The following is a 72089-nucleotide window of genomic DNA, read 5'->3' on the forward strand; positions in this document are numbered from 1 at the left end:
AGCACGGCCGTGCTTAATGTCTATGCTCTTCATGGAAAAAAATCTCAGGTTTTGGCAACAGAATTTTCTCAAAACCATAAAGTGCATCATCCAAAAGTATGCATGTTCTTAGGTCATGCTTCCATAAAAATGACCGAGCTCTAGGCTCTATGATCATTCTTTTGCTATAGTAAAATAATATAGTATTTTTACTACAATAACTCAGCTATAGTACTTCTCTTCTTTTGGAAACTCTTGAAATCTACACGGTCAAAAAGCACGACCATGCTTAGGCTGTGCTTACCATGGATGAGTTGCAAATAACTTCATTTGATTCTAATTTTGCTCTAAAACTTATTCTAATGTCCCGAGACTTGTTAATCTATACTGAAACACAATTATACTCAAAGTAGGATCACATTATATGAATTAAGTGCTACAAGACAAGCAAAATATATATAAGAAGTATGTAAAATATAGATTTAAAATGCACCCATCAAATACTCCCACACTTGAACATTTGCTTATCATTAAGCAAATACATTCGGCTGAAAAGAAAATAAGATGAGTTCATAACCTCAAATCTCAAAGTAATAGGAATTTCGAAAGTGAAGAGAAACTCCAAATGATCAGTGCGTATTCAATTGATCATAAAAAGTTTCTCTCTTACCCTGTACTCCTCGTGTGGGTATAATTTACCCTACAGAATGTGCCCCATCTATCTTTTTATTGAACTAGCTAAACATGACTTTATTATTCCTAACTTCCTAAGTGGGTAGTAGCTTCATACACTATAGAGGTAGACATTTCTTCCACAAGGTCATCAAGTAAACACTTGTGATGCTCAAAATTTGATTACTCAAGAGAAGCTTTTAGATTTCTAAACTAATAGCTTTTCCTACCATCTTTTGTAAAACTATTTACAAAACACTTGGAAGGCATCCAAAAGGGATCCGACTTACTGGGATTTATTTCTTCTACTTTTTTTACATAAGAAAAACGAACTCAATTGGTTAATTAGCTATTGCCTTTCCTAAATACAAGTGGCTCAACAATTAGGGTAAAGTTCTAAAACTTGGGTTCCAAATCAAGAGTGCATGTAACACTTAAGTTCAATAAAAGTACACTAACACACTCATGTCCCCCTAAACTTAGAAGTAGCTATACAAGATATCATAGATCATCTTAAGTCATGCCTCATCACTAGGAATACACAAATAAAAACCCTCCCCACACTTGAATCATGTATTGTCCTCAATGTACAAAATGCATGCATGAAAAAAATAAATAAATTGAGGACATATACAGAATTAGTGAGAAGCTTTATGGACTTTCTTGATCACAGGAGTGATATTGCCACTCTCAATGTGTTTTGCAAATTTCACAACAACAAACCTATAGAACCAAAAAATGGCACACAAGTGAAGCTTGAGCGAAGAAAAATTTATGAGAGAAACTAAGAAAACTCAACGTAGAAAAACATGACCAATGCTTAGGGTTAACTCCCAAGGAGTGTTTTTTTTAATGTCACTAGCTTGACATACCTGTATGCTCCTCATGGAGGTTCATGAAATTGAGCCCTCTCATAGCCACCTAAAATAGAAATACCTGGATATGGAATTATTGTTTTAATTAGGTTGATCTCATCAAAACATAAGGATGTGGAAGTTGTTGGTATTGGAGTAAAGATAGTTGACTTTTTCCTCTTGGTGGCGACTTGCTTCCACAATTTCTACATGGGACAACAACTTTGATGAGATCTGCAAGTGTACGTGTCATCAATTAATAACTCTCGCATAAGCATGAGAGGGTCGTATTCCCTAGGATCCTAAGAGCTGCTATTACTTACCCCCTAGACAGCACTGTCTAGTATAATAAAGATAGGTTTAAAACAAATTAAGAAAATAACAAATGAGAAAACTATAAACAAATGGACTAAGGCATACCAAATAAGTACATTAATGAAGCGAGTAACAATGAAACAGCGAGGTCCCTGGGCGAGAATCTCCGAGGGACTACTAAAGCTAGAAGTATGCTAGAATTACATAGGCAATTGTGGTTTGGGCCAAGAGATATCCTAAAGTAGGTCATCCCAATGGTTAGGACGATAACCCCTAATACTATACAAGTATTGGCTCGGAATTCTATTCTGATCAAATCCTGCTACATTCGCATTACAACTATGGAAATCTCTAATTATGGCTGATACTCAATACCAAGGTCCAGCCCCAATGGTTGGAGAAGTATGAAATACCTGATTGTCACACGTATTCATACATGAATCCCTTCTAAGCTAGGTGAGTCTAGCACAAGGGCTATGGTCATGTGCCAAGGACAAGTTAGAAGTTAAATCATAGAGTTCTTAGGCAAAACAACACATCAAAGAACACCAAGCTTGAATCACAAACCAAACCAAAGGCACTAGAAGTAAATTACAACATTGATACAAGAAAGTTCATCCCAAGGTTCACCAGCATCCCGGTGAGCTTGGGAGTCTAGTTCAACATGAATAACAAAGAAATCTCAAGATACATATGAAACATGAACAAAACTAATGAAACTCTCTTGAAATGTTGACTAGAAGGTGGTGATGAGAGCTTGTGGAATCTGTGTCGGCAAGGTCTTGATGTTTTCCTTGATAGCACTCCTCTTCTCCCTTTGGATTTGCCCCTCAGATCTACCATTTCCATCCTCCTTGAGGCCCTAGGTAATGATGGTGGAGAAAGGGTGGCCAAAGACATCTATCGTTCTTTCAAGCTAGGAAGTTCTTAATTAAGTATCATAGCTATCATAGCTAAGTCAAGCATGCAATTGCAAAAATTTTCAAAGTTCACAAAAATCCAACCTCCACTTGAAGATGCACATTGTCCTCAATGTGTCTAAATTAGTAGCATGCAGCAATATGAATAATAAAAGCATAGAAAGAAGGTTTTCTGAACTTCTCTGAGTTTCAAAGCGTGAGTCTTGAAGTCCATAAGATCGGGGTGACCACCAATGATTCTGGTAGATGATGGAGAAAGAAGATGTGCTTGATGCCCTAATTCCACCCTGCAAGGTAGTAATGAACATCATCTAAAGGCATCCATCACACACACACACACACAAACAAAAAATACAAAAACAAAAAATAACAAACAACTAACAAGACAAAAACAATGAGGCATAATTCAAGCAAGTTCTTTGTTCAATCAATAACATGATATCCAAATCTCTCTATTGCAAGTACTGCTAAGAATTTGCAAAGATGCTACAAGTGTCTAACAAGTTCAAGAAAAGTATCATTCAAAAGTTACTATAGCACAAACTTTGAAAGAGCTAGAGTTTCACCATGTTTTTGGAGAATAAAAAATTTTACAATGCTTACAAATTGCTCAAAATAACCATAAAAGCAACAAACAATCATTCATCCACAACATTAGCATCAACAACACTTGAAAAAGGAGAAAAGAAGAAGAAAGATGCAAACCTTGAGTTTGGGCTAGTGAGAGTGCCCTATTAGAAAGATGGATGAAACAATTTTAAAACCCCAAATAAATCGCATAAATCAGGTCTATAGAAGTGGGAGATGAGTTTAGATAAATAAAAATAAAGAAAAACGGAGAAAGAATGAGGAGAAACGGAGGAGAAATGAGAGAGTTATGAAGAAACGGTGAAGAGGGTAATAATAACTGTTTATGTATGAGTAATATGAAGTATACTTTTCTTACATTGAGCATTAATTTTATTAGATTTTATAGCTCATTCATGTGTATTTGTGTTCTTTTGTGCATTTACGGTTGTGGAGACAAGTTTGGAAGAAAGGAAGCAAAAGTAGATCGCAGACATGATTGTTAATGAAGTTCTTGGATCGAACAAAAGTGAAGACACAAGTTGTGCTCAAAGACATGTGGGTGTGTGCCAATGATAAGTGCTTGTATATTAGTAATACAAAGTATTATTTTCTTATAATGGGAATTAGTCTTCTCAGATTTTATCACTTATACATGTATATTTGTGTTACTGATAAGTTCTTGTGTGTTAAAAATGTGAAGTATTCTTTCCTTATGATGAACATTACTTTTATTAGGTTTAAGTGCTAATACATGTGTATTTGTGTTCTTTTGTGCATGTACGGTTGTGAAGCTAAGTATTAAGAAAAGAAGCCCAAAGTAGATCGTGAACGCACTATTTGGTGGAATCTTAGAAGGAACCAACTCAAAGACACAAGTGGGGTTTTAAGATACATGAATGTGTGCCAACCTCCATGTATTCAAGTCATCACAATGAGTTTGAGGGGCACGAAGGCATTCACATTTACGTATCCCGACTTGTGAATTGATAGCAAGATCTTCACCAATGAGTCCTTTCATTGTAGAAGCGATGCGATGATAAGTGTCTTAATGTATGTATTTTAGTATATGTATTTTGTACTTCTAGCATGTATTTTTATAAGAATATATGCCTATTTTGTGCATAATTGTGTATTATTTGTTTCGCATGGCATGAAAACGCCATGGAAGATACGGAGATACGATTTGGGTGGAAAAAGAGAAGAAAATTAGGTCTCATCGACTGTAGCACCTGGAGAATTTTTGAGCCAAGAATTGATTCAAGGAATACTACCTCAATGAGGAGCTCATTGATAAGTGCTTGTGCGATATGAATGTGAAGCGTTCATTCCTTATGTTGAGCATTACTTTTCTCAGGTTTTTACACTAATATGTGTGTTTTTATGTTACTTTTATGCGGGTAGGGTTGTGAGGCCGAGTATGAAGGAAATAGGCCAATGTGGATCATAATGCACCTATTTTGGAGGAAATCTTGCTAAGCTTCAAACGCAAAGACATAGGTCAGCTGTGAGATGCTAGAGTGTATGCCAACCTCCTCGCATTCGAGTGAGCACATCCATTTGAGGGGCACAAAAGGCGATCACACTCGAGCATTCCATTTAATGCACAAAAGAACGAGAGCTCCACCAACATGTATATCATTGAAGAAGCAAGTGATTCACGATGTAAACGTGTGCCCGTTTGCGTTACCCCGATGAAAATATGGAATTAGGAAGTTATTCAGGTCGAAGACTGTAGCAGAGTGATGCAGCATGCACTGCAGTAGCACTGTTCACAGCTGGCCGAGAAATCAGAGGAACAGAGAATCCACACGGGCGTGTGGAAATTATCCACGGCCATGTGGAAATTTAGCACGGGCGCGTGTGCCATCCACAGCCCGTGGAGTCGCCCGATTCAACCCCGATTTTGGTATTCTTTTGCTCCATCTTTTCCCCAACTTGAGAGTGGGTTTCGGCTAGGGTTTTGATGGGTATTGGCTAGGGTTTTGGAGAGGTTCTATAGCTCCGACATCGCGCGTCATTTGGAAGAAGGTTATTGGGAGAGCTTTCGTCGGCATCGATCCGGCGAGGTGTATCCTAGGCCGGACAAAGCATCCCTTTCGACGAGTAGAGGACTCTCCACAAGACCATCGACACGACCATCGAGGGGGTTTCTTTATGGATTTATTGCTTTTACATTCGATTTCTTTGATAGTACTTAGCTCCATGGAGAGCTAAACCCCTAGTGTGTACTTGGGTGATTGTAAACCCTAGGATGTATTCGTTTTATTGAACTTCTTTATTATGCTTTCAATAAATTGATGTTTATTGTGAGTTCCAACCTTGAATGCTTGAGTGTATCAACATTTCCCCTAGAGTGACACTAGGTTTGAGAGTTCTGTTGGTAACCTTGTGAGTGAGTGAGTCGAGAGGTACAGGAGCGTCACCTTTCCCCTCCGACGTGATAGATTCTACCTCCATTCCTCGAGTTCTTTGCGGCCATAATAGAGTGAATGGTCTAAGGGATGAATCTCCGCTGGGGCTTAGTAGCGCGTGCAACGGAGTGAAGCGTTGAGGGGATCTTAGTATCTAGGGCTTAATTGTGGTTAGGGACCTTCCGTTTGCACCAAAGGGTTAGGTCTATAATTAGGAAGAGATTTATAACCATTGCATTAATAGAGTAAGGATTTCCACGACTCACCATTGCATTAATCAGGAAGTATAATAGAGAGTTCTTGCACTTGAAGCGATTATCCTAGGTGAAGCATCATCCGAGTACCCCATCTTTATCGATTGCCTTACCTCCTCCTTACTTTTGCTCTCTTACTTGTTGCTTTTAATTGTTGAGAATTGAATCATTGTCACACTTATCATTGTTAATATTCGACATAGCTAAGAATCGAATTAAGTGTCTTTACTCCCTACTCCCTGTGGATTCGATACCCGCTCACCCAGGATTATTACTTCGACAAACCCGTGCACTTGCTGGATATACGCAAGGGGATCTTTTCACTCATCGACTCCGGGATGAACACTGTAGCCAGAGAAAAGAAGTATTTATTTAAAGGCATACTATCTCAATGAGGAGCTATTTGTCCCAATATGGACACTGTTATAAGAGAAGAATGGGTTTTTGCTTGTTTCATACTGGCTTAATAACCCCCTCATTGACCCAATATGGACTTGGTATGGAAGGCTTTTGGGGGAGGTTTTGAATCTCATTTTATGCCTCATACGGCCTCCATTGGGGGAGTATGCTTGTGGGGTATAAGAGAGGATTTGGACGATTTCTAGATTACCTTTTGGCAGTCAACACTGGGTAGGAAGAAGGAGGAGAACGAAGACATCTTTAGAGATCTTGGCTTGAGGCTTGGAGGTTATCAAGAGCTTGAACTTCAAGGGGAGAGCTTCATCGTCAAGGGAGGAGGGGTATTCGGCATTCATTGGGCTAGAGGAAGCGTCATTCGGCCGGCATTGTTCTTCTTCATCATCATTCGGACTAGGGATTGCCTCTTATGCATTTGTTTTGTATTTTTCTTGAGTTTGTTATCTTTGTTTGTATGATGGCACCCACACTAGACCCCCAAGGCCAACAGATGTAGGTGAACCTTAGGGGGTTCATCATGTATTTTGGATGCTAAACTTTTATTGAAATGCAGTTGGGTTGATTTATATCTTGGCTCATTGTTCTTCATGTCTAGAACTATAAAATGGAGATCTCCTTAATTCTTTGTTGAGTTGTACGTGTAGATGTTACCTACTCACATGTACTAGATCATTAATGAGCTAGAAGGGGTATTCTTACATCGACATACCAGAAATTGGATGTCGGTAGCCTCTCTGAATCATATGGATAGACTTAGGGTAAGTGTGTCCTTATTGTGGGATTTCCCTACACTTAATACGATCGTAGGAATGTGATTAGGGAGAGATCCTTATTGACATTCGTATGGGATTAGGGTTCAATCACTGAGAAATTGGGATTGGACTAGTCTTGAGATCATTCGGTATAAATCACCCTTGTTTTGCTATTACTGTGCATCCATATATCATGATGACCCCTCAAGGGGATCCTCATCCAAAGACCTCTGTATTTCATTGTTGTTCCTGTGATCTCCTTTGCTGTTTATAGTTTTTTTTCTTGCAAGTTGTTTATATCATTACAGTTGTTAGAGTAGTAAATCATGCTTAAGTTGTAAGGTTAGATAATAGGTAATGGAGTAGTAATAGGAGCTCCTTAGCCCCATGGAATACGACCCCTGTGTCACTCACAGGGTATTACTTGGCGACCCATACACTTGCAGGTGAGCATCATAACAAGTTTTTGGCGCCATTGTGGGGGAATATTAATGAATTCTAGGAAACTTATAGCTTATTGCTCTAACCATTTTTCTTTTATTTTATTTCTTCTTTTCATTTGTCTTATTTCTTTTTTAGCTTAAATTTTTATATCTTTTTTGGCTTTACAAGGTACTGTGCATGACACGAACAAATCCATCAAACCTAGTTATTCCTGACAGCGAAATTGAGAGAACCTTACATCGAATAGTAAAGGAAATTGGAAGGGCTTCATTATGGCACATTTGAGCTTTACACAAGGGAGTGAGTAGAATATGGTTGATATCTGGAATGATTGGGTACCACCTATACATCATTTATTCCACATATAACACAATACTATTTGCAAATTTAAACCATGGGAAGGCTCAGTTACAGCAGATGAAAATAATATCTGGAAGGCAATACTCACCAACTTCATGAATTATGGTAAAGTTACATTGAACGAAGAGGTGGGTATCCCGACTGATTTGACTTCTTTTGACATAGCAAAAATGCAAGCCTTTCAGTCGATTATGGTAGGTGAACTTAACAAAGATCAGGGGAAAGAAACTGTGGTTATTGTGTAATCTGTGTTTGGCATTAATGATAGTTCTAATAAAAGCTCATTATCTGCAGAAGAAGAAGAACCAGAACAGAGTGATTTACTGCTAAATAAAAATCTGAAACCTACATTAGAGGAAGCACTTGAATTAGAATTGAAACCGTTACATGAACACTTCGAATACGCATTTCTTGGGGAAGACACTCAGCTTCTTGTCATCATTGCCTCAAACCTTATAGTCGAACAAAAGAGAGATTTGGTCAATGTCTTGAAAAAGCACAAGAAAGTAATTGCCTGGAATATATCTGAAATCAAGGGGATAAATCATTTATTCTGCACTCACAAAATTTTGATGGAAGAGAATCATAAAACCATCAGCTTTACCACAAAGAAGACTAAATCCAAACATGAAAGAAGTAGTAAAAGCTAAAGTCATCAAACTTCTTGATGCAGGCATTATCTATCCAATTTCTGACAGTGAATGGGTAAGCCCAATGCAAGTAGTACCTAAAAAGTGGGGGATGACTGTAATCACCAATGAGAAGAATTAGTTAATTCCTACTCGAAACAATTACGGGATGGCGTGTCTGCATTGACTACGGAAAATTAAATGATGCTACCCGAAAGGATCACTTCCTGGTATCATTTATTGATCAAATGCTTGAGAGGCTTGTAGGGCATTCATACTACTGCTTTCTGGATGGCTTTTCTAGGTATTTCCAAATTCCTATAGCACCAGAAGACCAAGAGAAAACCACATTCACATGTCCTTCTGGAACATTTGCATATCGCCGAATGGCTTTCGGCCTATGTAATGCTCCTACCACTTTTCAGAGATACATGATGGTAATTTTTGAAGATATGGTGTAAGACTTTATGGAAGTTTTCATGGATGAATTTTCTGTGTTTGGTGACTCATTTGAGCCTTGCCTCAAGAATCTAGAACGTGTTCTTGCTTAGTGCAAGGAAACGAATCTCGTACTAAGTTCGGAGAAATGCTATCTCATGGTTCAAGAAGGGATAGTCCTGGGTCACAAAATTTCCAAAGAGGGAATCGAGGTAGATAAAGCAAAAATTTCCATTATAGAGAAATTACCTCCCCCAACTTCAGTGAAAGCCATCAGGAGTTTTCCTGGGCATGCAGGTTTTTACAGAAAATTCATCAGGGACTTCGCCAAAATTGCTAGACCTTTAACGAAACTGTTGGAAAAAGATTTCCCATTCAAGGTTGATGATGATTATATGAAAGCTTTTATTATGCTCAAGGAAAAGCTTACTTAAGCACCGATAATGATAGCTCCAGATTGAGATTCCGCATTTGAACTGATATGTGATGCAAGTGATTTTGCAGTAGGTGCAGTCCTCGGGCAGCTAAGAGACAAACACTTTCATCCCATATATTTTGCAAGCAAAACATTGATGAAAACTCAAGAGAATTACACCACAACAGAAAAGGAGTTTCTTGTTGTGGTCTTTGCATTTGATAAATTCAGATCTTATCTAGTTCTTTCCAAGGTGGTGGTCTATACAGATCATTCAGCTTTGCGTTACCTACTTATTAAGTTGGATGCCAAACCATGTTTTATTAGATGGGTCCTCTTACTTCAGGAGTTTGATCTTAAAATCAAGGACAAGAGAGGGACGGAGAATCTTGCAGCAAATCATTTATCCCATTCGGAGAATCCTAATCTTGAAACTTTGAGAGAGAAAGATATCAATGATTCATTTCCTGAAGAGTACTTATATAATAATCAGGTAGTGGAAGAGATCGAGCCACCTTGGTTTGCTGACTTTTCCAACTATTTAGTTGGGGGTTACATCCCCAAATGGTTCATGCATCGACAACGGAAGAAATTCTTTTCGGATCTTAAGCACTACCTGTGGGAAGACCCTTACCTTTTCAGAATTTGTTCAAACCAGGTTGTTCGGAGATGTGTATTGTAGATGGAGGGTCTAAGTATCTTGAAAAACTATCATTCAGGACCAACTATGGGCCATTACAATGTAAATCGAACAGCAAAGAAGATTCTTGATTCAGGTTTCTGTTGCCCGTCATTATTTTAAGTCACCTAGAAGTTCATACAATCATGTGATAGATGTCAAAGGGTGGGTAACATTTCATGCAGGGATGAGATGCCCTATAATTGGAATCAAGCTTGTGAAGTTTTTCACGTATGGGGGATTAACTTCATGGGGCCATTCCCAAGTTCACATGGTTACAAGTTTATTGACACGTCCGAATATGCGTGTAAACTGCAAGTGCACGGGTGTCGAAGTAATAATTACCCCGGTGAGTGGGTAGTCGAATCCACAGGGAACGGAAGTATTAGTATTAACCATTTCTTAGTTATCTAGTCGAAATCAATAGATGTGATGAAATGAACTAATTGCAAGAGAATTAATAAGCAAGCAAACGAGCAAGAAAACAAGTAAAGGAGATATCAATCAATAAAGATGAGGTACCCGGGCAATGCTCCCCCTAGGATCTAACATGAAGCTCAAAATTCACTAAATGCTTCTAAACTGAGTCTAATGAATCAAGGTAATCCAAGAACAACCGGCCCTTGCCTCCAAGCCACCGGTACTAGTCCCCTACAAGGTCCTAGCGGAGAAATCACTCAATCTCAACACCTTACACCCCATATGACAGCAATACGCTCTAGGGACACCTAAGAGTGAAACCGATTCCTAAAGATAGATCCAACCCTAATTCCCAGCGAAGGATCTCTAACGTCTTACAAGGTCTCGGCGGAGAAATCTCTCAAGCTCACGCCTCACACCAAATATGGTTGCATAGAGTTTAGGGAATACGGAGATAGGAAACACTCAATCAGAAGGGAAAGGGGACACTCCACTATCTCATGACTCACCCTCTCAACCCTCTTTAACCTTGAAGTTCTAACTCTAATGGAGACCTCTCTCACATCAAAGTAACACATCATGCGAATCCAATCAACCACAAGGATTAATTAAACAAGAAAGTAATGGGAATACAAGATTAAAACTCAAATCAACTCGGATTAAATATAAACATAAAGCAAATCATTACAAAAACATAGATCCTAGGGTTCACAAGCCCAAATACCTACTAAGGTTTAGCCCTCCATGGAGCAAGTTACAAAACAATGATTATTAAAATGAAAAGCAATGAAAACCATGAATAAAACCCCCTTAAATTCGTGATGATAGCCTTGATGGGTTGCCCAACATCTTGAAGAATCCTTCTCCGAAACTAGGTCGTCGAAGGCTTCCTCTATGCTATGACGGAGAGAAGATCGACCAAAGTTAGTGATGGATGCCCCCCAATATCGCCAAAGACCTCCTCCAAAACCCTAGCCACCTTGCCAAACGGCCTATTTAAAGCCCAAAACCGCGCCTGTCACGTGCCCTCACGCGAACGTGTGGATTTTCCACGCGGCCGCGTGGGCTGCAAGAATTTCAACGCGGGCGCATGAACAGTAATTTTGCTACATTAAAACTGCTACGGTGAACACTCTTCTGTTAAGGTCACATGTTCGGGCAAACGTCCATAAGGTAGGCTATAAAACTTTTCTTCATTGACATATCTTTGAGAGGTATTGCAATCTTCACAAAGAGAAGGAACATGAAGATGTGGCTGCCTTTGTGCCCTTCCAACTAGTGAATTGACTTGAATCTTCTTGGAAGTTGGCACACATCTCCATCTTTATGAACTCCCCTCGTGTCTTGGCCCTTGAATTGAACAAGAACTCCCAACATTGTGTCTTTATAGCCTATCTTTGCTTCCATTTTATTCTTCAAGGCATTCACAACCTATATGCATAAAAGAACACCAAATACACAATATGAGACATAAACCATGGTAAAAATGATGCTCAATGCATGTAAAACATATATAAAAATATGTCTACTCAAGCACTTATCATTTATTCTCATGGCAGTCGATTACATGTCTAAATGGGTGGAAGCTCAGGCCCTACTAACAAGCGACGAAAGGGCAGTAGTGAAATTCTTAAAGAAACTTTTCTCTAGGTTTGGAACACAACGGGCAATCATTAGCGATCAAGGCACTCACTTTTGCAATTCTCAGTTTGCAAAAATTCTAAAGCGTTATAATGTTTACCACAAACTAGCAACGCCATACAGAATAGAAGAGACTGGACAGAACACTTGGATGACGCTCTCTGGGCATACATAATGGCATATACGACTCCTATTGGGACCATTCCATACAGATTAGTCTATGGAAAAGCCTGCGACTTACCTGTTGAACTTGAACTCAAAGCTTAATGGGCTATTAAATTTCTAAATTTTGATTCCACTATTGCAGGTGAGAAGGGGAAGCTTCAACTAAAAGATATGGATGAAATGGCACGCCATGGTATACAAAAATTCCAAACTCTACAAAGAAAGGGTAAAGGAGTACCATGATAGGCATATCAAGCATCCTAAACAATTTTGAATGGGGGACCAAGGTTTACTATTCAACTCCAGGCTGAAACTATTCCCAGGAAAGCTTAAGTCATGTTGGTCGGGTCCATGTACGGTCACTCAAGTTTTCCCACATGGAGCAGTTGAAGTAACCCACCCCGAAAAAGGAACTTTTAAGGTGAATAGACAGAGGTCGAAGCTATATTTTAACAACAACAATTCGAAGGTCACCGGGGGCAATTTCAAACTATTCGAACACCCGTGAGGTAAGTAGCAAGGTATGTCAGGCTCGTGACATTAAACAAACATTTCTCGGGAGGCAACCCAAGTATTTGGGGGTTTAATTTCATGTTTTTATGTTCTTTGTGTTCATTTTAGCATGTTAGTGTTCTTTTAGTATTTTCTTTAAAGTTTTGAATGTGAATAAGTCCATGTTCTAATAGTCTTGTATATTATTATCATTGTCCATGTTGTTGTTTAATTGTGTGCATCGATGAGAAACACTTGTTTTGGTCACCATTTCATGCTAGAGATGTTTTTGAAAAACTTTGTAGCCATGCCCATGTGTTTGGAGAAGTATTTGGAGCTTCACAACATAATTCCAAGGGCATACGGCCTCAATGAGGAGCTCATTGAGGTCGTCTGCCCCATACAGAGAAAATAGCTTAGGGCATATGGCCTCAATGAGCTCCTCATTGAGGCCGTTTGCCCCATCCAGTGAGAATGCATAGTGCATACAACCTTAATGAGGAGCTCATTGAGGCCGTCTACCCTAAACCAAGAGATTGCAATATGGCATACGGCTTCAATGAGCTCCTCATTGAGGCGGTATGGAGTCTAAATTATCATTCCAAACTTGCTACGTTGTCTCTCTCTTCACTATTCTTCTCCTCCAACCGAACTATAGCCTTCATTATCCATCAAACTATGGCTAGATCTCATTATCTCTTGTTCTAATTCATATCCTAACCTTTTTATGAAGTCGATCTAGTGGTTTTATCCAAGCTCCATGACAACGCCCCTAGCGTATGTCCCGCAAGTGCACGGGTTTGTCGAGTAATAAAATCCCAGGTGAGTGGGTATCGTATCCACAGGGAGTAGGGAGTAAAAATACTTAAATTGTTCCTTAACCAAGTGAAAATGAGTAATGATTGTGTTCACAAGAAGCAATGTAAACAAGAATAAAAGAAACAAGAAAGGAAAGCACAATTAAGTGAGAGATAAGGCAATCGATATAAATGGGGCACTCGGATATTGTTTCACCTAGGACAATCGTTTCAAGTTAAAACTAACTATTATCTATCCTAACTAATGCATTAATGAGTCATGAAAATCCTTTAATACATGATCCCAAATCTAATGTCAACTGTATATAACTCTATACCATGTCACGGTGGAGAAATCGAACAATCTCAACACCTTGCACTCGGATAGTATCTCATGGAGTTCTAGGCGTTCCAAGTGATAAACCCTCTTGGTAGATATAAACCTAACCCTCTGGTCCAGGTGAGATGTCCCTACTCACAATTAAGCCCTAGGTGCTAAAATCACTTAAACGCTTCACTCCGTTGCCTCTGCAACTAAGCCCCAGCGACAGGCCATCCCTTAACCCATTCACTATACTATGACCGCAAAGAACTCAAGGAAATGAACATAGGATAAATCACACCAGAGGGGAAAGGGGACGCTCTGCAACCTCTCGACTAAACCTTTCAACCCTTTTCAATCTAGCTTTGTCTAACTCTCGGGTTGTGTCAATCACTCATAAGGGTTACCAAGGTGAACTCTCAACCGTAGTGTCTGATAAGTGCTTGTGCGATAAAAATGAGAAGCATTCTTTCCTTATGATGAGCATTACTTTTGTCAGGTTTTAGCGCTAATACGTGTGTATTTATGTACTTTTATGCAAGTTGGATTGTGAGGCCGATTATTTGTGAAAGAAGCCATTGTAGATCGTTTTACGCATTATGTGGAGGAGATCTTGAGAAGGCTCAAACGCGGAGACATGAGTCGGGTTTAGAATGCTAGAATGTGTGCCAACCTCCTTGTATACGAGCTAAGGCAATGATTCGGTGGGGCACGAAGGCAGTTACATCCTAGTATTCCGGCTTGTGCATATTTACAAGATCTCTACCAACATGACTGTTTATTAAAGAACCAAGATGATCTACGATGTGAACGTGTGCTCGTTTATGTTACCTCGATGAAAGCATGGATTTGGGAGTATTTCGGGCCATTACTGTAGCAGGGTAATGCAGCAATCACTATAGCAAATCACTGTAGTAGGTACTGTTCACAGCCACCGTAGAAGGAGCAAAACAAAGGAGCCACACGGGCGTGTGGAAATTCCATATGCCCGTGCGTTAATTCCATAGGCCCATGTGGAATATCCACAGGGGCGTGTGGAATCCCGATTCCAACCCTATTTAAGGCGATTTCAGCCCCGATTTCAATATCATTTTCTCTATTTTTTCCCCAACTTGAGAGAGGGCTGCGGCTAGGGTTTTGAGAGGTATTGCCTAGGGATTTGGATAGGTTCTATGGCTCCACCATAGTCATCTCTTTGGAACAAGGTTGGTAAGGGAACCTCTGTCGGATTGATTCGGTGAGGCGTATCTTATACCGGACAAGGGGATCTTGCGACGAGTAGAGGACTCTCCACAAGACCATCGCCACGACTATCGAGAGGGTTTTCCTATGGATTGTTTTCTTTTACATTTGATTTCATTATCGTTTGTATTGTGCTTCATGGAGAGCTAAACCCCTAGTGGGTACTTGGGTATTTGTGAACCCTATGATATATTAGTTTCATTGAATCTTTTTATTATGCTTTCAATTAATTGATGTTATTGTGAGTTCCAATCTTGAATGTTTGATTGTTTGAATACTCCCTTAGAGTGACACTAGGGTTGAGAGTTCATGTGGTAACCCTTGTGAGTGAGTGACACACCACGAGAGTTAGACAAAGCTTGATTGGAGAGGGTTGAGATTGTGAGTCGAGAGGTACAGGAGTGTCCCTTTTCCCCTCCGGTGTGATAGATTCTACCTCCGTTCCTCGAGTTCTTTGCAGCCATAATAGAATGAATGGGCTAAGGGATGACCCTCCAGTAGGGCTTAGTTGTGAGTGCAACGGAGTGAAGCATTGAGGTGATTTTAGCATCTAGGGCTTAATTGTGGTTAGGGACCTTTCTTCTGGACCAAGGGTTAGGTCTACAATTAGGAAAAGATTTATCACTTGGAATCCTCAGAGCTTAATAGAATCTTTACTTACGAGTGCGAGATTGAGAGATTGTTCAACCTCTCTTCCGGGACATGTAGAGGATTAGGCTTGGTTAACCCTAGATTCAGGGCCATGCATTAAAGGATGTCCCTGACTCACCATTGCATTAGTTAGGAAACATAATAGAGAGTTCTTACACTTGAAATGATTTTCCTAGGCGGATCAATACCCGGTTACCCCATCTTTATCGATTGCCTTACCTTCTCCTTTACTTTTGCTCTCTTTCGGGTTGTTTTACTTTTGAGAATTGAATCTTGTCACACATATCACCATTCATCTTTCATATAGTTAAGAAGCAAATTAAGTATTTTTATTCCGTTTTCCTTGTGGATGCGATACCCCATTCACCTGGGATTTATTACTTCGATAACGGGGAATAGGCGTTTAGTGATACTTTGAACATTTGTTTCCTTAGCTATTCCTTTATCCATTCTATTTCACATTTTCTTTTATATCATCATTTTGATTTGTTTTCTTTCCTTTATGCAGCTTCAGGTTGATGACCCAAGGGAAGCCCTCAATATTGATTGAAGGAGATCGCGAGCTTGAAAGGACCTGTGGAAGAATAATCTAATCTAGCTGATTTGGAAGTTGAAGAGTCAGATATTATAGCAGAACAGAATGAGCAGCAGAGGACACTCTCTGGTTATCCTAGACCCTCAGTTTTTGGCACACAATCGAGTATCGTGCGACCCCAAATTACAACTCAGAATTTCGAGCTAAAGCCACCATTCATCCACATGTTATAGCAATCCGCACAGTTTAATGATTTGGCCGATGAGGATCCAAACAGTCATATAGAGAACTTTCTCGAGGTGTGTGATATGCTCAAGATAAACGGGGTGATGGATGATGCCATCAAGTTGAGAGCCTTGGCATTTTCACTAAAAGGGAGAGCAAAGCAGTGGCTATACTCATTACCTAGATCCTCGATTACTACATGGGAGGAGATGGTAGAATCTTTTCTAGCCCGTTATTTCCCTCCTGAAAAATCTACAAAGCTTAGGAATGAGATCTCATACTTTGTACAATTGGAATTGGAGTATCTATTCGAGACATGGGAAAGGTTCAAGGAGCTCCTCAGAAAGTGCCCACAACACGGATTCCCGTAGTAGATGATTGTTTAGACTTTCTATAATGGGTTGAATCTGAGTACAAGACAACTCTTGGATGCGGCAGCAGGTGGTACCTTTGGTAGCAAGACCACGATGAGGCCCATCAACTTATTGAAGAAATTGGTTTAAACAGCTACGAATGGAATGCCAGGGAGAAGAAAAAAGTGGCCAGTCTTCATAAGATAGATGCAGTAACTTCATTGGCGGTGCAAGTGGAAAATTTGAGTAAGAAGTTTGATCTTCTAACTTCAAATAGAGTGGCGACCGTGAGTACTTGCACCGGGTATGGTGGAGGACATGCTCCCTACGATTGTCCCGATCTCTATTAGTGATGTATCTTCGGTTGAGAATGTCAATTTTTGTACGTAATGGCATGAGGATTCAAGGAAACCCATATAGCAATACCTAAAATCCAGGTTGGAAGAATCATCCCAATTTCTCGTGGACCAACCAAGGTCCACAAAAAGCCATAGGACCACTGGGTTTCCAACAAGCCCCAAACATGGAAAATAGAGTTTTGGAGAAGGCCTTGATTGGAAGAATCATCCGAATAAATGATTTGGAGAAGGCCTTGACTAGATTTGTGCAATGTTCAAATGCAAGGTTTGAATCAATTAAGGCTACACTTCGCAATCACACCGCCTCTTTGCATAACCTTGAAAATCAGGTGGGGCAGATTGTGAAATCTCTCTCGAAAAGGCCACATGGAAGCTTGCCGAGCAATACCGAGACCAACTCTAGAGAGCATGTGAAGGCGATCACTTTGAGATGTGGTCATGAGATTAAAGTTAGGCTTCCAGGTGAGAAGCCAAAAGAACACGCACCCGAGGTTATAGAGGTTGAAGAGGGAACAAGCAAAGAGAAGGAGGTGGCAACCCCATCTTTCAAGCCGAGAATCCCTTATCCCTCTAGATTGAAGAATGACCAAGGGCATGAACAGTACAAGAAGTTCCTGAGTTTGTTCAAGCAACTCCACATCAATATTCCTTTTGTTGTGGCATTAGCTCAAATGCCTAAGTATGCGAAATTCTTGAAAGACTTGTTGACTAACAAGAGGAAGTTGGAGGAGAGTGCTTAAGTGATTTTAGATACATCTTGCTCGCCGGTGATGCAAAAGAACATGCCGAACAAGAAGAAAGACCGTGGAAGCTTCATCATTCCGTGTAATATTGCCAATCTAGGTGAAGAAATCGCATTGGAGGACTCAGGGGATAGCATCAACGTCATGCCATACACTTTCTTTCAAAAGCTAGGCTTGGGCGAGCCTAGGCACACTCGGATGACTTTGCAATTAGCGGACCAAACGGTGTGACATCCGAGGGGCATTATTGAAGACGTGCTTGTCAAGGTGCACAAGTACATTTTTTCGGTTGACTTTGTAGTGCTAGACGTAGATGAGGATGCGGATGTACCTTGATACTTGGAAGACCATTCTTACTGACTTACAAAGCATTGATTAACATGGACGGCGGGGAGCTAACTTTGAGAGTCGGAGATGACAAGCTCATATACCGCCTTGCTGAAGCCATGCGACATTCTCTTGATTTTGATGATACTTTGTATTTTCTAGACACTAGTGATGAGATTGTTGATGAATACATGCAGGAAATGTTCAATCCGGAGCCCGTATGAGGGTTTGTTCGACTGAGAGGAGGATATTAAAGAAGTAATGATGCTTGGTTCGACTGAAGATGTACCGTCTACCCCAGGGATCTTGAAGAAGGTTCTCGGGAAGATGAAGAGGGCAAGGAGACGCCACCGGAAACACTCCAAGACTGTTGGAGGTTTGCGCGAACAGAACGATGAACCGTTTCTAGGTTGTCCTAAGCGTGACAATTCACCCTCTACTCTCAAGAGACTTTGCTCATCATGCTTTCAAGCCATGGTTAAGAGGTCAACTTTCATCTATGAACCCCTATGAGGTAAGACGAGGTACGTCAAGCTTAGTGACGTTAAATAAGCGCTACTTGGGAGGCAACCCAAGTGTTTACTGTTTTTCCTAGTCATAGTTTAGTTTTGCATGAATAACTTGTTAAGTGTTGGTGTCTTCATTTTGGTGGATTTCTGTGACATCGTGTGTTTTCATGTGGATTTGGCGAAGATCTATTCGTTTGAGCTTGTTTCTATTGTTTTTCACTAGTAATTATTGCATAAAAGAGCAGGCTCTGAATGTGTAAACATGTTCAGAAAATTTCTGCAAAGCATGCAGAGTTTTTCAAGTCCTCAGTGGAATTTTTGTACGGGAGTGCGAAACACTTAGTGATTTTCTCTTGGTTGGACAGAGAGCCCACAGGGGCATGCGGCTTCCCCTGTGGGTCAGGCGCACGGGTGTGGGTAATTTCCACATGCCCGTGTGAGTGTTTTCAGAGACAGCAAGAGTAATCTCGAGAGTACACAGGGGCATGCGTCCTCCCATGTGGCTCTCTACTGTGGAGACACACGGGCATGTAGAATTTCCACATGCCCTTGCGGATATACAGAACTCCAAGGGGCGCGAGGTTTTTTTAAAGAAGACTTGTTTCTCTTCATCTACATCTATCTACTCTCTTCAGAATACTCTAGCATTGGTTTCCGACCTCGTACTACAGATTTTGGAGGATTTTTACTTAGTTTTCGAGCCTATTCCTATTATCCTCATCTCAACTCGTCTGTAAGCCCCTATCTATGATTTTCTTTGCCAATTCTTGATTCTAATCGATTAACTTGCTAAGAATGCTTCATTTTTGCAATTAGAGTGTATGAGCATGCTTAGAATGAAGTTAGAAAGAGTTTTACAAGTGTTTTGTTGGATTTTTGAAGCACGGCTGTTTGTTTCTTCATGCCCTGTGGATCTCTGCAGCATCAATTATCCCGCATGTTTGATTGATTTCCTTTGAAAATTTGTAGGATATGGCACCTGGGTCAAAGAAGCAAGCAGAGAAATGGCCGCAGGAGTCATCCTCTGAGTCCGAGGGCATGATTTCGCTATTCCCGAGCATCAGGCTCATTTTGTGCGTCTGTCAAGACTTCGGTTCAGACAGACTCGGTATCTGGACAGTAGCATACTCCGAGAGTTACAGCAGGGGGATGAATTTGCTGAAGAGGTCGAGGACCTTGTTTAAGTAGGGGAGTGGAGTCAGTTATTGACGACTAGAGAGCTAGCCATCCGTGAGCTCACACTGGAGGTTTTATCATCATTTGAGTTTGATAGATCGTATAAGAGATTCAACAGCTTGGACGCCATCCAGTTTAGAGCGTTTGGACATCACCACTGCATGAGCATCACGCAGTTCACAGTTTTGCTTGGGCTACACGAGGAGGCATTCACAGACACTGAGGAGTATTCTCGGCTACTACCTGATTATCCTGGAGCTTTGACCCGTCAGAGAGCCTACCGAGTACTGTGTGGTCAGGGTCAATACGAGCCGAGGGTGTCCAAGGCCACGTTCCTTTCCTGACCTTCCTACCGATATTTACAGGCCATTATGAGTAGGCCGGTGAATGGCCGTGGTGACAACACAGGTGTTCTGAGCCGGCAGGAGCTTTTATGTCTATATTCGATGGTGCAGTGCATACCAATTCATCTGGGGCACATCCTTGCAGAGTACATTCATAATCAGGGGCATTATGCTAGATTGGGAGCGATCTTCTCGGGCCCCTACATTACAAGACTAGTGATGGGCATGGGCCTCTTGTACGTGATTCGCGGGGCTGAGAGGACTAGTACTCCTGCTTCCCTAAGTCTGGAGACGATAAGATTGATGGGTATGATCCACCGAGTACGGACGGGGGTATATGCCTTGGTTCTACCCACTCCAAAGATAGCTGAGGATGAGGGTGATGATACAGAGGCTTCTCAGCCTACCCCCGAGCCTCAGCCGATGCCGATGGAGACTGACGCACCTCCGGCGAAAGAGGACCCACCCCAGGTATGTATGTTCTAACCATCTCGAGCCTTTGATCATTTTGAGAGGCTCGAGAGTGCCGTGGGGGTAGTATTGGCAGAGATCGCTGAGGCACGAGTGGAGATAGAAGAGGTGCACGTGACGCAAGCCGCACAGTTCATAGAGTTCATGGCGCGTTTCGACGTTTTACAGCAGATCCTTCAAAGAGACATTGCTACACCTTTTTTACTGTGACCGTGCTCCTCCTAAACGCCCCCTGCATCACTATCATTCGACCTACCAGCATCTTCTGATCCACCAGCAAAAGAAGAGGAGCCAGAGCGTGGCGCTGACACTTAACTTGCTTTTATTTCTACTTGCATTTTATTTTGGACATGTTATCCTCATAAAGGACTTTCCTTCTGAGCCTTTTTTCATTTTGTTGTCACGAGTTATATTTCTTGCTCTATCTTATATATACTCGAGTTTTGTTTTTCTTTTATTGAGCTCTAATGAACCCCCTCATGTATGCTTGCAGATTGTCTTGTCATCATGGGAATTGAGAACTTGTCATAGATACGGCCAAGGTGCTTCGGCATTTGGCCGTATGTGCCTCACAACCCATTGGAATATCACCCCCAAGGATTTAGCTCCATCAAATGCAATACTAGTAGTTAGGGGAGTATTGTTTCGATTGCTTCTCCCACATTTATTCTTGATTGATATACATTATAAGTGAGCTTGCATATGTACATTGAGGTCAATGTACAACTTAAGTGTGGGAGGGGGAGAGTTTCATAGTGCACATATCTTTTATACTCTTTTGATTGATATATATGCTCACATAGCCAATGGTGGTTCACCTTAGATGCAATGATGGTATTCTTGAGTTTAGGAGAATTTTTAACAATGAATGTTCTCATGCTCTAGTTCTTACTTGAATTTTTAGGAATTTTTGTCTGAATTACATTTTGTGCACTTCTCACACTTTAAACTCTTTTGGAAACTCAAGTCTAAGGTTAAAGCGACCAGTTTTAGTTTTGTTTCTTGTGTTGCTTTGCTAAAAAAAATATATGGAAAATGGAAAAAAACAAAGAACAAAGTGTTTTTATCGTTTAATTGTGCTTGTTGGGTGGAAAGAGCTACCACCCATGATGTATGAAGCTACTCTCATAAGTCGGATACTACCTATGCCCTATTGAGAGAAAGAGCTATCTCATGGGATGTGTGAAAGCTACCACCCGGTAGAAAGAGCTACCACCTCGAAAGTGTGAAAGCCACCTTAGCGGCCGCTTCGGAAAGGGCTACCTTAGAGGATGTGTGAAGCTACTACCCTTTTTGATATGTTTGGTACTCTTTGTAGATAAATAAGTCCCTTATACCTAGAACTTTGAGGAGTATACTTTGGGTTGACTTGAGTGAGTTTACACACTTAAACGATTTCGGGTTTGTTGTCCTTTTTTATTCAAGTTCTTTAGCTAGAGCATTGATTCTTTCGTATTTAGTATTGAAATTTCCTTTACTATTAGAATGCTTTCTTTGCATGCTTTGGTGAATTGATAAGTGCTTGGGTAGACATATTTTTATATATGTTTTACATGCATTGAGCATCATTTTTACTGTGGTTTATGTCTCATATTGTGTATTTGGTGTTCTTTTATGCATATAGGTTGTGAATGCCTTGAAGAGTAAAAAGGAAGCAAAGATAGGCTATAAAGACACAATGTTGGGAGTTCTTGTTTAATTCAAGGACCAAGACACGAGAGGAGTTCATAAACATGGAGATGTGTGCCGACTTCTAAGAAGATTCAAGTCAATTCATGAGTTGGAAGGGCACAAATGCAGCCACATCTTCATGTTCCTTCTCTTTGTGAAGATTGCAAAACCTCTCAAAGATACGTCGATGAAGAAAAGTTTTATAGCCTACCACATGGACGTGTGACCGGACATGTGGCCTCAAGAGAAGAGTATTTGGATCGCGGAAATTTCTGCAGCCTACGCGGCCACGTGGAAAATCCACACGGGCGCGTGAGGGCATGCGACAGGCGCGATTTTGGGCTTTAAATAGGCCGTTTGCCCTATTTTGGAGGGACTTTTGGCGAGTGTTTTGGGAGCACTTTGAAGGCAAGGCAGCTAGGGTTTTGGAGGAGGTCTTTGGCGATATTGGGGGGCGTCCATCACCAACTTTGATCGATCTTCTCTCCGTCATAGCAAAGAGGAAGCCTTCGCGACCTAGCTCGGAGAAGGATTCTTCAAGACGTTGGGCGACCCATCAAGGCCATCATCATGAATTTAAGGGGGTTTTTACTTCATGGCTTTCATTGCTTTTTCATTGTAAATAATCATTGTTTTGTAACTTGCTCCATGGAGGGCTAAACCTTAGTAGGTATTTGGGCATGTGAACCCTAGGATTTATGTTTTTGTAATGATTTGCTTTATGTTTCTATTAATTCGAGTTGATTTGAGTTTTAACCTTGTATTCCCATTGCTTGCTTGTTTAATTAATCCTTGAGGTTGATTGGATTTGCATGATTTGTTACTTTGATGTGAGAGAGGTCTCCATTAGAGTTAGAATGTCAAGGTTAAAGAGGGTTGAGAGGGTGAGTCATGAGATAGTGGAGTGTCCCCTCTCCCTTCCGATTGAGTGTTTCCTATCTCCGTATTCCCTAAACTCTATGCAACCATATTTGGTGTGAGGCGTGAGATTGAGAGATTTCTCCGCCGGGACCTTGTAGGGGGTTAGAGATCCTTCGCCGGGAATTAGGGTTGGATCTATCCTTAGGAATCAGTTTCACTCTTAGGTGTCCCTAGAGTGTATTGCGGTCAAATGGGGTGTGAGGTGTTGAGACTGAGTGATTTCTCCGCCGGGACCTTGTAGGGGACTAGTACCGGTGGCTTGGAGGCAAGGACCGGTTGTTCTTGGATTACCTCGACTCATTAGACTCGGTTTAGAAGCATTTAGCGAATCGTGAGCTTCATGTTAGATCCTAGGGGGAGCATTACCCGGATATCTCATCTTTATTGATTGAGATCTCTTTTACTCATTTTCTTGCTCGCTTGCTTGCTTATTAATTCTCTTGCAATTAGTTCATTTCATCATATCCATTGATTTCTACTAGATAATTAAGAATTGGTTAATACTAATACTTCAGTTCCCTGTGGATTCGACTACCCACTCACCAGGGTAATTATTACTTCGACACCAGTGCACTTGCGGTATATACACGCATATTCGGACGTGTCATGAACCTAAGGCCAAGCACTTCCAATAGTCCCATCATCTATGCATATAATGTTTTAACTTTTGCTTGAGGACAAGCAAAAGCTTAAGTGTGGGAGAGTTTGATAAGTGCTTGTGCGATAAGAATACAAAGTGTTCTTTCCTTATGATGAGAATTACTTTTGTCAGGTTTTAGCGCTAATACGTGTGTATTTATGTACTTTTATGCAGGTTGGATTGTGAGGCCTATTATTTGTGAAAGAAGCCATGGTACATTGTTTTACGCATTATGTGGAGGAGATCTTGAGAAGGCTCAAACGCGGAGACATGAGTCAGGTTTAGAATGCTAGAATGTGTGCCAACCTCCTTGTATACGAGCTAAGGCAATGATTCGAGAGGGGCACGAAGGCAGTTACATCCTAGTATTCCGGCTTGTGCATATTTAGCAAGATCTCCATCAACATGACCGTTTATTAAATAACCAAGATGATCTACGATGTGAACGTGTGCCCGTTTATGTTACCTCAATGAAAGCATGGATTCGGGAGTATTTCGGGCCGTTACTGTAGCAGGGTAATACAGCAATCACTGTAGTAGGTACTGTTCACAACCGCCGTAGAAGGAGCAAAACAGAGGAGCCACACGGGCGTGTGGAAATTCCACACGCCCGTGCGTTAATTCCACAAGCCCGTGTGGAATATCCATAGGGGCGTGTGGAATCCCGATTCCAACCCTATTTAAGGCTGATTTCAGCCCGATTTCAACATTCTTTTCTCCATCTTTTCCCCAACTTGAGAGAGGACTGCGGCTAAGGGTTTTGAGAGGTATTGACTATGGATTTGGAGAGGTTCTATAGCTCCGACATCATTATCTCTTTTGAAGAAGGTTGGTAAGGGAGCTCCGTCGGATTGATTCGGCGAGGCGTATCTTATACAGGAAAAGGGGATCTTGCGACGAGTAATGGACTCTCCACAAGACCATCTCCATGACTATGGAGGGGGTTTTCCTATGGATTGTTTTCTTTTACATTAGATTTCATTATCGTTTGTATTGTGCTCCATGGTGAGTTAAACCCCTAGTGGGTACTTGGGTATTTGTGAACCCTAAGATGTATTAGTTTCATTGAATCTTTTTATTATGTTTTCGATTAATTGATGTTATTGTGAGTTCCAATCTTGAATGTTTGATTGTTGGAATACTCCCTTAGATTGACACTAGGGTTGAGAGTTCATGTGGTAACCCTTGTGAGTGAGTGACACACCACGAGAGTTAGACAAAGCTTGATTGGAGAGGGTTGAGAGGGATGAGTCGAGAGGTACAGGAGTGTCCCCTTTCCCCTCCGGAGTGATAGATTCTACCCCCGTTCCTAGAGTTCTTTGCGGCCATAATAGAGCTAATGGGCTAAGGGTGACCCTCGGCTGGGGTTAATTGCAAGTGCAATGGAGTGAAGCGTTGAGGTGATTTTAGCATCTAGGGCTTAATTGTGGTTAGGGACCTTTCTTCTGGACCAAGGGTTAGGTCTACAATTAGGAAAATATTTATCACTTGGAATCCTCAGAGCTTAATAGAATCTTTCTTACAAGTGCGAGATTGAGAGATTGTTCAACCTCTCTTCCGGGACATGTAGAGGATTAGGCTTGGTTAACCCTAGATTCAGGGCCATGCATTAAAGGATGTCCCTGACTCACCATTGCATTAGTTAGGAAGCATAATAGAGAGTTCTTGCACTTGAAATGATTTTCCTATGCGGATCAATACCCGGGTACCCCATCTTTATCGATTGCCTTACCTTCTCCTTTACTTTTGATTTCTTTCGGGTTGGTTTACTTTTGAGAATTGAACACATATCACTATTCATCTTTCATAAAGTTAAGAAGCAAATTAAGTATTTTTATTCCCTTTCTCTGTGGATACGATACCCCACTCACCTGTGATTTATTACTTCGACAACTCTGTGCACTTGCGGGGAGCCCTGTCAGTGTCACTCTAAGGGAGAATTCAATCAGTTAAGCATTCAAGATTGGAACTCAAATAAAATATCGATTAATGAAAGCATAATAACAAGATTTAATGAAACAAATACATCCTAGGGTTCACAAATCCAAGTACCTACTAGGGGGTTAAGCTCTCCATAGATCTAGTTACAATCAATGAAATCGAATGTAAAACAAGTAATCCATGGAAAACCCCCTCGATAATCGTGATGATGGTCTTGTGGAGAAGCCTCGTCTCCTCCAAGGGTCCCGCTTGTCCGGTCTAGGACATACCTCGCAAGATCGGTGCCGATGAAAGCTCTCCCAATAACTTTCTTCCAAGTAGAGCATGATGTCGAAGCTAAAATACCTCTACAAAAAACCCTGCCAATACATCTTAGAACCCTAGCTGCAGCTCCCTCTCAAGTTTGGGAAAGAATGGAGAAAAGAATGCTAAAATCGGGGCTGAATCACGGCTTAAATAGGGCTGGAATCGGGCAACCACACGCCCCTGTGGATTTGCCACACGGGCCTATGGAATTTATGCACGGGCATTGATAATTTCCATACGCCCGTGTGGATTCTCTGGAATTCTCTTTTTCAGCCGACTGTGAACAGTGCCTGCTACAATACCACCCCGAAACACTCCCGAATCCATGTTTTCATCAAGATAACGTCAATGGGCACACGTTCACATCGTAGATGGCATTGCTTTTTTCAATAACCGGCCTCATTGGTGAAGATCTTTCTATCAATGCACAAGCCAAGATACTCAAATGTGACTACCTTTGTGCCCCTCCAATACCATTGTGCTAGCTTGAATACACAGAGGTTGGCACACATTCTCGCATCTTGAACCCAACTTATGTCTTTGCATTTGACCCTTCTTAAGATCTCCTCCAAATAATGTGTTCATGAACTACATTGGCTTCTTTCTTAAACTTTTGGTTACACAATCCCTATATGCATGAAAGTAACACAAATGGACAAGTATTAGAGCTAAAACCTGATAAAAGTAATGCTCATCATAAGGAAAGAACACTTCGCATTCTTATCACACAAACACTTATCAAACTGCCCCACACTTAAGCTTTTGCTTGTCCTCAAGCAAAAATTAAAACATTAAATAATAGACGAAGGAAATATTGGAAGTGCTTGGCCTTAGGTTCACCAAAGCATACAAAGAGTGCATTCTACAAGTAAGGGAAATTTCAACATTAAATACGAAAAATCAATGTTGTGTAAGTGTGTGAGTAAACTCACTCAAGTTAACCCAAAGTACACTCCTCAAAGTTCTAAGTATAAAGGACATATTTATCTACACAAAGTAACACAAATTAAAAAAAGTGGTAGTAGCTTCACACATCCTCTAAAGTAACCCTTTCCAAAGCGGCCGCTCAGGTGGCTATCACACTATCGAGGTGGTAGCTCTTTCTACTGTGGTGGTAGCTTTCACTCATCCCATGAGATAGCTCTTTCTCTCATTAGGGCATAACTAGTATTCGACTTATGGGAGTAGCTTCATACTTCATAGGTGGTAGCTCTTTTCACCCAACAAGCACAAGTAAACAATAGAACTATTTTGTTCTTTTTTTTTTTTCCCATTTTTTTAAATTAACAAAAGAAATAACTATAACTAGTCTCTTCAACAATGAACTTGAGTTTCCAAAATAGTTTAATGAGCGAGTAATGCAACTAGTGTCAACCGGGCAAAAATTACTAAAAATTCTATCAAGAACTAGAGCATGAGTATATTCAATGTTAAAAAGTTTCCTAAACTCAAGAATACAATCATTGCAACTAAGGTGAACCACCATTGGCTATATGAGCATGTATGTCAATCAAAACTAATATAAAAGATATGTGCACTATGAAACTCCCCCCCACATTTAAGTTGTACGTTGTCCCCAATGTACACATTCACACTCACTAATAATGTAAAACAATCAAGAATATATGTAGGAGAGGCAATCGAAACAATACTCCCCTGACTCCTAGTGTTGCATTTGTTGGAGCTAAATCCTTGGGAGTGATGTTCCGACGGGTTGTGAAGCACACACGACCAAGTGCAAAAGCACTTCGGTCCTGTCCATGACTAGTTCTCAATTCCCATACTAACAAGACCATTTGCACGCATACACGAAGGGGTTCAGTGAAGCTCAATAAAACAAAAACAACTTGAGTATATAAAAGATAAAGAAATGAATACAACTCCAGACAACGAAACAAAAAGTAAACTCAGAAGAAAAGTCCTTTCTGAGTATACAAGTCGAAAATGAAATGCAGAAGTAATAGAGACGATGAAAACTAAAGTCAAGTGTCGGTGTCATCAGCTATCAGCTCTGCTGCTGTTGCTAGATAATCGAATGGTATTGGTGGATCAAGTGATGATGAGGCCGGATGAGCTGGAGGTCTGCTAATCAATAACAGCTATAACCTGTTGAAATGGGCCATCAAATCGGTATACTGTGCTGACTGTATCACTTAAATCTCGGTGATCATAAACCATAATACATTGGCAACACTCTCAAGCCTCTCAATACGATCATGAGCTTGAGGAGGAGTAAAAATAGGCATCGAGCGCCAGAGTGTCTCCTGTGCTGCAAAGGGTGCTCTGATCCCCAACTGTCGGGAATCCTCCGCTTCATCCTTGCCGCCCTCGGTGATCTCTGGGGTGGCCGTAGCTATAATGTATGCTCCAGGCCCCATATCTACACACCAACGCCATCATCCTAATCGTATGAAGCCAAGAGGTGAAGGAACAACCGGCCTCGAAGCATCTCATATAGCGTCTAGAAAACCCATCCCCAAGATGAGTCTAGTGACATAAGGACCAGCGAATAATACTTCCACTCTTGTAAACTACCCCTAATGCCACAAAATGTCTGCCACTACGTGCCCCAGGTGAATCGGCACATTGTAGGCCATGGAGTATAAATAGAGTAAGTCCTGCCAGTTCAAAATAGCTGTGTTATCACCTCGACCAGACACAAACCTGCTGAGGACATAGTGTAAGTATTTGTAGCTCAGCCGAGAGAGGCTGGTGGCCTTGGACACTCTTGGTTCATACTGCCCATGTCAACACAGAACTTGGTATGCTTGCTGCGAAGTCGAAGTACCCGAGAAATCCATTCGCAAACATCCATACTCCTTTATACCTGTGTAACTCTCGTCGTAGAAGTCCATACGAACCAAGAACTTAGTGACACTCATGCAAAATGGATGTCTGAATGCTCGGAACTATACAACATCTATGGTGTCCAAACTCCCATATGACTAATCAAATTCGAAAGACGCTAACACCTCTAGTGTCAATGCATGGAAAATTGGCTCTCGGATCGTCAACAATCTTCTCCAACTTCCCACTACTGACAACTCATCAATCTCATCGGTTAGCTCATCACCTCACCGAATCTCTCTTAGCACACTCAAATCCATAATGCAAGGCTGACCAAAACTGAGTGGCGATAATCTCTCAAATCGAGCCTGATTCTCTAGATTCAAGAATTCCATATTTACTGGCTCAGGTGGGGTCTCCCTGGGATACTTAACTTTTTCCTTCTTCGAATGAGGTGCCATATCAGCAAGAATTGATTGGAAAATGATCAATGAAGCTCTAGAAATAATACTGCAGAATTCCACACGTCGTGTGCAAATTCCACATGCCCGTGTGTATCTGCGGGGCATGAAAATTGCACGGCCGCATGATAATACTCCCAAAAATACACCTTAAAACCACGTGTAACTCTTTCTAAATATGCATAAACCATTATAGAGTGAAAACTACTACAACTCAGCATTTATAATCCAATAAAAATACAAGAATTGGTGAATAAGAGAGAGAACAAAAGGTTTACCGATGAAATGGGTATGAAAACTTCAAATTCGGTGTGGAAATTGAATGGAATTCCCATCTAAAACATCGGTGAGAGGTTAGGAAATTGATCAAGAGTGTTTTTCAAGTGTCTGGAGGGGTAGTAAATGAAAGATTTAATGAGATTTTTAAAGTAAAATCGCGTCTCTTGGAATTCTGCACATCCACACAGGCGTGCGGAAATTACCCACGCCTGTGCGCCTCCACAAGAGAGAGTCAAAGGGGTAGACACATGCCCCTGTATGCTCTCGGGAAACCACTCCTCTGTTTCTGAATGTAACCAGACCGACGTGCGAAAAATACCCACGCCCGTGCGCTGACCCACAATGGCATCTCCACGCCCTTGTGGTTCCTCTGGCTAACTCGAGAAAAACTCTAAGTGTTCTCCACGCTCGTGCAAAAATTTCCCTTGGGTGTGGATTCTTACTGGCCAATTCATAGGGGAAGATGCACGCCCCTGTGTATTCTCGTGATTGAGGAGAAACTCTTTGCAGAGATCTGCACGGGCGTGCGGAAAATACCCACGCCCGTGCGTTTGTGGGAGAGTCATCCACAGGGGCCAGTCCACGCCCCTGTCTTTTCTCGGGATAAATTTGTAAATCTCTGCAGGAAAATGCACACCCATGCAGAAATTCCACACGGGTGTGGACTAGCACAAGGTCGCTCACAGGGGCGAGTCCACGCCCCTGTACCCTCTCTTGATGAGCTCTGAATGAAAAAAGCTCGCCCGTGCGAAAATTCCACACGGGTGTGTGTTCTCTCTGGACAATTCAAAAATACTGTAGGCTCTGCAGAAAATTCTTGAACATATAAATAAACTCAAAGCATGCCATACAAAGTAACTTTAGCTCAAACGACCAAAAATTCTCTGCCAAAACTCAATAAAGCACAAGATGAGACCAAAAATCCAGAAGAAATATCATGGCAAAAGCATTTAACAATCAAGACACCAACACTCAAGCTTATTCATGCAAACTCTAATCTAAGAACTAGGAATATAGTAAAACTTGGGTTGCCTCCCAAGAAGCGCTTGTTTATTGTCACTAAGCTTGATGTAGCTTGTCTTGCCTCACGGGGGCTCATAGATGAAAGTTGCCTTCTTACCCATAACTTGAAAGCATGATGAGCAAAGACTCTTGAAGTTAGAGGGGGAGTTATCGGGCTTGGTACCACCTAGCTAAGTTTCATCCAATTTGTTCGGTTCGCGCACATCTCCAACAGCCTTGGGGCGCTTCTTGTGGCAACTCCTCGCCCGCTTCATCTTCCGGAGCTCTTTCTTCATGATCCCCGGAGTAGATGGTACTTCTTCCTTTAGACCAAGCACCATTACTTCTTAATTATCCACCTCTTGGCCTAGAAACCACATGTATGGGTCCCTATTAAACATTTCCTGCATGTATTCATCAATTATCTCATCAGTTGTGTCAAGAAAGTAGAGAGTATCATCAAAGTCAAGAGAATGTCGCATGACTTCGGTGAGGCGGTTTGTGAGATTATCTTCTCCAACCCTCAGTGTCAACTCCCCACCGTCCATGTTGATCAATACCTTGGAAGTGCGCAAGAATGGCCTGCCAAGTATCAAAGGAACATTGCATCCTCATCGACATCCAACACTACAAAATCTATAGGAAATATATTCTTATCAAGTTTGACAAGCACATCTTTCAATGATGCCCTTGGATGTCTCACTATTCAGTCCGCCAATTACAATGTCATCCAAGTGGACCTAGGCTCTCCCAAGCATAGCTTTTGAAAGAAAGAATATGGCATGATGTTAATACTAGTCCCTAAGTCCGCCAATGCCATTTCCTCACCCAAGTTGCCAATGTTGCACGGAATGATGCAGCTTCCTGCGTCTTTCTTCTTGTTCGAGTATATTCTTTTGTAAGACCGCCGAGCAAGATGCATCTAGAATCACTGAGGCACTCTACTCCAATTTCCTTTTGTTGGTCAATAAATCTTTCAAGAACTTAGCATACCTTAGCATTTGGGATAATGCCTCAACAAAGGGAATGTTTATATGTAGTTGACTAAATAAACCAAGAAATTTCTTGTACTGCTCATCCACTTTGTTGTTCTTCAATCTAGAGGGATAAGGGATTCTTGGCTTGTAAGGTGGGGGTGCCACTTCTATCTCCTTGGTTGCTCCCTTCTCAACCTCTACGACCTCCGGTGTTTCAACATTGGTCTTCTCACTTGGAAGCCTATCTTCAACCTCATGACTACTTCTGAAAAGTGATCGTGATAAGTGCTTGTGCGACATGAATGTGAAGCATTCATTTCCTTATGTTGAGCATTACTTTTCTCAGGTTTTTACATTAATATGTGTGTTTTTATGTTACTTTTACGCAGCTAGGGCTGTGAGGCCGAGTATGAAGGAAATAGGCCAATGTGGATCATAATTCATTTATTTTGGAGAAGATCTTGCTAAAGTTCAAACACGAAGACATAGGACAGGTGTGAGATGCTAAAGTGTGTGCCAACCTTCTCGCATTCGAGTGAGCACATCCATTTGGAGGGGCACAAAGGCAGTCACACTCGAGCATTCCGACCTATGCATATAAGAACAAGAACCCCACCAACATGTATATCATTGAAGAAGCAAGTGATTCAAGACATGAACGTTTGCCCATTTGCGTTACCCCGATGAAAGTATGGAATTGGGAAGTTATTCAGGTCGAAGACTATAGCAGTGCACTGTAGCAACACTGTAGCAGCGTTGTTCACAACCGGTCGAGAAATTAGAGAAACGGAGAATCCACACGGGCGTGTGGAAATTATCCACGCCCGTGTGGAAATTCCACACGGGCGCATGTAGCGTCCACGGCCGTGGAGTTGCTCGATTCCAGCCCTATGTAAAGCCGATTCAGCCCTGATTTTGGTATTCTTTTCTCCATCTTTTCTCAAACTTGCGAGAGGGTTTTGGCTAGGGTTTTGAGGGGTATTGGCCAAGGTTTTGGAGAGGTTCTATGGCTCCGACATCGTGATTCCATTAGGAAGAAGGTTGGTAGGGGAGCTTCGATCGAGGCATATCCTATACCGGACGAAGGAATCCTTGGACGACGAGTAGAGGACTTTCCACAAGACCATCGACACGACCATCGAGGGGGTTTCTTTATGGATTCATTGCTTTTACATTCAATTTCTTTGATTGTATTTAGCTCCATGGAGAGCTAAACCCCTAGAGGGTACTTGGGTGATTGTGAACCCAAGGATGTATTCGTTTCTTTGAACTTCTTTATTATGCTTTCAATAAATTGATGTTTATTGTGAGTTCCAAACTTGAATGCTTGATTGTATGAACATTTCCCCTAGAGTGACACTAGGGTTGAGAGTTCTTGTTGGTAACCTTGTGAGTGAGTGACACACCACGAGCGTTAGACAAATGTAGGTTGGAGAGGATTGAGTGGGTGAGTCGAGAGGTACAGGAGCATCCCCTTTCCCCTCCGACGTGATAGATTCTACCTCCGTTCCTTGAGTTCTTTGCGGCCAAAATAGAGTGAATGGTCTAAGGGATGAAACTCCGCTGGGGCCTAGTTGCACGTGCAATGGAGTGAAACGTTGAGAGGATCTTAGTATCTAGGGCTTAATTGTGGCTAGGGACCTTCCGCCTCGACCAAAGGGTTAGGTCTATATTTAGGAAGCGATTTATCACTTGGAATCCCTAGAGCTCATTGAAACTCTATGCGAGTGTGAGGTGTTGAGATTGTTCGATTTCTCCTCTGAGACATGTATAGAGTTAGGCATAGTTGACCTTAGATTTGGGACTATGTATGTAAGGATTTCCACGACTCATCATTGCATTGATTAGGATGCATAATAGAGAGTTCTTGCACTTGAAGCGATTATCCTTGGTGAAACATCATCCGAGTACCCCATTTTTATCGATTGCCTTGCCTCCTCCTTACTTTTGCTCTCTTACTTGTTGCTTTTAATCGTTGAGAATTGAATCATTATCACACTTATCATTGTTGATACTCCACATAGCTAAGAATCGAATCAAGTGTCTTTACTCCCTACTCCCAGTGGATTCGACCCCGCTCATCCGGGATTATTACTTCCACAAACCCGTGCACTTGCGGGATATAAGCAAGGGGATTTTGTCAGATCGCCTTCACATGCTCTTGTGGATTGGTTTTGGTATTAGTCGGCAAGCTTCCTGCGCTCTTTTCGATAAAGACTTTGTAATTTGTCCCACTTGATCTTCTAGGTTGTGCAATGAAGTGGTGTGGTTGAGAAGTGTAGCCTTGATCGATTGGAACCGTGTATCTGATGATTGCACAAATCTAGTAAAGTCTTTCTCTAAGTCGGTCATTCGGGTTTCCAAGCCGAACACTCTATTTTCCATGTTTGGGGCTTGTTGTTGTTGGAATCCCGGTGGTGCCATGGCCTTTGGTTGTCCTTGGTTGCTCCACGAAAAGTTGGGATGATTCTTCCAACCCTGATTGTAGGTGTTGATATATGGATTAACTTGGTTCTTTATTGCATTACCCACAAAGTCAACTTTGTCAACCGAAGATACATCACCAATAGAGATCAGGCAATCAAAGGTAGCATGTCCTCAGCCACACCCAGTGCAAGTAGTCATGGCCGCCACTCTATTCGAAGTTAGAAGGTCTAACTTCTTACTTAATGATTGCACTTAGGCCGCCAAAGAAGTGACTGCATCTATTTCATGGAGCCCGGCCACCTTCTTCCTTTCTAGCGCATGCCAATGATAACTGTTCATGGCCATGTCTTCTACTAACTGTTAGTCTTCTTCCAGGGTTTTACTCCCCATTGTACCTCCTGCGGCGGCATCTAACAATTGCCTTGTACTTGGATTCAACCCATTATAGAAAGTCTGAATAATCATCCATTCGGGTAATCCGTGTTGTTGGCACCTCCGCAAAAGATCCTTGAAGGGCTCCCATGTCTCAAATAATGATTCCAATTTCATCTGCACAAATGATGATATCTCATTGTGAAGCTTGGCCGACTTCCTTGGAGGGAAGTATTTAGCAAGAAAAGCTTCGACCATCTCATTCCAAGTCGTGATGGATGCTTTTGGCAAGGAATAAAGCCATTGCTTGGCTCTTCCCATCAGAGAGAATGGGAAAGCCCTCAATCTAATAGCATCATCTGATTTACCATTAATCTTCAGCATATCATAGACTTCCAAGAAGTTGCCTATGTGGTTGTTTGGATCCTCATCGATCAAACCATTGAACTATATTGACAGCTGAATCATCTGGATGAATGGTGGTTTCAGCTCAAAGTTCGGAGATGTAATCAAGGGTCCCACAATACTAGATTATGTCTCCAGTAATGACGGTTTGGCATAATCAGATAATGTTTGCTGTTGTTCATTCTACTCAGCCGTGTTGTCAGATCTGTCAGGTTCTTTCCCTTTTCTTCGTAGTGTTCGTTCAAGTTCAGGATCTCCTTTAATTATTATCAAAGGGTTCCCTCGGGTCATAACCTGGAGCTGCAACCAAAAAGAAAATAAAAATCATAATGATGATAGAATAGGGAAAAGGGAAGCACAAGTAAGTGAGAGATAAGCCAATCGTTATAAATGGGGTAGTCGGATATTGTTCTACCTAGGATAAATATTTCAAGTGCAAAACCAACTATTATGCCTCCTAACTAATGCATTAATGAGTCATGGAAATCGAACAATCTCAACACATCGCACTCGGATAGAATCGCATGGAGTTCTAGGGATTCCAAATGATAAACCCTCTTCCTAGATATAGACCTAACCCTTTGGTCCAGGTGAGAGGTCCCTAGTCACAATTAAGCCCTATGTGCTAAAATCACCTCAACGCTTCACTGCGTTGCCTCTACAACTAAGCCCTAGTGGAAGGTCATTTCTTAGCCCATTCACTCTACTATGACCACAAAGAACTCAAGGAAATGGAGGTAGGATAAATCACATCGGAGGGGAAAGGGGACGCTCCGCTATCTCTAGACAAACTCTCTCGACCCTCTTCATTCTAGCTTTATCTAACCATCATGGTGTGTCACTCACTCACAAGGGTTACCAATAAGAACTCTCAACCCTAGTGTCAATCTAAGGGAGGATTCAAACAATCAAGCATTCAAGATTGGAACTCAAATAAAACATCAATTAATGAAAGCATAATAGAAGTTTTAATGAAACAAATACATCTTAGGGTTCACAAATCCAAGTACCCACTAGGGGTTTAGCTCCCTCCATTGAGCTAGTTACAATCAACAATGAAATCGAATGTAAAAATAAGCAATCCATAGGAAACCCCCTTGATAGTCATGACGATGGTCTTGTGGAGAAGTTTCATCTCCTCCAAAGGTCCCCTAGTCCGACCTAGGACACACCTTGTTGGATCTGTGCCGACGAAAGCTCTCCCAATAACTTTCTTCCAAGTATAGCGCGATGTTGAAGCCAAAAAACCTCTCCAAAAAACCCTGCCAATACCTCTCAAAACCCTAGCCGCAGACGCTCTCAAGTTTGAGAAAGAATGGTGAAAAGAATGCTGAAATCGGGGGTGAATCGCGGATTAAATAGGGTTGGAATCGGGCATCCACACACCCCTGTAGATTTGCCACACGGGCCTGTGGAATTTCCACACTGGCGTGGATAATTTCCACACGCCCGTACGGATTCTCAGGAGTTCTCTTTTTCAACCGGCTGTGAACAGTGGCTGCTACAATACTGGCCCGATGCACTCCCGATTCCATGTTTTCATCGAGATAACGTCAATGGGCACACGTTCACGTCGTAGATCGCTTTGCTTTTTTCAATAACCGGCCTCATTGGTGAAGATCTTCCTATCAATGCACAAGCCGAGATACTCAAATGTGACTACCTTTGCGTCCCTCCAATACCATTGTGCTAGCTTGAATACACAGAGGTTGGCACACATTCTCGCATCTTGAACCCGACTTATGTCTTCGCGTTTGATCCTTCTCTAGATTTCCTCAAAATAGTGCGTTCACAATCTACATTGGCTTCTTTCTTAAACATTTGGCTTCACAACCCTATATGCATGAAAGTAACACAAATGCACAAGTATTAGTGCTAAAACCTGATAAAAGTAATGCTCATCATAAGGAAAGAACACTTCGCATTCTTATCACACAAGCACTTATCACTCCATTCAAGTTTTCTCAAGCTTTATTTGGTAAGAATCTTGACATCTTAATTTTATTTTCTTCTTTTCCTCTTGCTTTCTTGAGCTTGTATGTGGATTGTTTCAAGCTTTTAGCTTGTCTTGTGTGGTATGAGCATCATGGTTGTGAATTTCCTTAAATTTATGTACAAATTTTTTGAATTTCATAATGATAGGAACCTCTTGCAATTTGAATAGTGTCCATAGGGCCCCCATATGGCCCTATGGATCCTATTCTATTGTGTTTCTTCATGTTTTTACCCATTTTCATGCCACAATTTCCATTTTATTGGATTCCTCTAAGTCTTATATGGTTTATTATTGATGTAGGAATGCCGCACGTCAAGAAACTCACTTCTAAATGACCAAGGAACGTGTCTCACACAGCCGAAATACCCCTATTTCTCTAGTGCTCTTCACAAGGTTCACTATGAAATTTTAAAGACCAAGCCCTTTGGCACTTTTCATCGCATTAAATGGAGTATTCTAGGAGAACTCGGGTGGGATGAACAAGTGAAGGTCTTATTAGCTCATAATGGTTGGACGGAATTATTTTCAATCGATGAACCCACTTTTCACCAACTTACATTGGAGGTGTTGAGCACATTTGAAGCGAAGCAAGATAAAAGGAGTGTTATCACGCGAAGACAAGGTGCCATTAAATTGCAAGCTTTTGGAAGAACCCATGAAATGAACCACATGGAATTTGCAAAGTACTTTGGGGATTTATGGTAATGAATTAATTAGCATGTCGCCACTTAATCGTCCCCGCATTAATTATCCACTAGGCATGAGTGTGAACTAGTATTGGAATTCCTTAACGCCTAGTGATACCAAGAACACATGGAAATCAACTCGTTTGGCGAACCCCATACACAGATACATTCATGCTCTCATTTCACGTTCTATTGGGGGTCAGAAGGAAAGCACTGGGTCGTTACCCAGTTTGACTTGTTCACCATGTACGGCATCAATGAGCAGCATCCTATCCATCTTAGGGCACCTTATTGCCGAAGCTTTCATTCATCATGGTCAGTGTGTTCCTTTGGGATCCATCTTTGCAGGACCCTACATCACCAGATTGATTCACGATATGAATTTGTTGGACCGTACTCAAGGCATGACTATAGTCGGGGATGTGGCTCCTCTTGGAGCACCCATCTTGTGAGCAATTGGCATATTAGAGAAAAAAAGTTACACATACAGACTTGCTCCACATTTGACCACGGGAGAATCTAGTCAGCGCAAACCATATGAGTCAGGGTCTGAATCCGACAGTATACCTCGGGTCATGCTACCCCTAGCACTTCTTTTGTATCTGACTTTGACTCTCGGTTCAAGGTTATGGAAGATGACATTCGGGCTATCCGCCACGAGCAGCGTGAGATGCAAGGATAGATTTACCAGGTTTTAGATGGTCAGCACCAGCTCACAAAGTATTTCCATCAATTCATCATCTTCTCCCGTGGATTATCCTCACAGGCTACTACTGCTTCCTGCTCTATTTGCCCACCATCTGTAGCACCTTTTGATGATTGCTTTCTGACACGCGTCCGAATATGCGTGTATGTACCGCAAGTGCATGGGTGTCGAAGTAATAATTACCCCGGTGAGTGGGTAGTCGAATCCACAGGGAACAGGGCTACTAGTACTAACTTCTTCTCTGCTTTCTAACCTAATGATAAATGGAAAGGTGTGGTGATCTAATGTGTGAAGAAGTGAATACTGGAGACGAATATGCAAGGGTTAAATAGATGGAGATCTCAACCAGTAAAAGTGGGGTATTCGAGCAATGCTCCCCCTAGGATTCAGGTATTAGGTACTGAATAAGCAAAGTGTTTCTATGATGAGTAAGTTAAGTCGTGGAAATCCAAACATAATCGGATCCGGCCTCCCGATCACCGATACTAGTCCCCTACGAGGTCCCGGTGGAGAAATCGCTCAATCTCAACACCTCACACCGCATATGACTGCAAAGCACTCTAGGGATTCCATGAGTTGTATCCGATTCCTAAAGATTGATCCAACCCTAATTCCCGGCAAAGGATCCTAACCCCCTACAAGGTCCCAGCAGAGAAATCTCTCAATCTCACACCTCACACCAAATATGGTTGCATAGAGCTTAAGGAACAGAGATAGAATACACTCAATCGGAAGGGAGAGGGGACACTCCACTATCTCATGACTCACCCTCTCAACCCTCTTTAACCTTGAAGTTCTAACTCTAATGGAGACCTCTCTCACATCAAAGTAACAAATCATGCAAATCCAATCAACCACAAGGATTAATTAAACAAGCAAGCAATGAGAATACAAGATTAAAACTTAATCAAACTCGGATTAAATAGAAACACTAAGCAAATCCACAAAAGATGAGAATCCTAGGGTTCACAAGCCCAAATACCCTCTAGGGTTTTTAGTTCTCCATGGAGCAACATACAAAAACACACCATCAATGAATGAAAGTACATTAAAAACCATAGAAATAAACCCCTTATATATGAACCGATGGCCTTGATGGAGAGCTTCGACGCCTTGAAGGACCCACTCCGAAGCTAGGTTCACCGGTGGCTTCCTTGATGCTATGACGGAGGAGGAATCGATCAAAGTTGGTGACGAAGCGCCTCCAAAGCCGCAAAGACCTCCTCTCCAAACCCTAGCCGTATCACCCCTCAAGAGCCGCACAAAAGATGAGAAAGAATAGGGCAAAACGGCTATTTATAGGAATTAGATCGCGTCTGTCACGTGCCCTCACGCGCCCGGGTGGATTTTCCACGCGGCCGCAGTGGGCTGCAGAAATTTCCACGCGGCCGCATGAACAGTATTTTTGCTACAGTACTTTTCACAAAACGCGATCCGAACACTCTTCTCTTAAGGCCACATGTCCGGGCACATGTCCATGTGGTAGGCTATAAAACTTTTCTTCATCGACGTATCTTTGAGAGGTCTTGCAAACTTCAAAAAGAGAAAGAATATGAAGATGTGGCTGCCTTTGTGCCCTTCCAAATAGTGAATTGACTTGAATCTTCTTGGAAGTTGGCACACATCTCCACGTTTATGAACTGCTCTCGTGTCTTGATCCTTGAATTGAACAAGAACTCTCAACATTGTGTCTTTATAGCCTATCTTTGCTTCCTTTTTACTCTTTCAAGGCATTCACAACCTATATGCATAAAAGAACACCAAATACACAATATGAGACATAAACCACAGTAAAAATGATGCTCAATGCATCTAAAACATATATAAAAATATGTCTACTCAAGCACTTATCACTTTCATTTCTAAGCATGGACACTTGTTTTTATTTTTGTAGCTTGTTTCATTTCCTTTACTTTTCTTGCATGTATTTTTGTTTGATTTTAATAAGTTAGGGGAGGGGATGCCCTACCAACCGTGTGTAAGATGTTCTTTATTTTCTCTAGTTTATGTGTTTGACTACTCCCTAGTTTTTAATATTTTGCAATCTTAAATTTTGTTTGGAATGATGATGCCCCTTCACGCCTTGCAACACTTTTTGTTCGGGTCATTTCTCTCCGTGTGCACAAGATTAAACGTGGAAGTTCTTTTTAATCCTCCTCATTGTTTTCATTGTCTATATTCATATGCTTTTCTTCATTAGTGTACATTGGGGATAATGTACAACACTAGGTGTGGGGATGGGTGTATTTCATGTATTAGGGTCATTATTTGCAAGCTAGGGTTACCCATGATGGCTTATTCATGATTGTAAGACTCTTCTAGCATGGATTAATGATTGATGTGAGTTACATATTTGTTGTTGTACTCTATTGAATCCTATTTTACCTCTAGTATTATCTTGTGCACTGAATCTTGTGTTGATGCCCTGGGAATAGCCAACATGACTACTCTATCTCTCTTGTACGCTTAATACACAACTTTGAGTATCTGGCCTTAGAATTCTAACTTCCTTCTTTCAATGAACTCTTAAGAACTTCTATGTCTTGTTGAGCTAGCTCTAATTTTGTGGCATGTAGAGTAGTCTGAAGACATGATGTAGGGTGATTGTGAAAAAGGAAAATGTAAAAAAAAAAGTGAAAAGAGAAAAAGGAAAATGAGTCTATGTCAGTATTTCTCTGGTAATGAAGCATGAATGCGTCTATGAGAATGTAATTTAGTAGTTGGGTGGCTCTTGTGCCTAACCAGCATTTGCACCCTGCCAGAAAGATTTTTTGGCGTAGTCTACATTAATTGGACTAAAAAAAAAATGATGAAAAAAATGAATTGAAAATAGTGATCTTTTTGATTCCCTACTAGAAGTTCTAAAAAGAAAAATGGGAGTTAGTTCAAGTATAAGAGTTAGAAGGATCTTACCCGTTCATTGAAGTAGCACTTAGCATTCTCAGTCGCAGTATTCTTTGTTTGTTGAGTGATTAGAATCTATAGCTGTACTGATCGAAGTTAGTAGGCTAGACCAAGTTAGGGCAGATGAGATATGAGGTTCACACACATGGCATAGACATATAGGTGGTAAGATAGGATCTTTCTGTTGTGCTTACTATTTGTAACTCATTATCAGTATATCATTTTCCATTGCTTGTAGATTCTTGTACCTATTTGAGCCAGAGGTAATACATTTAGCCACTTATCATTTTCTTTGTTTTTCATGATTTGTTTGCTTGGGGACAAGCAAACGCTATGGTGTGATGGTATTTGATAAGTGTTTAAATGTATATATTTTAGTATATGTATTTTGTACTTCTGGCATGTATTTTTATAAGAATAGATGCCCGTTTTGTGATTAATAATGTATTATTTGGGTGGAAAAAGAAAAGAAAACCTGGTCTCAGTACTGTATCATCAACTGTAGCACTACAGCAAGATCACTATATCATCCACTGTAGCACCTGGAGAATTTTTGAGCAAAGAATTGATTCTAGGCATACTGCCTCAATGAGGAGCTCATTGACACTGGGATGAACACTGTTGCCAAGAAGAGAAGTATTTATTTAAAGGCATAGGGCCTCAATGAGGCGCTCATTGACCCAGTATGGACACTGTTATAAGAGAAAAATGGGTTTTTGCTTTGTTCATACTGCCACAATGACCCCCTCATTGACCCAGTATGGATGCCCTCATTGACCCAGTATAGATCCGGTATGGAACGCTTTTGGGTGAGTTTTTGAGTCTCATTTTATGCCTCATACAGCCCCCATTCATTGGTGGAGTATGCTTTGGGAGGTATAAGAGAGGATTTGGGAAGATTTCTTGAGAACGTTTTTGGCAGCCAACACTGGGAGAGGAAGAAGGAAGAGAACGAAGACATCTTTAGAGATCTTGGCCTGAGGCTTGGAGGTGATCAAGAGCTTGAACTTCAAGGTGAGAGCTTCATCATCAAGGGAGGAGGAGCATTTGGCATTCATTGGGCTAGAGGAAGCGTCATTCGGCCGCCATTGTTCTTCTTCATCATCATTCGGACTAGGGAGTGCCTCTTATGCATTTGTTTTGTGTTTTTCTTGAGTTTGTTATGTTTGTTTGTATGATGGCACACTAGACACCCAAAGCCACCGGATGTAGGTGAACCTTAGGGGGTTCATTATGTATTTTGGATGCTAAACTTTAATTTGAAATGCTTTTGGGTTTATTTCATATCTTGGCTCATTGTTCTTCATGTCTAGAACTATAAATTGGAGAAATCCTTAGTTCGTTGTTGAGTTTGTACATGTAGAAGTGACCTACTCACATGTACTTGATCATTAATGACCTAGAAGGGATATTCTTGGATGAACATACCAAGAAATTAGATGTCGGTAGCCCCTCTGAATCTTAAAGATAGACTTAGGGTAAGTGTGTCCTTATTGCGGGATTTCCCTACCCTTAATGCGATCGTAGGAATGTGATTAGGGAGAGATCCTTATTGATATTCACATGGGATTAGGGTTCAATCACCGAGAAATTGGGATTGGACTAGTCTTGAGATCCTTTGCTATAAATCACCCTTGCTTTTCTATTACTGTGCATCCATATATCATGATGACCCCTCAAGGGGATCCTCATCCCTAGGCCTCTGTATTTCATTATTCCTCTTGTGATCTCCTGTGCTGCTTATAGTTTTTATTCTTGCAAATTGTTTATATTATTGTACTTGTTAGAGTAGTAAATCATGCTAAAGTTGTAAAGTTAGATAATAGGTGATGGAGGAGTAATCGGAGCTCAATATTCCCTGGAATACGACCCCTGTGTCACTCACAGGGTATTACTTGGCGACCCTGTACACTTGCTGGTGAGCATCAATCATGAGATCTACGGCATAAACGTGTGCCTGTTTTATGTTACCCTGATGAAAAGTGTGATATTGGGAGCTGACACTGTAGCAGGTTACTGTAGCAAATCAATGTAGCATGTTACTGTTCACAACTGGCCGAAAATCATATTTCCAGAGAATCCACACGCTCGTGTTGAAATTCCACAGGGGTGTGTGGAACATCCACAGGCCCGTGTGGATGCTCAATTCCAAACTTTGTGAGGCTAGCGGCTAGGATTTAGAGAGTTTTGGCAAGACTTTTGGAGAGGTTCTACGTCTTCAACACCATGCTCTGCTTGGAAGAAGGTTATTGGGGGAGCTTTTGTCAGCATCGATCTGGCGAGGTGTGCCCTAGGCCAGACAAGGGGACCATTGGAGAAGACGAGGCTACTGCACAAGACCATCAACATAAATATTGAGGTGGGTTCTCTATGGATTACTTGTTTTACATTTGATTTCATTGTTGATTATAACTAGCTTCATGGAGAGCAAAACCCCTTGTGGGTACTTGGATTTGTGAACCCTATGATGTATTTGTTTCATTAATCTTTTATTATGTTTTCCTTAATTGATGTCTATAATTGAGTTTCAATCTTAAATGCTTGTTGCATGATTTCTCCCTTAGAGTGACACTAGGGTTCAGCGTCTACATTGGTAACATTTGTGAGTGAGTGACACACCATGAGGATAAGACTGATAAGTGTCTAAATGTACGTATTCGAGTGTATGTATTTGTTACTTCTAGCATGTATTTTCATTAGAATTGATGCCTGTTTTGTGCTTAATTGTGTGTTATTTGCTTTGCAGGGCACGGGAACACCATGGATGACACGAGGATATGATTCGGGTGAAAAAGAGAAGAAAACCAGGGTGTAGTACTGTAGACGGGGTACTGTAGCATCGATACTATAGCAAGATTACTGTAGTTGCCACTGTAGCGCCTGGAGAGTTTCAAGTCAGGATTTGGATCATGGCTGACAAGGTCCCCTTGCATATGTCCCACAAGTGCACAGGTTTGTCGAAATAATAATCCCGGGTGAGCGGAGTTGAATCCATAGGGATTAGGGAGTAAAAATACTTAATTTGATTCTTAGCAAAAGTAAAGATGTAAGAGAGCAAAAGTAATGATTCAATTCTCAACAATAAAAGCCACAAGTAAGAGAGCAAAAGTAAAGAAGTGGATAAGGCAATCGATAAAGATGTGGTACCCGGATAATGCTCCGCCTAGGATAATTGTTTCAAGTGCAAGAACCCTCTATTATGCTTCCTAATCAATGCAATGGTGAGTCGTGGAAATCCTTAATTACATAGTCCCAAATCTAAGGTCAACTATGTCTAACTCTATACATGTCCCAGAGGAGAAATCGAATAATCTCAACACCTCGCACTTGTATAGAGTTGCAATGAGCTCTAGGGATTCCAAGTGATAAATCTCTTCCTAATTATAGACCTAACCCTTTGGTCCAAGTGGAAGGTCCATACCCACAATTAAACCCTAGATACTAAGATCACCTCAACGCTTCACTCCGTTGCACGCGCAACTAAGCCCCAGTGGAAGTTCATCCCTTAGACCATTCACTCTATTATAGCCGCAAAGAACTCGACGAACGGAGGTAGAATCTATCACACTAGAGGGGAAAGGGGACGCTCCTGTACCTCTCGACTCACCCTCTCAACCCTCTCCAACCTAGCTTTGTCTAACGCTCGTAGTGTGTCACTCACTCAGAAGGTTACCAACAAGAACTCTCAACCCTAGTGTCACTCTAGGGAAACGTTCATACAATCAAGAATTAAAGGTTAGAACTCAGAATAAACATCAATTTATTGAAAACATAATAAAGAGGTTCAAAGAAACAAATACATCCTAGGGTTCACAATACCCGAGTACCCACTAGGGGTTTAGCTCTTCATGGAGCTAAGTACAATCAAAGAAATAGAATGTAAAAGCAATGAATCCATTAAGAAACCCCCTCGATGGTCATGCCGATGGTCTTGTGGAGAGTCCTCTACTCGTCGCAAGGGATCCTTTGTCCGGCCTAGGATACACCTAGCCGGATCGGTGCAGACGAAAGCTCTCCCAATAACCTTCTTCCAAATGATGCGCGATGTTGGAGCCGTAGAACCTCTTCAAAAACCTAGCCAATACCCCTCAAAACCCTAGCCGAAGCCCTCTCGCAAGTTGGGGAAAAGATGGAGAAAAGAATACCAAAATTGGGCGACTCCACGGGCGTGGAAAATTTACACACGCCCGTGTGGATTCTCTGTTTCTCTGGTTTCTCGGCCGGCTATGAACAGTGCTACTACAGTACATACTACAATATTGCTACAGTGCTCTGCTACAGTGTGACTGCCTCTGTGCCCCTCCAAATGGATGTGCCAACTCGAATACGAGGAGGTTGGCACACATTCTAGCATCTCACATCGACCTATATCTTCGCGTTTGAACCTTAGCAAGATTTCCTCCAAAATCGGTGCATTGTGATCCACATTGGCCTATTTCCTTCATACTCAGCCTCACAACCCTACCTGCATAAGAGTAACATAAAAACACACATATTAGTGTAAAAACACGAGGAAAGTAATGCTCAATATAAGGAATGAACGCTTCGCCTTCGTATCGCACAAGCACTTATTTAACTCCCCCACACTTAAGCTTTTTCTTGTCCTCAACCAAAAATTAAAAATGTTATGTGCATTAATGAAGAAGATATTGGAAGTGCTTGGCCTTATGTTCACCAAAGTATAGAAAGAGAACATTCTACAAGTAAGGGAGATTCCAACACTAAATACGAAAAATCAATGCTCTAGCTAAAAACTTGAATCAAAAAGGAAACAAAACCCGAAATCGTGTACGTGTGTGAACTCACTCAAAAACAACCAACGGTATACTCCTCAAAGTTCTAAGTACAAGGGACTTATTTATCTACAAAAGTGACAACAATTTCAAAGATGGTAGTAGCTTCACACATCCTCTAAGGTAGCCCTTTCCAAAGCAGCCGCTAAGGTGGCTTTCACACTTTCGAGGTTGTAGCTCTTTCCACCCAACAAGGAATAATAAAACTATTTTGTTCTTTCTTTTCATTTTTCTTTTTTTTTATTTTTAAGAATTTAGCACAAGAAAATAAACCTAACTAGTCCCTTTAACATCGAACATGAGTTTCTAATAGAGTTCAAAGAGTGAGTAGTGCACTAAGTATTAATTGGGCAAAAATTTCCTAGAAATTCAAGCAAGAACTAGAGCATGAAAACATTCAGTGTTAGAAATTCTCCTAAACTCAAGAATACAGTCATTGCAACTAAGGTGAACCGCCATTAGCTATGCGAGCATATATCAATCAAGAATAATAGAAAAGATGTGTGCACTATGAAACTCCCCCCCTTAAGTTGTACATTGTCCCCAATGTACACATTCAAGCTCACTCAAAATATAAATCATTCAAAAGCAAATGTGGAAGAAGCAATCAAAACAATACTCCCCTGACTGCTAGTGTGACGTTTGATGAAGCTAGTTCATTGGGAGGAGGGTTCCAACGGGTTGAAAAGCTTACACGGCCAAGTACCTCAGTACCTTGGTCGTGCCCATGACTAAGTCTCAATTCCCAAGAAGACAAGACCATCTGCACGCATACACGAGGGGCAATCCTTTGAGTGAAAATAAATCGAGTGTATATAAAGGATAAAGTAATGAATACAACTCGATGATGCAAAATGAAAATAAACTCAGAAGGGAAATCCTTTATGAGTGAAAAAAGTCTAAAAACAGGAAAAATAAAATAAAATGCAAGAAAGTAAAGGAAAAATCAAGTGTCAGTGTCGCTCTCAGGCTCCTGTGCTGCTACTGCTGGTGAAGCACGTAGTGGGTCTATCGGTGCCGGGGTAGAGGATGGAGGTGCTAGAGAAACTGAGGGGGCTGGAGGAGTCCTCGGCTGCAATACAAATGATGAGGCGACATCTCGCTCTAAAATCTGCTGTAACATGCCAAAACGCGCCATGAACTCTGTATACTGAGTGGCCTGCATAGCCCTAATCTTGGCAACCTCAGCTCAGACCACTCCTATAGCATTCTCGAGCGTCTCAAAGCGATCATTGGCTCAAGATGGTGAAAACATACGCACTGGGTGTGGCTCCTCTACCACTGGGAGGTGCCTCGGTCTCCATTATTGCTGGCTGAGGCTCGGGAGCGGGCTGAGAAGCTCGGCTTCATCACCCTCATCCTCGGCTATCACTAGAGCTGGTAGTACTAGAGCAAAAATCCCTGTCCAAACCCTACGGACCATGCCCATCATCCGCATCATCTCTAGACTCAGGGGAGCAGGTACACTTGTCTTCTCGACCCCGCGAATCGAATCCAAGAGACCCATGCCTAACACCAATCTCGTAATGTAGTGGCCCGAGAAGATCGCTCCCAGTCTAGCATAGTATCCCTGATGTCTAATATACTCTGTCAGGATGTGCCCTAAATGAATCGGTACACGCTGTACCATCGAGTACAAGTACAGTAGCTCCTGACGGCTTAGGACACCAGTGCTATCACCATGGCCATTCACCAACCTACTCATAATGGCATGCAAGTATCTGTATGCAGGTCGAGAAAGGCATGTGGCCTTGGACACCCCTGGCTCGTACTGACCTTGACCAGATAACACTCTGTAAGCTCTCTGCGGGGTCAAGGTTCCAGGGTAATCAGTCGGTAACTGTGCGTACTCCACTATATCTATGAATGCCTCCTCGTACAAGCCAAGTAGTACTGAAAACTACGCGATGCTCAAGCTATGGTGGTGTCCAAATACTCTGAACTGAATGGTGTCCACACTGTTGAAGCTCGCATACGATCTATTGAACTCGAATGATAAAAGTACCTCCAGTGCAAACTCTCGGATGACTGGCTCTCTAATCATCAGCAACTGCCGCCAACCACCTTCTGAAAAGAGATCCTCGATCTCATTAGCAAACTCTTCTCCCTACTGCAGATCTCACAATATAGTCGTGTCTAAAAATCGAGTCTGCCCAAAACAGAGCCTCGACAGGCGCTCATAGCGAACCTGATGCTCTGGAATTGCAAACCACATGCCCTCTGGCTCAAGAGATGACTCACGTGGTCTCTTATCAGCTTGATTCTATGACCTAGGTGCCATAATCTGCAAGATTTAAACGAAATGGATTAAACAAGTTGATAAACCAATGCTGGAGAAATCCACACGGTCGTGTGGAATTTTCACACACCTGTGTGGATCCATGGGGCATGAGAACCGCATGGCCACGCTTCAAAAATCCAACAATACAACTCAACAATGCTTCTAACTTGGTTCTAGACATAAATCATCAATCTAATTGAAGAAACGAACCATTTACAATAATATTAATCGATGGAAACACTGAATTGGCGATAATCATGAGAAATGGGGCTCACCAACAAGATGTATAGAAAAAGTGAAGAAACGGCCAGAAAACCTCGCTAAAATTCTCCCAAATTGGCTCTATGTAATCGGAGAGTGATGTAAAAGTGTTTTCAAACGAATAGAAGTTGTGAAGGGGGACAGAAATTGTTTTTCTTTTAAAGAGAACTCTCGACCCTTGGCATTCTGTGTAATCACATGGGCATGCATTAATTATCCACGCCCGTGCGTCCTCACTCCAAAAACACTACAGGGGCGTGCGCACGCCCCTGTCTCCTTTAACTTTGACTGCTCTTGCACGGGCGTGTGGAAAACATCCATGCCCGTGCTGCCGAATCAAAGGGGCAGCCACATGCCCTTGTGGCTTCTCTGGATATCCGAGAAAAATACTAAGTGTTACACACGCCCGTGCGGAAATTCCCCACGGGCGTGGACATTCACATGTCCAATTCATAGAGGCAGCCGCACGCTCCTGTGTCTTCTCGGGATGGAGAGAACTCCTCTGCAATGATTCGCATGGGCGTGTGGAAATTACCCACGGCTGTGCATTGTTCACAAGGTTACCCACAGGGGCGAGTCCACGCCCCTGTGTGCTCTCGGGAAAAATCTGCCGAACTCTGCAAGAATTCACATGCCCGTGCAGAAATTACCCACCGGCGTGAAACATTCGCATAGTCGATCTCAGGGGCAGCCGCACGCCCCTGTGCCTTCTCTGGATGGGCTCGCAGTATACGCCCACGGGCGTGTGGAAATCCCACACGACCGTGTGTTTTCTCTGAATGACTTAGAAAAATCTGCAGGCTCTGCAGAATATTTCTGAACATGTTTGCACACTTAGAGCCTGCCCTATTATGCAAATTTTACCAGTGAAAAACACGAAATAGAACCCAAACGACCAAGCTTTCACCAATTCCTCAAAAAGCACATGATGACTTTAAAACCCACAATAAAATTGCAGCACAAGCATCTAAAAATCTAGACATCAACACTTAACGATTTATTCATGCAAACGAGCTAAACTAAAAGATAAGAAAAAGTAAACACTTGGGTTGCCTCCCAAGAAGTGCTTGTTTAACGTCACTAAGCTTGACATACCTTGTCTTACCTCATGGGGGTTCATGAATGAAAGACACCCTCTTACCCATGACTTGGAAGCATGATGTGCAAAGTCTCTTGAGGGTATAGGGTGTATTATTGGGCTTCGGACCACCTAGCAATTGTTCATCCAGCCTTCTTGGTTCATGTGCATCTCCAACAGTCTTGGAGTATTTTCGGTGGCGTCTCCTAGCTCTCTTCATTTTCCAGAGCATCTTCTTCAATATCCCCGGAGTAGATGTTACTTCTTCAGTCGATCCAAGCATCATTACTTCTTCATTACTCTCCTCTTGGTCGAACAAACCTTCATATGGATCTGGGTTGAACATTTCCTACATATATTCATCAACAAGCTCATCAGTAGTGTCTAGGAAATACAAAGTGTCATCAAAATCGAGAAAATGTCGCATGGCTTCAGCAAGGCGGTAAGTGAGTTTGTCATCTCCAACTCTCAATGTGAGCTCTCCGCCGTCCATGTCAATCAATGCTTTGGAAGTCCACAAGAACGGTCTCCCAAGTATCAAGGGTACATCCGCATCCTCATCAACATCTAGCACTACGAAGTCAACCGGAAAAATGTACTTGTCCACCTTGACAAGCATGTCTTCAATGATGCCTCTCGGATGTCGCACCGTTCGGTCCACCAATTGTAAAGTCATCCGAGTAGGCCTAGGCTCTCCCAAGCCTAGCTTTTGGAAAAAAGTATATGGCATGACATTAATACTTGCCCCTGAATCTACTAATGCCATTTCCTCACCTAAGTTGCCAATGTTACACGGAATGATGAAGTTTCCCGGGTCTTTCTTCTTGTTCGGCATGTTCTTTTGCAGCACCGCTGAGCATGAAGCATCTAGCACCACTGAAGCACTCTCCTCCAACTTCCTCTTATTAGTTTACAAGTCTTTCAGGAACTTCGCATACCTAGGCATTTTGAGCTAATGCCTCTACAAAAGGAATGTTGATGTGGAGTTGCTTGAATAAACTCAGGAACTTCTTATAATGTTCATCCCCTTGATCATTTTTGAATCTAGAGGGATAAGGGATTCTTGGCTTGAAAGGTGGGGATCCCACCTCTTTCTCTTTCTTTGCTCCCTCCTCAACCTCTACAACCTCAGGTGTGTGTTCTTTTGACTTCTCACTCGAAAGCCTCCCTTCAACCTCACGACCACTTCTCAAAGTGATCGCCTTCACATGTTCTCTAGGGTTGGTTTCCATATTTCTTGGTAAACTTCCATGTGGCCTTTCGGAAAGAGACTTCACAATTTGCCCCACCTGATTTTCAAGGTTGTGCAAAGAGGCGGTGTGGTTGTGAAGTGTAGCCTCTAATGATTCAAACCGTGTATTTGTAGATTGAACAAATCTAGCCAAGCGCTTCTCTAAATCCGTCATTCGTGTTTCCAAGCCTGAAATTGTGTTTTCCACTTGAGGTGTTGTTGTTGGAAACCGGGTGGTCCCATAGCCTTCTGTGGTCCTTGGTTACTCCATGAAAAGTTGGGATAATTATTCCAACCTGAATTGTAAGTATTGCTATATGGGTTCCCTTGAGGTCTCATGCCATTACCTACAAAGTTAACATTTTCCACTGAAGAAACATCACCAAAAGAGATTCGGCAATCGGAGGGAGCATGTCCTCCACCACAACCGATGCAATTGGTCACGGCCGCAACTCTATTTGAAGCTATGAGATCTAGCTTCTTACCCAGACTCTCTACTTGTGCCGCCAATGAGGTCACCGCATCGATTTCATGGATACCAGCCACCTTTTTCTTCTCCCTAGCATTCCATTGGTAACTATTTAACCCCATTTCCTCAATTAATTGACGAGCCTCATCGGAGGTTTTGCTAGCTAAGGTACCTCCTGCTGCCGCATCTAAGAGTTACCTTGTACTCGGGTTCAAACCATTGTAGAAGGTTTGAACAATCATCCACTCCTGGAATCCGTGTTGTGGACACTTTCTCAGGAGCTCCTTGAACCTTTCCCATGTCTCGAATAGAGACTCTAATTCCAACTGAACAAAGGACGAGATCTCATTCCTAAGCTTTGCTGATTTTCCGGGAGGGAAATAACCGGCTAGAAAAGCTTCTACCATATCCTCCCATGTAGTGATTGATGCTCTAAGTAATGAGTGTAGCCACTGCTTTGCTTTCCCCTTCAAGGAAAATGGGAAGGCTCTCAATTTGATGGCATCATCCGTAACCCCATTTATCTTCAGCATGTCGCACACCTCGAGAAAGCTCTCTACATTACTATTTGATCCTCATCGGCCAAACCGTTGAATTGTGCAGACTGCTATAGCATATGGATGAATGCCGGCTGTAATCGGAGGGCGCACAATACTCGATTGCGTCCCCAACACTGAAGGTCTGGTATAGTCGGATCATGTTCACTGTTGCTCATTCTGTCCTGCCTTATGCTGTTCTTCCACAGGTTCTTTCCCTTTTCTTCTAAGTGTACGTTCAAGCTCAGGGACTCCTTCAACCAATATTGATGGATTCCCTCGGGTCATAACCTGGAGCTGCAACAATAAGAAAGAAAAAGAAAATCAGAACGATGATAGAATGAGAATATATGAAACAGAATATATGGTGAAATAACTAAGAAAACAAAGTGCAAAGTATCTCTAAACACCTACTCCTCGGCAACGGCTCCAAAAACTTGACAAGGTCCCATTGCGTATATCCCGCAAGTGCACGGGTTTGTCGAAGTAATAATCCCGGGTGAGCGGGGTCAAATCTACAGGGAGTAGGTAGTAAAAACATTTAATTTGATTCTTAGCTATGTGAAAGATCAATGATAAGGAGTGTGATAATGATTCAATTCTCAACAGTAAAAGCAACAAGTGAGAGAGCAAAAGTAAAGAAGGGGATAAGGCAATCGATAAAGATGGGGTACCCGGATAATGCTCCGCCTATGATAATTGTTTCAAGTGCAAGAACCCTCTATTATGCTTCCTAGTCAATGCAATGGTGAGTCATGGAAATCCTTAATTACATAGTCCCAAATTTAAGGTCAACTATGTCTAACTCTATGCATGTCCCGGAGGAGAAATCAAACAATCTCAACACCTCACACTCGTACAGAGTTACAATGAGCTCTAGGGATTCCAAGTGATAAATCTCTTCCAAATTATAGACCTAACCCTTTGGTCCAGGTGGAAGGTCCCAAACCACAATTAAGACCTAGATACTAAGATCATCTCAACGCTTCACTCCGTTGCACGCGCAACTAAGCCCCACCGGAAGTTCATCCCTTAGACCATTCACTCTATTATAGCTGCAAAGAACTCGAGGAACGGAGATAGAATCTATCACACCGGAGGGGAAAAGGGATGCTCCTGTACCTCTCGACTCACCCTCTCAACCCTCCCCAACCTAGCTTTGTCTAACGCTCGTAGTGTGTCACTCACTCACAAGGTTACCAACAAGAACTCTCAACCCTAGTGTCACTCTAGGTAAACGTTCATACAATCAAGCATTCAAGGTTGGAACTCACAATAAACATCAATTTATTGAAAACATAATAAAGAGGTTCAAAGAAACAAATACATCCTAGGGTTCACAATACACGAGTACCCACTAGGGGTTTAGCTCTCCATGGAGCTAAATACAATCAAAGAAATAGAATGTAAAAGCAATGAATCCATAAAGAAACCCCCTCGATGGTCATGCCGATGGTCTTGTGGAGAGTCCTCTACTCGTCGCAAGGGATCCTTTGTCCAGCCTAGGATACACCTCGACAGATCGGTGCCGACGAAAGCTCTCCCAATAACCTTCTTCCAAATGACGCACGATGTCAGACCCGTAGAACCTCTCCAAAACCCTAGCCAAAGCCCTCTCGCAAGTTGGGGAAAAGTTGGAGAAAAGAATTCCAAAATCGGGGCTGAATCGGCTATAAATAGGGCTGGAATCGGGCGATTCCACGGGCGTGGATGCTCCACGCGCCCGTGCGGAATTACCACACGGGCGTGGATAATTTCCACACGCCCATGTGGATTCTCTCTTTCTCTGGTTTCTCGGCCGCTATGAACAGTGCTGCTACAGTGCATACTACAATGTTGCTGCAGTGCTCTGCTATAGTATCCGACCTGAATAGCTTCCTAATTCCATACTTTCAACGAGGTAACGCAAACGGGCACACATTCACGTCGTGGATCACTTGCTTCTTCAATGGTGTACACGTTGGTGGAACTCTTGTTCTATGTGCATAAGTCGGAATGCTCGAGTGTGACTGCCTCTGTGCCCCTCCAAATGGATGTGCCAACTCGAATACGAGGAGGTTGGCACACATTCTAGCATCTCACATCGACCTATATCTTCGCGTTTGAACCTTAGCAAGATTTCCTCCAAAATCGGTGCATTGTGATCCACATTGGCCTATTTCCTTCATACTCAGCCTCACAACCCTACCTGGATAAGAGTAACATAAAAACACACATATTAGTGTAAACACCCGAGAAAAGTAATGCTCAACATAACGAATGAACGCTTCACATTCGTATCGCACAAGCACTTATCAATGGCATACGGCCTCATTGCTGCCCGGTATAAAGCCCGGGATGATCACTGTAGCTATAATAGAAGATATTTACTTGATGGAGTTTGTCTACCCCAAATAGTGTCAATATTGAGCTCCATAGCGAGTGGTATGGCACTCAGGATGGAGGGCATAGCGAGTGGTATAGCACTCAGGATGGAGGCCATAGGGAGTGGTATAGCACTCGGGATGAAGGCCATCAAGGGGGTATGATGAGTGGTATATAGAGGGATTTTCGGAGAAAGATTGGGGAGTTTTTGGCTGGACTTCTTGGAGGCTCTAGGGTAGACTTTTGAAGGTTTTTTGGCAGCCATCACTTGGAGGAAGGAGAGAAACGAAGACACCATTCTTTGGGAGAGTTTGGCTTGAAGCTTGGGAAGATCAAGAGCTTGAACTTAAAGGGGAAGCCTCATCATCAAAGGAGGAGAAGCATTTGGCATCTCTAGGGCTAGAAGAAGCATCATTCGGCCGGCATTCTCTCTCCTCTTCATCATTCGGACCAGGGAGTGTCATTTATGCATTTACTTCTTGCTTTTGTTGTGTTTGAGATACTTATTTGTATGATGGCACACTAGACCCCCAAGGCCGCCGGATGTAGGTGAACCTTGGGGGGTTCATCTTGTATTTTGGATGCTACATTTATATTTGATATGCATTGGTGTGATTTATGATTTGGCTTATTGTGTTCCATGCCTAGAACTATTATGTGGAGAAATCCTTAGTTCTTGTTTGAGTTGTACATGTAGACGTGACCTACTCGCGTGTACTATATTGTTAATGAGCTAATAGGGGTATTTGTTGACCAACATGCCGAGAAATTGGGTGTAGGTAGTCCCTCCGAACCATGAGGATAAACATAGGTTAAGTGTGTCCTTGTTGCGTGATCTCAATTCACTTAATGCAATCGTAGGAATATGACTAAGGAGAGATCCTTGTCATCATTTGTACGGGATTAGGGTTTAGCCACTGAGAAATTGGGGTTGAACTATTGTTGAGGTCCGTCGGTCTAAATCACCAGTTCCATGTATTTTCATGCATCCTTATATCTTGATGACCCCTCTTGGGAATCCTCATCCCTATGCCTATTCTTATCATCATTGCTCTTGTGATTTTCTTGCTTGACTTGGAGTTGTTACACTTGTGTTTTATTTACAATCTTGCTTGTATTAGATTAGTATACCATGCTTGAATTGTAAGGTTAGAAAAGGAGTGATGGAGGAGTAATAGGAGTTCCTTAACCCCGTGGAATACAATCCTTGGGCTTTTGCTCAAGGTATTACTTGGCGACCCCGTACACTTGCGGGTAATCAATCAAAGACATTGCAAGATTGAAGAGGGTCGAGAGGGTGAGTCAAGAGGTAGCGAAACGTCCCCTTTCTCCTCCGATGTGATTTATCCTACCTCTACATTCCTAGAGTTCTTTGTGGTCATAGTAGAGTCAATGGGCTAAGGGATGACCTCCACTAGGGCTTAGTTGCACAGGCAATGGAGTGAAGCGTTTGAAATGACTTTAGCACCTAGGGCTTAATTGTGACTAGGGGTCTTTCGCCTGGTCCAAAGGGTTAGATCTATACATTAGAATAGGGTTTATCACTTGGAATATCTAGAGTGTCTTGCACCTCTACATAGTGTGAGGTATTGAGATTGATCAATTTCTCTGTCGGGACATGGTGTAGAGTTAGTCACGGTTGACCTTAGGCTTGGGACCATGTGTTTAGGGATTTTTACGACTCATTAAGCATCAATTAGGAGATATAATAGTTGATTTTTCACTTGAAACAATTGTCCTAGGTGGAACAATATCCGAGTACCCCACTTCATCGATTGCCTTACCTCTCATCTATTTGTGCTTCTCTATTTCTTGTTTCTTTTATTCATGCTTTCATTACATTTTATCAACAAAATCATTATTCCGTCTTCGCTTAGTTAGACAGCAATCTTGGTATTTTTATTCCCTACTCCCTATGGATACGATGCCCGCTCACCTGGGATTTATTACTTTAACAAACTCGTGTACTTGCGGATCATACACAATGGGCATTGTTAGTTACTTTTGTGCATATAGGGTTGTGGAGATGAGTATAGAAAAAAAAAGCCAAAGTAGATTGTGGAGGCACTTTGTTGATGAAATCTTAGAGTGAACAAATGCGAACACACAAGTTGTATCTAAAACACAGGAGTGTGTGCTAACCTTTATTATTATCAATCTAATATATGTTTTGGGGAGGCACAAAGGTAGTTATATTCGTGTGTTCCATTTTGTGTAAAGACTAGCAAGATCATTGTCAAATGTGATTGTTATTGAGGAAGGAGTGCGATCTACCACATGAATGTGTGCCCATTCATGTGTCCTCGATAAAGAGTATGGATTCGGGAGCATTTTGACAGAGTACTGTAGTAGTTAAATGTAATAAATGTATTGTAGCAAATCACTATAGTAGTTGCTGTTCACAGACTACAGAAAACTGAATTTCCAAAAATTCACACGGGCGTGTGGATGCCCAACTCCAGCCTATTTAAAGCCACGATTTCAGCTGATTTGGGGATCCATCTTTCCATCCTTTCTTCATCTTTTACCCATCTTTGGAGGCGCCCGCGACTAGGGTTTAGGAGGCCTTGCCATGATTTTTGGAGTGGTTCTACGGCCTTCAACACCGTGTTCCTTCAGAAGAGAGTAATTGGGGTAGCTTTCGTCGGCATCGATTCGGCAAGGTGTGCCCTAGGCTTGACAAGGGAACCTTTGAAGAAGACGAGGCTACTCCACTAGACCATCGATTCAAACACCAAGGGGGTTTTATTTATGGATTGCATATTTTTAATTTTGATTTCATTATTGATTGTATTGTGTTCCATGGAGAGCTAAATCCCTAAAGGGTAGTTCGACTTGTAAACTCTAGGATGTTATTGTTTCATTGAACTTTTATTATACTTTATTTAATTGATGTCTTTAATTGAGTTAGAATCTTATATGCTTGTTGAATTGATTTTCCCTCAGAGTGACACTAGGGTTGAGAATCCATCTTGGTAACTTTTGTGGATGAGTGACACACCATGAGGATTAGACAATGCTAGATTATAGAGGGTTGAGAGGGTGAGTCGAGAGGTAGCGGAACATCCCTTTCGACTACGGTGTGATTTATCCTACCTCCACATCCCAAGGATTCTTTGTGGTCCAAATAGAGTGAAGTGCTAAGAGATAATATCTACTAGGGCTTAGTTGCGCGAGCAACAGAGTGAAGCGTTGAAGTAATCCTTAGTATTTGGGGCTTAATTATGACTTGGGGTCTTTCACTTGGACCAAAGGGTTAGATCTATATTAGGGAATAGGGTTTATCACTTGGAGTCCCTAGAGCTTTATACAACTTTATGCAGCGTGAGGTGTTAAGACTGAGTGATTTCTCCAGTAGAATATAGTGCAGAGTTAGTCACGGTTGACCTTCGTTTTGGGATAATGTATTTTTGGATTTCCACCACTCATGAAGCATTAATTAGGAGACATAATGATTGGTCTTGTACTTGAAACAATTGTACTAGGGTGAGCAATATCCGTATGCCCCACTTACTTTCAATTGCCTCTCCTATCTTTTATTTTAGCCTCCTCCCGCTTTTCTTATTTTTATTTGCATTGATTTTGTTCACTTCACTATCTATTCATCTTTGTTCTAGATAAATGCCAATCTTTGTATTTCTAATCATTGTTTCCTATGGATATGACTACCCACTCACCGGGGCATTATTACTTCGACAAACCGTGAACTTACAGTCAACACGCAAAAGGGGTGTTCTTAGCCAACGTCCATTATGCTCAAGTGAATACAGAAAGTATAGGGGCACAAAGAGAGTCCCACTTATGTATTCCAACTTATCCAAAATTGTTAAGAGCTTCATCAATGTGGTTTCATTGAAGACACGACGTGATCTACCGCATGGATTTGTGCCCAATCATGTGGCATCGAGGAAAAGGATGAATTCGGGAGCATTTCAATGAAGTATTGAAGCAGTTTATTGTAGCAAAATAATGCAGCAAAATCACTATAGTAATTACTATTTAGAAGCACAAGAAAAGAAAATGTGGAAATTCCACACGCCTATGTGGACGCCCAATTTCAACCCTATAAATACCGCTTTAAGAGTTTTATTTGGGGATCTTCTCCATATCTTTTGTCCATCTTAAGGGCAAAGCGCAGCTTGGGTTTGGAGATGCTTTTGCTTGTTTCTAGAAGTGGTTTAATGGCATTTGACATCGAGTTCCTTTGGAGGAGAACTATTGCCGGAGCTTTTGTGGGGTATTGATTCGGCGAGGTGTGCCATAGGTTTGAAAAGGGAGCCTCTGGAGAAGATGAGGTGGCTCCGTAAGACCAATGATATGGATTAGAAGGGTGTTTTATCTTTGGATTGCTTGCATTTACTTTCAATTTCATTGTTCATTGTGTATTGCTCCATGGAGAGCTAAATCCCTAGTGGGTGCTTTGATTTGTAAACCTTGGGATGATTTTGTTTCTTTGACTCTTATTATGTTTCCTTTAATTAATGTTTTAATTGAGTTTCAATCTCATGCGCTTGTTGATCTGATTTTCCTATAGAGTGACACTAGGGTAGAAAATCTATCTAGGTAATCCTTTAAAAGGGTGACCACTTTATTATGGTTAGACTTGTCGAGATTGAAGACAGTTGAGAGGGTGAGTCGAGAGGTAGCGGAATGCCCCCTTTCCTTTCCGGCGTGATTTATCCTACATCCTGATAAGTGCTTGTGTGATAAGAATACGAAGTGTTCTTTTCTTGTGTTGAGCATTAGTTTTCTCACGTTTTAACGCAAATATGTGTGTATTTATATTACTTTCATGCAGGTACGGTTGTGAGACCGATTATGAGATAAAGAAGCCAATTTGGGTCGTAATGCACCAATTTGGAGGAAATTTTGCTAAGGTTAAAACGTGAAGACGTAGGTGGGGTTCAAGATGCGGGAATGTGTGCCAACCTCCTCGTATTCAAGTTAGCACAACTATTTGGAGGGGCACAAGGGCAGTCACATTCAAGAATTCCGACTTGTGCATATAGAACAAGATCTCCACCAATATGTCCGTTATTGAAGAAACAAAGTGATCTACGACATAAACGTGTGCCCGTTTGCGTTATCTCGATGAAAGCATGGATTCGGGAGTATTTTGGGCCGGTACTGTAGTAGAGTACTGTAGCAAAAAAACTATAGCAAGAATACTGTACCAGCACTGTTCACAGCGGGCCGAGAAAACAAGAAAACAGAGAATCCACATGGACATGTGGAAATTCCACACGCCTGTGTGAAAAATCCACAGGGGCTCTCACACGGGCGTGTATATTCTCGATTCTAGCCCTTTAAAAGCCGATTTCAGCCCCGATTTCAGCATTGTTTTCTCCATCTTTTTCCCAACTTGAGAGAGAATGGTGGCAAGGGTTTTGAGAGGTATTGGCTAGGACTTTGGAGAGATTCTATGGCTCTGACATCGCGCGCCGTTTGGAAGAAGGTTAGTGGGAGAAGTGTCGTTGGCACCGATCCGACGAGGTGTATCCTAGACCGGACAAAAGGACCCTTGTGACTAGTAGAGGACTCTCCACAAGACCATCGCCATGACTAACAAGGGGTTTTTTATGGATGCTTTATTTTTACATTCGATTTCATTGATTGTATCTAGCTCCATGAAGAGCTAAGCCCCTAGTGGACACTTGGGTATTTGTGAACCCTAGGATGAATTCGTTTCATTGAACCTCTTTATTATGCTTTCAATTAATTGATGTTTATTATGAGTTCCAACCTTGGAGACTTGATTATATGAATACTCCCCTAGAGTAACACTAGCGTTGAGAGTTCTTCTTTGCAACTCTTGTGAGTGAGTGACACACCATGAGAGTTAGCCAAAGCTAGATTAGAGAGGGTTGAGAGGGCGAGTCGAGAGGTAGCGGAGTGTCCCCTCTCCCCTCCAGTGTGATCTATCCTACCTCCACATTTCAAGAGTTCTTTGCAGCCATAGGAGAGTGAATGGGCTAAGGGATAACCTTCCGCTGGGGCTTAGTTGCGAGTGTAACGGAGTGAAGCGTTGAAGTGATTTTAGCATCTAGGGCCAGTATCAACGTCATGCCATACACCTTCTTTTAGAAGCTAGGCTTGGGAGAGCCTAGGCCCATTCGGATGACTTTATAATTGGCAGACTGAATGGTGAGCGATCCGAGGGGCATCATTGAGGACTTGCTTGTCAACGTGGATAAGTACATTTTTTCAGTTGACTTTGTAGTGTTGGATGCTGATGAGGATGCGGATATACCTTTGATTCTTTGGAGGCCTTTCTTGCGAACTTCTAAGGCATTAATTGACATGGACAGCGGGAAGTTGACACAGAGACTTGGAGATGATAAGCTCACATACCGCCTCACCGAAGCTATACAGCATTCTCTTGATTTTGATGATACTTTGTATTTTCTAGACACTACTGATGAGATTGTTGATTAATACATGCAGGAAATGTTCAACCCAGATCCATACAAGTGTTTGTTTGACTAAGAGGTAGACAATGAAGAAGTAATGATGATTGGTCCAACATAAGAAGTACCATCTACTCCCGGAATCATGAAGAAGGTGCTCCGGAAGATGAAGAGGGCAAGGAGACACCACCAAAAATACTCCAAGACTGTTGGAGGTGGGCGTGAACCGAACAATGGATGAACCTTTGCTAGGTGGTCCCAAGCCAGATAATTCACCCTCTACCTTCATGAGACTTTGCTCATCATGCTTTCAAGTCATGGGTAAGAGGGCAACCTTCATCTACTCATCAAGCTTAGTGACATTAAAAAAGCGCTTCTTGGGAGATAACCCAATTGTTTACTATTTTCTTAGTTGAGTAGTTTAGCGTTTGCATGAATAAAGTGTCGAGTGTTGGTGTCTTGATTTTTAGATGCTTTTGATGTGGTTTTTAATGTCATCGTGTGTTTTTATGTGGATTTGGCAAAGTTTTGGTCTCTTGAGTTAGTTTCTCATGTTTTTCACTGGTATAGTTTGCCTAATAGCACAGGCTCTAAGTGTGTAAACATGTTCAGGAATTTTCTGCAGAGCCTGCAGAGTTTTTAAGGCATCCAAAGAAAACATACTGCCATGTGAAATTTCCGCACGCCCGTGGATTTGTACTGTGAGCTCATCCAAAGGAGACACAGGGGCTTGGACGCGCACCTATGAATGACCTTGTGATTTTCTCACACCTGTCGGTAATTTCAGCACGGGCATGCATTTTCTTGCAGAGACTTACCAAATTATCCTTAGAGCGCACAGGGGTGTGGACTCATCCCTGTGGGCGAACATGTGATAAACGCACGGGCGTGTGTATTTTTGCATACCCGTGTCGATTTCTAAAGAAGTGCTCTGTCCATCTTGAGAAGACATAGGGGCGTGCGTCTGCCCCTATGATTTGGGCCTATGAATATCCATGCTCGTGCGTAATTTTGGCACGGACGTGCCAAACACTTAGATGATTCTCTCAGTTGGACAGAGAAGCCATAGGGCGTACGGCTGCACCTATTGGTCAGGCGCACGGGCATTGGTATTTTTCACACGCCCGTGAGGTTGCATTCAGAGATAATGAGTATTTTCCTGAGAGCGCACAGGGGCGTGCATCTGCCCCTGTGAAGCTCTCCTATGGAGGCGCACGGGCGTGGGTAATTTCTGCACGCCCTTGTGGATGCGTAGAATACCAAGAGTCGCGAGTCCTTTTTAAAGGATTGTCGTTTCTTTTCATTTCTAGACTCCTTATTCACCTGAGAGCACATTCACACTTCTTCCTGACTTCGTACTGCCATTTTTGGATAGATTTTCACTGGTTTTTCTAGCCGATTCAAGTTTTTTTTTTCATTTCAACTCATTGGTAAGCCATATCTCTTTTTGTTCTTCATCAGTTCTTGATTATAATCAATGAAACTGGTTAATGTTGCTTCGTTTCTACAACTAGAATGGTTTTGCTTGTTTAGAATGAAGTTAGAAGTAATTAAACGATGTATTATTGTATTTTTGAAGCACGGCCGTGTGTTTTTCAGTCCTCGTCGATCCACACGGGAGTGCGGAAATTCCACATGATAGTGTGGATTTCTACATCACTACTTATTTAGCTTGTTTAATCGATTTTATTTCAAATTTTGCAAATCATGGAACCTCTGTCAACGAAGCAAGCGGATAAATAGCCGCGTGAGTTGTCTTTTGCGTCCGAGAGCATGAGATTCACTATCCCCGCGCATCAGGCTCATTTTGTGCGTTTGCCAAGACTTAGATTCGGGCAGACTCGATTCCTGGACACAAGCATACTGCGAGATATACAGCAGGGAGGAGAGTTAGCGGATGAGGTAGAGTAGTTGGTATCAGTCGGAGGTTGGGCACAGTTATTGACGATCAGAGAGCCCGCCATCCATACACTTACACTCGAAGTGTTATCCTCATTTAAGTTCGACCGTGCGTATGATAGTTTTGACAGCGACACCATTATATAGTTCAAACTGCAGGGGATCACTATAGCATGAGTGTGATATAGTTTTCGATCAGACTAGGGTTGTATGAGGAGGTGTTCACTAGTACTGAGTACTACGTGCAGTTACCGGTACATTATCCTAGCGCTTTGACTCCATAGAGGGCGTATGCAGTGCCATGAGGACAGGGCCAGTATGAGCCAGGGGTGCCCAAGGCCACGTGCCATTCCCGACCTGCGTATCGATATTTGCATGCTGTTATGAGCATGTCAGTAAACGGCCGTGGTGACAGCACCGGCGTCCTGAGCCGGTAGGAGCTCTTGTATCTGTATTCAATGGTTTAGCACACATTGATTCATTTGGGACACATCGTTATGGATTATATATGACATCAAGGGTAGAATGCTAGATTGGGAGTGATCTTGTCGGGTCCGTATATCACGAGATGGTTATGGGTATGGGTCTTCTGACATTGATTCGGGGATCGAGAAGGCGAGTGTACCTACTCCTCCGGGCATAGAGACGCAGCTGCATGACCTGGGATGGTTCACAGGGTCCGATCTAGGGTTTATGCCTTGATTATGTCAGCTATAGAGATAGCTGAGGGGGATAATGATGACGCCGGTGCTTCTCAGCTTGCCCCTAAGCCTTAGCCGGCACCGATGGAGACCGGGGCACCTCCTGTAGCAGAGGATCCATCCCTAGTACGCATGTTTTCACCATCTTGAGCTCATGATCAATTTGAGAGGCTCGAGAGTGCTGTGGGGGTGCTTCGGACAGAGATCTCTAAGGTCCGGGCTACACAGGCCTCACAGTATATAGAGTTCATGGCACGTTTCGATACTCTACAACACATTTTTGAGCGACACGTTCTCTCATCTTTTATTCGGAGACCTCGAACTCCCCCGGTATCTCCGGCATCTCCATCGGCTAGTCCAACACCGGTTGACCTACCGTGTACCTCATTACCACCAGCATTAGTAGCAGAGCCAAAGCGCGATATCGACACTTGACTTCATTTTCATTGTTTTTATCACTTTTTGCATTTCATTTTGGACTTATATACTCAGAAAGGACTTTCCTTCTGAGTTTACTTTCGTTTTGTTTCCTCGAGTTGTATTTATTGCTTCATCTTTTATATACTTGAGTTGTCTTTTTTGTTTTATTGATCTTCATTGAACCACCTTGTGCTGTTTCTTGATTGATGTATAACTTAAGTGTGTGTGGGGGAAATTTCATAGTGTACATATCGTTCATACTAGTTTTGATTGATATACATGCTCACATAGCCAATGGCAATTCACCTTAGTTGCAATGATTGTATTCTTGAGTTAGGAGAATTTTTAACACTGAATATTCTCATGCACTAGTTTTTGCTTGGATTTTCTAGGAATTTTTGCCCGATTGACACTTGTTGCGCTACTCACTCTTTAAACTCTTTTGGAAACTCAAGTTTGATGTAAAAGGGACTAGTTATAGTTGTTTCTTTTGTTAATTCTGAAAAAAAAAGAGAAAAGAAAGAATAAAATAGTTTTATTGTTTAGTTGTGCTTGTTGGGTGGAAAGAGCTACCGCCTATATAGTATGAAACTACTCTCATAAGTCGAATACTAATTATGCCCTAATGAGAGAAAGAGCTATCTCATAGGATGAGTGAAAGCTAACACTCTGCTAGAAAGAGCTACCACCTCAAAAGTGTGAAAGCCACCTTAGCGCCATTTTGAAAAGGGCTACCTTACAGGATGTGTGAAACTACTACTATCTTTGAAATTGTTGTTATTTTTTGTAGATAAATAAGTCCCTTATACTTACAACTTTGAGGAGTATACCTTGGGCTAACTTGAGTTAATTCACGCACTTACACGATTTCGGGTTTGTTGTCCTTTTTTATTCAAGTATTTAGCTAGAGCATTAATTTTTTCGTATTTAGTGTTGAAATTTCCCTTACTTGTAGAATGCTCTCTTTGTATGCTTTGGTGAACCTAAGGCCAAGCACTTCGAATATTTCCTTCGTCTATGCTTTAATGTTTAAATTTTTGCTTGAGGGCAAGCAAAAGCTTAAGTGTGGGGGAGTTTAATAAGTGCTTGTATGATAAGAATACGAAGTGCTCTTTTCTTATTATAAGCATTACTTTTCTCGGGTTTTAAAGCTAATATGTGTGCATTTATGTTACTTTCATGCATATAGTGTTGTGAGGCCGAAGGTTATAGAAAGAAGCCAATGTAGATCATGAATGCACCATTTGGAGGAAGTCTTAAGAAGGTTCAAACGCGAAGTAATAAATCGAGTTTAAGATGCGAGAATGTCTGCCAACCTCCTTGTATTCAAGTTAGCACAGCGATTTGGAGGGGGCACAAGGGCAATCACATTCAAGCATTCCAGCTTGTGCATGTATAGCAAGATCTCCACCAACGTGTCTGTTTATTGAAGAAGCAAAGCGATCTACAACACAAATGTATGCCTGTTTACGTTACCTCGATGAAAACATGGATTTGGGAGTGTTTCGAGCTGGTGCTGTAGTAGGGTACTGCAGCAAAAAATGTAGCAAACACTGTAGCATATACTATTTACAGAAGGCTGAAGAAAGAGTAAAATAGCGAATCCACACGGGCGCTTGGAAAATCCGCAAAGGCGTGTGGAAATTCCACAGGGACACCAACATGGGCTTGTGGATTCTCGATTCCAGCTTTATTTAAGGCCAATTTTAGCCCCGATTTCAGCATTCTTTTCTCCATCTTTTCCCCAACTTGAGAGAGGACTACGGCTAGGGTTTTGGGAGTTATTGGCTAGGGATTTGGAGAGGTTCATATGGCTCTGACATCGCGCTCCGTTTGGAAGAATGTTAGTGGGAGAGCTTTCATCAGCACCGATCTGGCGAGGTGTATCCTAAGCCAGAATAAGGGACCCTTGGACGAGTAGAGGACTCTCCACAAGACCATCGCCATGACTATCGAGGGGGTTTTCTATGGATTCTTTATTTTTACATTTGGTATCATTGATTGTAATTAGCTCTATGGAGAGCTAAACCCCTTAGTGGGTACTTGGATATTTGTGAACCCTACAATGTATTCGTTTCATTGAAACTTTTTTTTATGCTTTCAATTAATTGATGTTTTATTTGAGTTCCAATCTTGTATGCTTGATTGTGTAAATACTCCCTTAGAGTGAGACTAGGGTTGAGAGTTCTTGTTGGTAACTCTTGTGAGTGAGTGACGCACCATGAGAGTTAGACAAACTTAGATTGGAGAGGGTTGAGAGGGAGAGTCGAGAGGTAGAGAAGCGTCTCCTTTCTCCTCGGGTGTGATTTTTGCTACCTCCTTTTCCTCGAGCTCTTTGTGGTCATAGTAGAGTGAATGAGCTAAGGGATGACCTTCCGCTGGGGCATAGTTGTAAGGGCAACGGAGTGAAGTGTTGAAGTGATTTTAGCACCTAAGGCTTAATTGTTGCTAGGGACCTGATAAATGCTTGTGCGATACGAATGCAAAGCGTTCATTCCTTATGTTGAGCATTACTTTTCTTGGGTTTTTACACTAATATGTGTGTTTTTATGTTACTTTTATGCAGGTAGGGTTGTGAGGCCGAGTATGAAGGAAATAAGCCAATTTTGGAGGAAATCTTGCTAAGGTTCAAACGCGAAGACATAGGTCAGGTGTGAGATGCTAGAGTGTGTGCCAACCTCCTCGTATTCGAGTGGGCACATCCATTTGGAGCGGCACAAAGGCAGTCACATTTGAGCATTCCGACTTATGCACATAGAACAAGAGCTCCACCAACATGTACACCATTGAAGAAACAAGTGATCCACGACATGAACGTGTGCCCGTTTGCATTACCCCGATGAAAGTATGGAATTGGGAAGCTATTCAGGCCGAATACTGTAGCAGAACACTATAGCAACATTGTAGCATACACTGTAGCAGCAATGCTCACAGCCGTTGTAGAAACCAGAGAAACAGAGAATCCACACGGGCGTGTGGAAATTATCCACGGCCGTGTGGAAATTCCGCACGGGCGCGTGGAGCATCCACGCCCGTGTAGTCGCCCGATTCCAGCCCTATTTAAAGGTGATTTAGCCCCGATTTTGGTATTCTTTTCTGCATCTTTTCCCCAACTTGAGAGAGGGCTTCGGCTAGGGTTTCGAGGGGTATTGGCCAAGGTTTTGGAGAGGTTCTACGGCTCTGACATCATTATTCCTTAGGAAGAAGGTTGGTATGGGAGCTTTCGTCGAGGCGTATCCTATACCGGACGAGGGAATCCTTGTACGACGAGTAGAGGACTTTACACAAGACTATCGACATGACTATCGAGAGGTTTCTTTATGGATTCATTGCTTTTACATTCTATTTCTTTGATTGTACTTAGCTCCGTGGAGAGCTAAACCCCTAGTCGGTACTCGGCTATTGTAAACCATAGGATGTATTTGTTTCTTTAAACCTCTTTATTATGCTTTCAATAAATTGATGTTTATTGTGAGTTCCAACCTTAAATACTTGATTGTATGAACATTTCCCCTAGAGTGACACTAGAGTTGAGAGTTCTTGTTGGTAACCTTGTGAGTGAGTGACACACCATGAGCGTTAGGCAAAGCTAGGTTGGAGAGGGTTGAGAGGGTGAGTCGAGAGATACAGGAGCGTCCCCTTTCCCCTCCGGCGTGATAGATTCTACCTCCGTTCGTCGAGTTCTTTGCGGTCATAATAGAGTGAATGGTCTAAGAGATGAACTTCCGCTGGGGCTTAGTTGCGCGTGCAACAGAGTGAAGCGTTGAGGTGATCTTAGTATCTAGGGCTCAATTGTGGTTAGGGACCTTCCACCTGGACCAAAGGGTTAGGTCTATGATTAGGAAGAGATTTATCACTTGGAATCCCTAGAGCTCATTACAACTCTATCCGAGTGGGAGGTGTTGAGATTGTTCGATTTCTCCTCCGGGACATGTATAGAGTTAGGCATTGTTGACCTTAGATTTGGGACTATGTAATTAAGGATTTCCACGACTCACCATTGCATTGATTAGGAAGTATAATAGAGGGTTCTTGCACTTGAAACAATTATCCTAGGTGGAGCATTATCCGGGTACCCCATCTTTATCGATTGCCTTATCCCCTTCTTTACTTTTGCTCTCTCACTTGTTGCTTTTACTGTTGAGAATTGAATCATTGTCACACTAATTATCATTGATCTTTTACATAGCTAAGAATCGAATTAAGTATTTTTATTCCCTACTCCCTGTGGATTCGATACCCACTCACCCGGGATTACTACTTCGACAAACCTGTGCACTTGCGGGATATACGCAAGGGGACCTTGTCAGGACCTTCCACCTGGACCAAAGGGTTACGTGTACATCTAGGGTGAGGATTTATTATTTGAAATCTCTAGAACTCATTGCGATTCTACCTGAGTGCAAGGTTGAGAGGTTATTCAATTTCTCCTTTGGGACATGTATAGAGTTAGGTATGTGACAAGTACCCCTTGCTTATATCCCGCAAGTGCACGGGTTTGTCGAAGTAATAATCCCGGGTGAGCGGGGTCGAATCCACAGGGAGTAGGGAATGAAAATACTTAATTTGGTTCTTAGCTATGTGGAAGATCAATAATGATTGGTGTGAAATTGATTCAATTCTCAATAATAATAGAAACAAGTGAGAGAGCAAGAATAAAGAAAAGGGTAAGGCAATCGATAAATATGGGGTACTCGGATGATGCTTCACCTAGGAAAATCGTTTCAAGTGCAAGAACCTCTATTATGCTTCCTAATCGATGCAATGGTGAGTCATGGAAATCCTTACATACATAGTCCCAAATCTAAGGTCAACTATGCCTAACTCTATTCATGTCCCGGGAGGAGAGATTAAGTAACATCTCAACCTCGCACTCGAATAAAGTTGCAATGGGCTCTAGGGATTCCAAGTGATAAATCGCTTCCTAATTATAGATCTAACCCTTTGGTCCAGGCGGAAGGTCCCTAGCCACAATTAAGCCCTAGATACTAAGATCCCCTCAACGCTTCACTCCATTGCACGTGCAACTAGGCCCCGACGGACGTTCATCCCTTAGACCATTCAGTCTATTATGGCCGCAAAAGAACTCAAGGAACGGAGGTAGAATCTATCACGCCGGAGGGGAAAGGGGGACGCCCCTGCACTCTCGACTCACCCTCTCAACCCTCTCCAACCTAGCTTTTGTCTAACGCTCATGGTGTGTCACTCACTCACAAGGTTACCAACAAGAACTCTCAACCCTAGTGTCACTCTAGGGGAAATGTTCATACAATCAAGCATTCAAGGTTGGAACTCACAATAAACATCAATTTATTGAAAGCATGATAAAGAAGTTCAATGAAACGAGTACATCCTAGGGTTCACAATCACCCAAGTACCCACTAGGGGTTTAGCTCTCCATGGAGCTAAGTACAATCAAAGGAATTGAATGTAAAAGCAAAGAATCCATAAAGAAACCCCCAAGATGGTCGTGTCGATGGTCTTGTGGAGAGTCGTCTACTCGTCGTCCAAGGATTCCTTCGTCCGGTATAGGATACGCCTCGATCGAAGCTCCCCTACCAACCTTCTTCCTAATGGAATCACGATGTTGGAGCCGTAGAACTTCTCCAAAAACCTTGGCCAATACCCCTCAAAACCCTAGCCGAAACCCTCTCGCAAGTTGGGGAAAAAGATGGAGAAAAAGAATGCGAAATCGGGGCTGAAATCGGCTTTTAAATAGAGGCTGGAATCGAGGCGATGCAGGGCGTGTATGATGTTACATGCCCACTGTGGAATTTCCACAGCGCGTGGATAATTTCCACCGCCCGTGTGGATTCTCGTTTCTCCGATTTCTCGATCGGGTCTGCTACGATGACTTGCTACAATGTTTTTGCTACGATAACTCGCATCGGTATCTGCTAGAAAATACTCCCGAATTCCATACTTTCAATGATGTACACGTTGGTGCATCTCTTGTTCTTATATGCATAAATCAGAATGCTCGAGTGTGACCGCCTTTTGTGCCCCTCCAAATGAATGTGCTCACTCGAATACAAGGAGGTTGGCACACACTCTAGCATCTCACACCCTGACCCTATGTCTTCGCGTTTTGAACCTTAGAAGATCTCCTCCAAAATAGGTGCATTATGATCCACATTGGCCTATTTCCTTCATACTCGGCCTCACAACCCTACCCGCATAAAAAAATAACATAAAAACACACATATTAATGTAAAAACACTGAGAAAAGTAATGCTCAACATAAGGAATGAACACTTCGCATTCATATCGCACAAGCACTTATCAGTATGGTTGACCTTAGATTTGGGACCATGTATTTAAGGATCTCCATGACTCATTAATGAATTAGTTAGAAAGCATAATAGAGAGTTTTTTCACTTGAAACGATTGTCCTAGGCGGAACAATATCCGGTTACCTGACTTACATCGATTGCCTTACCTCTCCTTTACTTGCACTCTTTCTCTTGTTTCTTTTACTTTTGTTACATCATATTTTGTCATACAAATCACCATTCACTTTTCGTTTAGTTAAGAAACAATTTAAGTGTTTTTATTCCCTACTCTTTGTGGATATGATACCCACTCATCCTAGATTTATTACTTCGACAAACCCGTGCACTTGCGGGACATACACAAGGGGCGTTGTCATTTATAAAGAGAAAACGCAGCCTTTTTTAGCTCTGTACATCCACACGGGCGTGTGGAAATTACCCACTCCATGTGACTCCACAAGAGAGACCCATAGGGGCAGACGCATGCCTTGTGGTTTCTCGAGATGATACCCTATACTTCTGAATGCATCCACTTTGGGCGTGTGGAAATTCCCAACGCCCGTTTGCCCGACCCACAAGAGCAAACGCACGCCCCCTGTGTATTCCCTGTCCAACAGGAGAAATTCTTCTAGGTGTTTCACACTCTGATGTGGAAATTCCCCACGGGCGTGGACATTCATAGAGCCAGCTCATAAAGGCATCCACACACCCATGTGTATTCTCGGGATGGAGGAGAGCTCTTCTAAAGAGATCCACACGGGCATGTGGAAATTATCCACCCCTATGTGGTTATCACAGGGTCATCCATAGGGGTGAGTCCATGCCCCTATTCTTCTCAGGAAAAATCTCAGTCTCTGTAGGAAAACACAAGCCCGTGTGGAAATTAGCCAGGGCCGTGTGACCATCACAAGGTCGTTCATAGGAGTGAGTCCACGCCCCTGTGTCCTCTCGGGAAGAGCTCACAGTAGAGACCCACGGCCATGTGGAAATTCCACACAGCCGTGTGTTTTCTCTAGATTATTTAGGAAAACTGTAGCCTCTGCAGAAAATTTCTGAACATCTCAATACACTGAAAGCCTATTCTATCATGCAAAATATACTAGGGAAAACACAACAAACTCGCTCAAACAACCAACAACTTCACTACATACATTTAAACACACGATAACACTAAATGATCCACAAGAAAAGTAGAGCAAAAGCATCTAAAAGATCTAGATACTAACACTCAAAGCCTTATTCATGTAAATACTAACTAAAAACCAGAAAAACATTAAAAACTTGGGTTGCCTCCCAAGAAGCGCTTGTTTTACGTCACTTAGCTTGACCTACCTCTTCCTTACCTTATTGGTGCTTGAAAAGAGTGTGTTCCTCCCGACTAGACATTGCATATCTACTTCCTTTAAATGCAAAATCTACTTGTCGGGGTGGAATATTTGTTGGAGATTCCAACCATCTTACCTTTGGCCTACAAGGAAACAATTTGGGTTGGGAATTGTCCAAGCTTAGCACAAGTGGGTCATTGGATGGCTTCAATCTCCTACCCACATCTTCTTCCAAACCCAAAATCTCCTTCTTGCAATTTATGAGTTGATCAATCCCAAAGAGAGATAGTTGTTCCCTTACCTTAGGGTTTGCTTCTTCTTCCATTTCAACTTGAAAGCAATGTGTCTTTACCAAGCCTTTTTGCATCATTCCTTGCTCACAAACACACTCTCCATTGAAGCAATTCCCACTTTGAAAGAAAGGTTCTTCTTGCATCCTCTCACTCTCTACAACATCATACCCTTTATGTCCTACTTCTTCATTGCAATTCACTACCACATCATTTCTATAAGGAACTTGAATTGCTTGCTCAAATACTCGTTGTTCCTTAGAGAGTGTGTCAAGTATCCCTCCTAATTGATGCTTGAGATTTTTAAAGCAGGCTTCATGACATCTAAATGAGGTTCCGATATTTTGAACACGGACATCGGTTGCTTCAGTAAAATTAGGTAATACTTTTTGCAACTGAA

General features: G+C 42.1%; 3 non-coding genes across 3 annotated transcripts; 2 read left to right on the forward strand and 1 right to left on the reverse strand.

Moving 5' to 3' along the window:
- Positions 1–16856: 16856 nt before the first annotated feature.
- LOC120257749 lies at positions 16857–16963 on the reverse strand. Its single transcript, XR_005535837.1, has one exon. It is a non-coding gene; the product is annotated as a small nucleolar RNA R71 (small nucleolar RNA).
- A 17805-nt stretch (positions 16964–34768) lies between these two features.
- LOC120257768 lies at positions 34769–34875 on the forward strand. The gene has a single exon (XR_005535854.1). It is a non-coding gene; the product is annotated as a small nucleolar RNA R71 (small nucleolar RNA).
- Positions 34876–51727: 16852 nt separating this feature from the next.
- On the forward strand, positions 51728–51834 carry LOC120257810. The gene has a single exon (XR_005535894.1). It is a non-coding gene; the product is annotated as a small nucleolar RNA R71 (small nucleolar RNA).
- Positions 51835–72089: the final 20255 nt, after the last annotated feature.

The sequence above is a fragment of the Dioscorea cayenensis genome, chromosome 3 (genome assembly GCF_009730915.1).
Source record: "Dioscorea cayenensis subsp. rotundata cultivar TDr96_F1 chromosome 3, TDr96_F1_v2_PseudoChromosome.rev07_lg8_w22 25.fasta, whole genome shotgun sequence".
Lineage (NCBI taxonomy): Eukaryota > Viridiplantae > Streptophyta > Magnoliopsida > Dioscoreales > Dioscoreaceae > Dioscorea > Dioscorea cayenensis.